The sequence below is a fragment of the Lissotriton vulgaris genome, chromosome 5, assembly GCF_964263255.1.
Source record: "Lissotriton vulgaris chromosome 5, aLisVul1.2, whole genome shotgun sequence".
Taxonomy (NCBI): Eukaryota; Metazoa; Chordata; class Amphibia; order Caudata; family Salamandridae; genus Lissotriton; species Lissotriton vulgaris.
Genome location: NC_141693.1, coordinates 1,870,309,537 through 1,870,381,625, shown reverse-complemented (window position 1 = coordinate 1,870,381,625; position 72,089 = coordinate 1,870,309,537).

The following is a 72,089-nucleotide window of genomic DNA, read 5'->3' as shown; positions in this document are numbered from 1 at the left end:
ATGCTGCTCCAGAAACAAATACAAAAAAAATGTTAACTTACTTTGGTTGGGGGACATTGAATTAATACCTCCAATTGAATTTTACCATCATTGTAAGCAGGAAAAAATAAAACATATACATTCCTTTCACTGATTTACCCTCAGAAATAATCAAAACAGTTACTAGGCAGGCTAAACTTGTGAACCGCCTAACACAGCAATACAATTGCAAACCAGTCTGTGATCCCTCGTGATAGCTTCATCTTTGCACTTGCTCGTGGGTCTTATGCTCCCCTAACAAACTGGTCACTCTTTATGAATTGTCATATGTAGCACACCGTAGAAAATACATGTGAAGAAATCTATACTTACCCTTGTATACTTACCTTCATGACATTGCTATAGTCAATACATTGGCTAGAGTCGAGTTGTAGAATAATATTAAAAACTGGATATTCAGATAGGGTACCTTTTCAACTCCTTTCTCCCCATACCACAAAGCAGAATATGCTGCCCGTGTCCCTGGGTGGGAGCAGCAGGACAGATGATAGGTTTGGCTACACAAAAGAGTGAGGGAGGTAAATAGTCTTGAAGTCCCACATCTGCTGCTTAGTGGCCTGCACTTCTTGAAACCGACTAAGGCATGTCCAGGGTGGACTGACGTTTCACAAGTAACTCAGATGTTGTATACTATGTACAGTTTATTTATGGGTGCTGTGATTGATATTGTCGGGGTGGCGAGTTGGGTGCGGATGGGCAAATATGTGTTTTAACTTACATATTGCCCACTTTCAAGCCACAAGCACATCTGGAAACGCCTTGATGAACTAAGACAGAGAGCAGCCTTCCAAGTTCCTGATGGTCCCATGGGCAGTTCTTGTGCAGACACTGCCGCAGATCCTTCACCATCGACTAAGCACCCACTGCCGCCGAAGGCCCGCCTGATGCATGCATCGTCGAAACGCTGACTTGCATCCTCCTCAACATGCGCTCCCTGCACCGACACGGCGTAGAAATCAGGGACCTGATCGACACCCTCTCGCCCAATCTCGCCTACTTCACGGAAACCTGGACAAACGCCTCCTCTAAACCCGACATCGCCACTGCCATTCCTGCGGGCAACAAGATCCAGAGAAAGGACCATCCACACCACCCAGGAGGAGGACTCGCCATCACACACAAGACCCCCCTCCGACTCACCACATCCAGCACGAGTGACCCCCACTCCAACACACAACACCTCCACTTCCAGATCCAGACAAGCACTAGGACCACGTTATGTGGCACCCTCATCTACAGATCGCCAGGAACTCACACCCAGCCTGCTACCACCTTCGCGGAGCTCGCTGCACCCCATGCTATCACCTCCAGAGACTACATTCTACTCAGAGACCTGAACTTCCACCTTGACAACTGCAACAACTCCAACTCCACCACCCTCCTCGACAACCTCGCCACCCTAGGGCTGAAGCAGCTCGTCAACACTCTCAACCACAGAGTGGGTCACACCCTAATCCCCATTTTTGCGGGAGGAACTAACATCCGCTTCAGACACACCACCCAGCCCCTCTGGACGGGCCACCACTGCGTCCACTTCACCTTCAACACCACCACCACACCCAAGCCTACTCCGTGCCCGCCACAATGGAACTGGAGCAAGGTCACAGAGGAACAACTAAATACCACCCTCCGTCAACCCCCCAGTGCCATGACTGACACTAACTGCACTGCCAGGGAATTTCACTGCTGGATCTCTGCTGCGCCAACAAGCTCCCACCCCTCCGCCAAACAAGGCCGCTGGTTCACCATAGAACTTCAAGAATCCAGATACTCCTGCAGACGCCTAGAGAAAACCTGGCGAAACTAGAAAACCGCAGAAGCACAGAACAACCACAGGAGCTCCCTGAAGGAATACCACCAGCGCATAAGACACACCAAATGGACCTTCATAAGAGACTAAGTCCATACTAATGCGAACAATGCCAAAGAACTGTTCAACATCATACAGCAGTTTGCAAAACCCACCAGCAAAGCCACTGGTGTCACGCCTTCCCAGGAACTCTGCGGCAAGCTCAGCTCCGATATTCATCTGAAGATCAAGGTCCTCTACAGCGAACCTGCGCCGGACACCACCCCCCTGCCCACCACCGCCGATAAGCCAACCATTACGACCTGGGATCCCGCTACAGTCGAACTCTTCACCGCAACCATGAAGAAAACACACTCCAGAGCCCCCATGGACCCCTGCTCATCACAAGTATTTCACAGAGCCGCCATCACACCAGAACTAGGACAGTCCATCAACGCCTCCCTCAGATCTGGCATCTGCCCAGACGACTGGAAATGGGCAGTGGTGAAACCCCTCCTCAAGGAACCGATGGACGACCCAACGGACCTGAAAAACTACCGGCCCATCTCTCTCCTCCCATTTGTGGCCAAAGTCACAGAGAGACTCGTAAACGCCCAGCTGACCGCCTTTATCGAAGAGAACTCCATCCTATATGCCTCCCAGTCTGGATTCCGCAGCAACTACAGCACCGAGGCCGCCCTCCTCGCCGCCACTGACGACATCCACTTACTACTCGACCAGGGGCACACTGCAGCCCTCATCCTTCTAGACCTCTCCACAGCCTTCGACACTGTTTCACATCGCACGCTTGCAGCCAGACTTCATGATGCGAGGATACAAGGAGCTGCCCTCGACTGGATCCAATCCTTCCTCTCTGGCAGAACCCAGAGGATTCGACTCCCTCCCTTCCTCTCTGAACCCACAGAAATCAACGGCGGAGTACCCCAGGGATCATCACTTAGCCCCACGCTCATTAACATCTACATGCCCCCCTCGCTGCCATCGTTAGACAGCATGGAATCAAAATCGTATCCTATGCCGATGACACCCAGTTCATCCACTCACTCATAAGGAATCCCGAAGACACCAGACTCTGCTGCCAGGAAGGAATTAAGAACGTGGCAGCCTGGATGAAATACAGTTGCCTGAAGCTCAAATCAGAGAAGACCGTGGTCCTGCACCGCCGCATGGGACAACACCTGGTGGCCCTCTGTCCTCGGGAACCCACCCACCCCTACAGACCATGCTTGGAACCTCTGCATCATCCTGGACTCCTCCCTCTCCATGAAGTGCCAGATCAACGCCGTCGCTTCCACTAGTTTCAACTGCCTTTGCATCCTCCGTAAGACCTTCAAATGGACCCCTCTGACTGCAGAAGGACCCTCACCAACACACTCATAACCAGCAGACTGGCCTATGGCAACACTCTCTACGCGGGAATCAACAGAACTCTTCTACACAAACTCCAAACCATCCAGAACGCCGCAGGCAGACTCGTCCTCGGTACACCGCATCACAAACACATGACCTAACACCTACAAGGCCTCCACTGGCTCCTCGTTGAGAAGAAGGTCGCTTTCAAACTTTTCACCCACGCCTACAAATCCCTCAACAACATCGGACCCAAATACCTCAATGAGACAGTATCCTTCCACGTTCCCAAGAGGAACCTCCGCTCCGCCGACCTCGCCCTGGCAGAGGTCTCCCGCAGCCACAGAAATGGAACTGGGGGAGAGCTTTCTTCTACATCACAGCCAAGACCTGGAATGAGCTCCCTGTGAACATCAGATGCTCCCCGACCCTGCACATGTTCCAGAAGGACCTCAAGACCTGGCTCTTCGACTGATCCAGAGCTGCTTCCTCCCCCCCCCGCCCCTGGCGCCTTGATATCCTAAAGGGTGAGTAACACACTATATAAACTCCTGATGGATTGATTGATTGATGGTCCTTTACAGAAAGCTTTGATAAGGTCAGCCCAATGCCAGACATATCCATGCCCAACCGGCCTTGCATAGACACACCAGCTTTTTGGAAGGCAATTGGTCATGTCAAAAGTCTCAGCTGTACCTGCCTTGTATAGATATTAAGGGGCATATTAACACCTTGGCTGCTAGGGAGATTCTTCTGCCGTGCTGCCATAATAAAAATGGGTGTGTTCATGACGAGCTCAGCTCGTCATGAGCACACGAGCACCGTGACTCATGACGAGCTCAGCTCGTCATGAGCACAGAAGGGGTTAACAAACAGCAGCTATAATTATCGCTGACCGCTGTTAGCATGAGAAAATCTATCTCCGGCTATCGCTGGCGATAATCTCCATGTTAGCGTTGCATTAACAACGCTTAACGCCATGGAGATAAAAATCCCAGCGATAGCGGGTATTATTGCCGTTTTCAATGCAATAACGCTGGTTTTCCAGCGATATTCCATTGAAAATGGCGATAACCATGTTGATAGGGCAGCGTAATCTTAGCCATGTAATCCACCAACCATTGGATTACATGGCTAAGTCAGGTCACAAGCAGGCGCTAGGAAAGTAGCGTTAACTGTGGTTAGTGCTACTTTTCCTAACGATCTGCTTGTTAGTGTGCAACTTGACAATAGGAGAAATGTCGCTTAGTGACATTTCTCCTATTATTTTGCTCTGGCACGCCCACTTTGCATCTCATTAGAAATGCAAAGCTGGATGTAGTTGAAAGGCTCGCTAAATCAGCCAAACATGCGATAGCGTGTCTTTGCTGATAAGGCAATGAAATTATCGCCACTTTTTGGCCGAAAACGGCTGCAAAAGCGGCGATAATTTCATATCGCCTCCTTGGTAATATTACGTCATATTCTTAGTGAGTTGGAAGATTTTCTTAAGTTACATCCAAGCAATAGCCTGGAATGTGACTGACTTGGCCCAGTCTCTCAAAGATGTACGCTCTTGTTGCATTTTCCTACATCAAGTTTAGTTTAGTTTAGTTTATGAGCTTATATAACGCTTGAATCACCCCCCAAGGGGTACCTCAGCTCTCGCGGATCTGCGCAAATAGATGTTGCAGGGGACTGGGGATTATCACCGTTTTCAATGCAATATCGCTGGTTTTCCAGCGATATTCCATTGAAAATGGCGATAACCGTTTTGATAGGGCAGCGTAATCTTAGCCATGTAATACACCAACCATTGGATTACATAGCTAAATCAGCTCACAAGCAGGCGTTAGGAAAGTAGCGTTAACTGTGGTTAGTGCTACTTTTCCTAACGATCTTCTTGTTAGTGTGCAGCTTGACAATAGGAGATGTGTCGCTTAGCGACATTTCTCCTATTATTTTGTTCTGGAACGCCCACTTTGCATCTCATTAGAGATGCAAAGCTGGACGTAGTTGAAAGGCTCGCTAAATCAGCAAAACCTGCGATAGCGTGTCTTTGCTGATAAGGCAATGAAATTATCGACACTTTTTGGCCGAAAACGGCTGCAAAAGCGGCGATAATTTCATATCTCCTCCTTGGTAATATTCCGCCATATTCTTAGTGAGTTGGAAGATTTTCTGAAGTTACATCCAAGCGATAGTCTGGAATGTGACTGACTTGGCCCAGTCTCTCAAAGATGTACGCTCTTGTGGCATTTTCCCACACCAAGTTTAGTTTAGTTTAATTTATGAGCTTATATGCACTTGAATCACCCCCTAAGGGGTACCTCAGTGCTCGCGGATGTGCACAAATAGATGTTGCAGGGGGTTGAACTAGAAGAGGGCGGATTTCAAAGCCTTCCTAAATTTAATGTGATCTAGGCATTGCCTTGAAGCTATGCGTTGTTGGTCCCATAAGGAGGGAGCCTGATATGAAAAGGCCTTTCCTCCTGTCCGTGCTTTCTTAACTCTGGGAATCTCGAGCAGTGATTTTGAACCTGATCGAAGGTCCCTTTGGGGGGGTGTATTGGTGGAGCCTCTCCACCAGGTAGGAAGGTCCATTTGCCAATATTGCCTTGAGCGTCAGAGAGCAGATTTAGAATTTCACTCATTTACGCACTGGTAACCAGTGGAGTTGTTGCAGAAGGGGGAGAGAAGCAGATCGGTAGGGGGCATTTGAAACTAGGCGTGCTGCAGTGTTTTGTACCACCTGGAGGCGGTTCAGAGAAAACTCGTTGACCGCAATCAATAGGGCGTTGCAGTAATCTAACTTACTCAACACTAGGGTTTGGATGTGGGTCTTTCGCAAGGAGTCAGGGAAGTAAGGGAAGACTCTTCTCAGTAGGCCCAACACATGAAAGCATGAGCCAACAGTATGTGTTACATGTTCTTTCATGGTTAAGGTCTGTTCAAGACGCACTCCTAGGTTCTTTGCCACTAATTTTGGTGTTGGGGCTGTTCCAAGCTCTATGGGCCACCAGTCTGGTGTCCATAGTAGTGGTGCCTCTCCAAAGAGTATGATTTCGGTCTTCCCGACATTCAGCTGTAGGAAGTTGCTTCTCATCCACTGTGAAATGGCCAGCATGCCGGAAGAGAAGGGCCGTCAGGAAGGTCTTGTTGAAGGAGAAGGTAGGTTGGGTGTCATCTGCATAGGATATCGGGATAGACCCGTAGTTCCTCAATAGTGAGGCCAAAGGGCAATGTCGATTTTGAACATAGTTGGGCTTAAACATGAGCCCTGAGGTACTCCCTTGGTCAGTTCTTTCGTGCTGGAACGGTAATCTCCTGAGCAAAGCCTGGTGGTCGATCGTATCGAATGCAGCCGGAAAGATCTAATAGGATAGGATTTTCCGCAATTTCTCGATCCGCGAATCTCGCGAAATCGCGGCAAAATCCGGGAATACTCGAGCGGGACGAATTTTGTTCAGGAAGCACTTACAGCGTTACAGCAGGTGCCCAAGTTGAAGCTAATTTCTTTGTAACCATTTACAAAAGGGTTACAAAGAAATTAACTTCAACTTGGGCACCTGCTGTAACCCTGTAAGTGCTTCCTGAGCGGCGCCTCGTTGCCTACTTGCAACTATTCTCTGACCCTGCTCTGACTCTCGAAGCAGGGTCAGAGAATAGTTACAATTAGGCAACGAGGCTCCTTTCACAAAAATTAAACCCCAGCAGAAAGCACTTACAGATATAAATAAAGCAGGTGCCCGAGTTGAAGCTCAAATTCAGTAACGCATTATTAATCAGCCCTAGAATCTAGTGAGCACGGTCGATGCTAGGCAGGTGTGCTTTCTCCCCAAATCTACCGTCTACAAATAGCTGTAATCCATGATGGAGGTCTAGGCATCCACGAGTTTCTCGAGCGCACTCCCCCTGTACTTCCAGTGACCAGGAGGCTGCTTTCTCCTCATCTGCTGCTCTGATCGGTCTCTGAACCTTTATAAACAAGAGGCATGTGAACTCGCACAGAAGCCCGGCCCCACACACACTAGGCTATGCAACCTCTTCCCGCCCTTTCCCCCAATGTGATCAACAGCTCACTCGAGGGACCTCGGCGCCTATGGGCGTGGTGGCAAAGTTACAGACACATGGGGTCACTGGAGACAACTCTTCTGGCCCTTTACGCAGCTGTAGTGTAGAAAAAGCACAATACATTTTCCCAACGAGGTAACACTTACTGCTTTCTCCTCATCTGCTGCTCTGATCGGTCTCTGACCTTTATAAACAAGAGGCATGTGAACTCGCACAGAAGCCCCGCCCCACACACACAAGGCTATGCAATCTCTTCCCGCCCTTTCTCCCACTGTGCTGGACAGCTCACTCGAGGGACCTCGGCGCCTATGGGCGCGGTGGCAAAGCTACAGACACACGGGGTCACTGAATACAACTCTTCTGGGCCTTTACGCAGCTGTAGTGTAGGAAAAGCACAATACATTTACCCAACGAGGTAGCACTTACTGCTTTCTCCCCATCTGCTGCTCTGATCGGCCTATGACCCTTTATAAACAAGAGGCATGTGAACTCGCACAGAAGCCCGGCCCCACACACACTAGGCTATGCAACCTCTTCCCGCCCTTTTCCCCAATGTGATGGACAGCTCACTCGAGGGACCTCGGCGCCTATGGGCGCGGTGGCAAAGTTACAGACACACGGGGTCACTAAAGACAACTCTTCTGGGCCTTTACACAGCTGTAGTGTAGGAAAAGCACGATACATTGACCCAATGAGATAGCACTTACTGATCAGCCAGTAGAAAGTACTCCAGTTGAGCATAGTGCAATTGCCAAAAAATCCACAATTTCGCAGGGGAATCCGTGAATTCGTGGATTTTTTTGCGAATTCGCAAAATTTGCCCATACTTACTAATAGCACCAGGAGGGTAGGTTGGCCATTATCTAATGCAAGCCTGATGTTATCAGTGACAGCCACCAGGGCTGTTTCTGTGCTATGTTTTGGCTGGAAACCCGATTGAGATGGATCAAGTTAACCTGCTGATTTGATATGGTCAGATAGATATTTATTAACATGTTTTTCCAGGACTTTGCTCAGGAAAGGAAGGAGGGAAATGGGGAGAAGGTTTGAGAGGTCTTCCATGGAGGCTTCGGTGTTTTTATGGATGGGAATAATCTGAGCGGCCTTCCATGTTGAGGGGAGGTGGCCTTCCTTCAGCGATAGGTTCAAAAGGGAACGGATGAGGTCTGACAATAGTTTGGCAAGAGAAGCTGCAATTTCATTACAAGACTGGAGGTTACCATTATGCATTTTTCTTTTAATGCTAACTCCAAGCAGCCACTTGGAAGCAATTCATCATAAAGTGAAACAGATCTAGAATAGAATCGTCCAGATGTACAATAGCCATGCACATAGGATAGTCTGCCTCTTTTAAATGTGGCTACAGGTAGATAAGTACATTTTCTCTTCACTTTTTCATGCATGACATGTTTCTTCTAGAATGAGCAACTACATGTGTATGTATATATATATTTTTTCAACTTCACTTTCATGTATGATCTGTATCTTCTAGAATGGGCAACTACATGTGTATGTATGATTTCTCAACTTAATTTGTATACCTTTCTGAATAGACTTATGCCTCTTGGACCTCAAACTCCTCTTAAATTTCGGCTCACACCTAACTGATTTCCAATTTATGAAAATCCTGCTTCCCCCCTCCCACTCTCCGTCCTCACTCCGGACCTCACACTGTGTTTCCACCCAATAACGGGCTTTACCAAAATACAGATATGTTGGGAACTTTTATATTTACTATTGCTTCTGTCATGTGTGGGGATGTATTGGAACCTGGAGCCACATAGTAGAATCAATGTGGTTCCAGATTCTGGTCATTCCAGCGAGGGCGGTTGCTGAGGCAGGAACATTGGTACTTGCTCTGAAAATAAATAAACTCTCTTTTATTCATCTTACCTGGACTCCTGGTCATCCTACCTTACAATATTTGGCGACAATCCTGTGCTTCGATCACCACGTCCTGAAAATACTCCTGTTAGGAAGAGGTGTGGCGCCGCGGCCAGGGCGACTGACTCCAGAATCTGGGGATCAAGGTTCGATCCCCGGCACCGGTGGCAAATTAGCCCAGCACCATGCGACTCTGGGCAATAGCTTGCTTAATCTTCCCGACGGCCCCCAGCGCCTAGAGACCCTAACGGGTGATTGTGTGCTTTACAAATGTGGGTTATTATTATTATTATTATTGTTACGACCTCCTGGATTCTTCCCTTCACTTGCTCCCGGCACTCGGCAGAAACTCGGCATCTGAAAATTCTCCCGTCTGGTGATTGACATTTACATCAACTCGCTGGGGCTACAGGTAACCTCCGGCTATTTTTGGCTATTTTTGACAAATATTAAATCAACGGATGACGTTACTTCCACGCGCTGCCCCACGAGACACTCTCGATTCACGCGCTGCCTGCGAGACACTCTCTGCATCCTCTACGCGCAGCAGCGACGTGTTCTTCATCGCGTCATCACGTTTTGACACTCTGCAGCCATTTTGAAATTTTGCCAACCATTTCTTGCCAATCATGCAGCGTTTTACACGGATCTATCGTGTTTTATGCACTGCGCTTGTTTTCTTTGGCCAATTACCATTTTTGGACAATCATATTCTTGGAAACACGGAACTAACGTGTCTGTTTAATTGATTTTTACTTATTTCTCGAAACTTGAATTTTTTTTTTAAATGACAGTTTCTTGCATTGTGCTTCTTTTTACATTGTACAGAGCACTCCTTCTGCTATCATAAGCACTTATATTTGTTATTTCATCATCTCCTGCCTCAGCTTAATTCCACGTACAATATTTTCTTATTTTAATTAATATGGCTACTACAGCTAATTCTACAATTGCACCGCACAATTTTTAATTGATGGTGATACTCCTACCGTTGAATGGGAAGAATGGCTAGGTATTTTTAAAAACTACTTGGAAGCCATTGATGGACTTAGATTACCTGTCTCACGCAAAAAAGCTATTTTATTAAATTCTCCTGGTAAATGAGGCCAAAATGCTTTTACATTTTTACCAGAATTGCTTGGTGCAGATGGGCAACCTGTGGATAATCCATATATTGAAGCAAAAATGAGACTTGAAAAATATTTTGGCAAACAAGTGAATATTGTCATGCAAAGACACAAATTTTATACTGTGCAGCAAAAAGAAAAAAAAACTGTTGATCAAATGGTCACTCGTTTAAGGGAACTTTCGTTGAAATGTGACTTTGGTGCCATGACTGATCAGATGATTAGAGATCAGTTGATCGTTCAATGCAAGAATAAGAGAATGCAACAAAAACTTTGGGCAGCCAAGAATCCAAGCTTGATGGAAGCTATCGCTATTGCCAAAGTGGTGGAAGAGTCCGATAAGTGCATGGAAGGGGGGGCGTGGCTTAGCAGGCCACGATGGCGGCTGTGTCCTGCTGAGGCTCCGCGATCGGGCTAGCATCCAGCCCAGTTCCCGAGATCGCCGGGAGCCTCAGCCCACCGGGAAAGCACCTGGGACTCCCCCTGAGCATTGGGGTGCCGCTCCAACGTCCTCCGACAGTGGCGGACAGGTAACACAGGCTGAGTCTCCAAAATCGGAGCGCCTCAACTCAAGATGGCGGGCGCGGCTCCGTCCGGCGGGTGCTTACGCCGCCAGGAGCCGACCCAGTGATTGAGGACCCCGGGAGGCGGAACCGGCGACCACCTGCGAGGGATCCCGGGGCTACGGCGAAACCGACCCCCCCCGGAGTACACACCAGACGACACCTTCTCCTGATCCACCACCCCCGGCGCGCAAGATGGCGGCCGCCGCACCGGGGCTCCACCGCACTGACGCTGCGACCTCACCGGGAGCCTGAACATTTTACAATATCACCCGCTCCGCCGCCGCGGGGCGTGGAGGACCGGCGGACGAGCTACCGACGTGGTGGTGGGCCATTCCAGGGCCGGCAAACGTACCAGAACAGCGGCGGTGAGTGACCGCCTCTCTCCCCCCCCCTTTTCCCCGAGACACTTGAAGCCTGTGGCCCCCCCTGCGACCTCGGGGGCTCAGCAAGTCGACTCACACCACTGGCTAACTCGGGGACCCAGGGTGCCCTCGCGGCCCCGCAACGACTATCGGACCCAAGCGCCTGACCCTAAGATGGCGCCCACAGAGGCCTGAACACCGCAAAACGGCGCGAGCCTCACCACTGGGACCCCCTCGAATTCCCACCATCTGCCCTCTGGCCCTCCCGGCCGATACTGACGCTGTGCCACACGCCGAGGGAGACCCGCATGCCTTTTGACACCGGGACTGTCAGCTCCGACCGCCTCTGCCGCCCTGATCTAGTGCTTGTCCCCTGAGACGAGAGGAGGCCGCCCCAGACCCTGAGGGGACAGGAAAGACCGGCAGACGTTCGACTGCCCCCTGACCCGGCCACGTTGACCTGCTGTACCCGGAGCACACGACCTCACCCCACGGAGCAGAGAGGATCCTCACGCGGTGGGAGCAGCCGGCCCCCGGCAACCGCAAACCTCCCCTGACGCCCCTGGTGGGGGCTCCCCGAGGCGGGACAGACCTCGCCTTGGGCCGGGAAAGGACCTAGGGAACTGACCAGCACCCGGCTGCCGCCCACCCGGTAACACTGCGTGGCGACGACCTATCTCCCTCGGGACACGCAACGACCAGAGGGGAACCCCCCCTCCCCCTCCTAGCAGCACCCATGGGGAAACCGAGAGCCACACAGACGGCAGCGGTCCCGGAAACGGCCGTCGAGAAGATGCCACAGACGAGAGCATGGACGCAAACCAATACGTCGCAAGCCGACCCTACCCTATCAGCGAAGCTGGACCAGGTGTTGGCGGCAATAGAAATGTCTCGCCTCTCAATGGAGGAAAGATTGGGCACCCTGACGACAGACATTAGCCTAATTCGGGATGAACACCGTAAACTGGCAGACAGGGTGAAAGAGGGTGAGCGGATTGTGACTGAACTACAACCAGCGGTGAAATCGCAGGAGGCAGACATGCAGGAGATCCTACGCCGCGTGACGACCCTGGAGGAACGCACGGTGGATTTAGAGGGGCGCTCGAGACGCTGTAACATTCGCGTCCTGGGCCTGCCGGAGGGGATCGAAAATTCGGACCCCCTGACATACATGGAATCCTGGACTAAATCGTTCACCCCAGACTGCGACCGATCGCCGTTCTTCTCCATCGAAAGGGCCCACAGGGTCCCAGCCCGGGCGCCCAAACCTGGTCTTCCCCCACGACCCATGCTGGCCAAGTTCCTACACTTCCGAGACCGGGATGCAGTGCTCCGCGCGGCCCGGACGGCGGGCCCCCTGCGGGTGGAAGACCAGCACGTCATGGTGTTCCCGGACTATGCCCGAGAGGTCCAACAGCGACGATCCACGTTTATGGAAGTCAAAAGGCGCCTCCGCGCAAACGATCTTCAATATTCCCTGCTGTTCCCTGCCCGCCTCAAGGTAATCCACAAAGGGAAAGCCCTCTTCTTCGATACGGCGGCGGACGCGCAGGATTGGACCGAATTTCATTGCCCACTGATCCCTAAACCTGGACCCCAGAAGACACGCAACAATGACTCCAGACGATCCAGGAGACGGGGCGCGAGCCACGGGCGATCTGGACACCCCAGGAGCCAGGCGTCCTCCCAAGCTGGCTCACCCGACCTCGCACAAATCATACAGGAGCGACGAGACGCCTTACGGGCGGCGACCGGACTGCACTCGTCGCCCCCGGCTTCGGACCTGGAAGGACAACCGCACCTGTTCACCCCGGAGAAGGACCGGGACAGTGATGGAACTATGTCGGGATTTGGCCCAATCTCTTCCCCCCTCGTGGTGACACACACACTGGACGCTACCCTAGCCAGCCAGCCTACCACCTCTTCGTGAATACCTGAACTGTCGACTGACATATCCTTTTCATGATTGCCTGTTGTAATGCACGATGTCTAGAAGCCTAGACTGCTCTACCAGATAAATGCGAGCTCCAGCGAGCGATACACACTTCTCCTGCTAGAGCCCGACCCGCGCACAGGCCCGGCAGCGACACATGCTGCCACCCCCGCAAATTTCTGTTGGTTTTCTCCCCTAGTGGGACACTAGTTTGGATATGCCACCCCCAGTGACGTATCCTCAGAATTGCATGTTGTTCATCCAAAGTTCTACTTGTTGTTGTTAACTCCCCCAGTCCCCCCCCTACGTGTAAGGAAGCTTGGCGCGCAGGAACATACACGACACGCACACATGGGCGGTACACGGGAACTGTAGAGGTGCCCCTTCCCCAACCACGTCACCCTAGAAATGGCTGTCCCCCACTCTGACGTTAGTATCCTTACACTAAATGTACGGGGCCTACACACGCCCAACAAGCGCTACTCTGTATACTCCTACATACGGCGCATGGCGGCCAACATTACGTTCTTACAAGAGACGCACATTAACGCTACAGAACTCATTCGCCTACAGGCCAAATGGCGAGGGACCATCTGCGCCACACAATATTCAGCGTTTGCACGCGGCGCATTAATCTGGGTGAGACCTGGTACTCCCTTCCGGGCGCTCCGGCGAGTAGTGGATAAAGAGGGCAGATACGCGCTACTGGAGGGAATTCTTGATGGGCAAGGGGTACTTCTTGGCAGCATATACGCCCCTAATACGGATCAGGACCGGTTTTGGGATCACCTTACGGGCGTCCTGGCCCAGTTCACCACGGTCCCATGGGTGCTGGGAGGCGACTTTAACTGCACACTGGACCCCTCGCTGGACCGCTCACATCCCCCCCCCACGCACTCCCCGGCCCCCCGGCAGGCGGCCCTCTTCAGGGCATGGACCACACATTGGGCGCTCACTGATGCATGGCGACACCTACACCCACTGGCTCGCATTTACTCCTTCCACTCGATTCCACACAACCTTCGGGTCCGCCTAGACCGTTTCCTCTGCTCTGCTCCGATCCTCCCTAAGGTTACATCTACAGACTACCTGGGACGGATCCTTTCAGATCATGATGCCCACATTATACGGCTTACCTGGCGCCCCCCGCATCCACCGGTCCCCACCTGGCGCCTCCCCAGAGACTGCCTAGCGGACCCGGTCTTCCAGGACGCGCACAAAACCAGCATACGCGACTACTTTACGCACAACGAGAACACAGCGTCATCGGTACTAGTGGAGTGGGACGCGTATAAAGTAGTGGCGAGAGGAGAATGCATCAAACAGATAGTGGGGGTCCGCCGCACCTTAGAACGATCGCTCTTAACGACGGAACAGGCTCTAGCTGCTCTCACCAAACGGCCTGACGACTCGGAGGAACACGCCGTACTCACGGCGGAGGCCAAAACGGAATATCAAACTGCCTGCGCTGACCTCCGTAGGTATAATTTCAGGGCATACGCCTCTCGGGTGCACAAAGACAGAGACAAAACCGGGGCGCTTCTGGCCTGGATGGCGAAGCAGGACACCGAAATCAAGCCGATCACAGACATTCTCAACCCGGAGGGTGTACTGGTGCAATCACAAGATGAGATTCTCCTAGCATTCCAACGCCATTATGCACGAGTGTACGAAGCCCCGGCATGCTGCACCCTGTTTACCGCGGATCAGTTTTTAGACCCTCTGACGCTGCCCACGATATCGGAGTCCGACAAGCGCACACTAGACGCCAAGATAATTCCCTCTGACATCACCCAAGCGATACGAGCCATGTCCCGAAATAAAGCACCGGGACTGGACGGCTTCCCACTAGAATACTACGCAACATTCTCTCCCCTGGTGGTTCCCCGTCTGTCACGGATGTTCGGGGCGTCACTCCACCTGGGGAAACTACCCCAGTCGCTACGGGAATCCGTGATTGTCACCTTTCTTAAGCCCCACAGGGATCCACTTCACATGGGGTCATACCGGCCTATCACCCTCCTGTCGGCTGATTGTAAGATACTGGGGAAGATCCTAGCTGATCGTTATGCGCAGATCATACGCCCGCTGGTCCACCCCGACCAATGCGGCTTCGTCCCCGGGAGGAACACCTCCCAGAACCTCCGCCGAGTCTTCCATATCCAAGATCAGGTACGCGACAGATTTCCCCGCGCTGCCTGCCTCATTATGGACCTAGAGAAGGCGTTTGACACCCTCACCTGGCCCTACCTGTTTTCGGTCCTGCGTCGCCTTAATCTCGGCCCGACGCTAATGGCATATACCCGCCTCCTATACACCGACCTCACTACTCGAGTTCGTATCGGGAAACGTATCTCACCGGCATTTGCAGTCCGACGAGGCACAAGACAAGGGTGCCCCTTGTCGCCCCTCTTGTTCGCGCTGGCGGTCGAGCCGCTGGCGGTTCGACTGCGACGGGAAGGTGTGAACTGGGGAGTACCGCTTGCAGACGGGACCCATTGTGTGTCCATGTACACGGATGATCTCCTCATATATGTCCGAGACATTGAAATGGACCTAACCCCCATAGGGGCCACATTGGCGGACTTTGCAACTGCCTCGGGTCTACAAGTCAACTGGGACAAGTCCGTGGTTTACCCCCTTCACCCGGACCTACCCCCCCGAGACATCGACCTCGGACCACATAGTCTTTCATGGTCCACGGAAGCTCCCCGATACCTTGGCGTCCGCTTATACCATTCTCCGACGGACATCCTTGAAGGCAATCACCGCGCGGTACTCGAGAGTCTGCGCCCGACGGTCGCCTTTTGGAATAAATTGCCACTGGCCCCGATTGGACGGATAGCCCTTGCCAAAATGGTGATGCTCCCCCGGCTCCTCTACCATTTCACAAACCTGCCGGTGATACCACCCAGGTCCTTCTTTCGCGACGTTGATTCCCTCTTGGGAACTCTCATCTGGGGAGCAGGCCGCCACAGAGTCGCCCTGAAAACTCTTCAACTCCCCACAACACAGGGGGGACTCGGGGCTCCATCCTTCGAGGCATATTTCCTCGCAGCACAGCTCCAGTGGCTGTCCTACTGGACAGCGGACCGTTACCCTCAGGAAACGGTTACTCCTACTGGTAGAATCACGACCCCGGAACTCACCCGTCTGCTCCTCCCGGGCACCAAGCCACGGCGCACGTATCCCCTGCAGGTGACGATAGCGCGCCGATGTATGCTGCGGATACACCGGCTGTCCCCCGCTAGGCCCCCATACTCCCCGCTGCTGCCGCTAATAGGCGGCCCCAAGCAGGATTCCTACTTTGCGGCCCCACTACTCGCCGACTGGTCCCGCTGTGGTATCGCAGATCTAGAATCACTCTTCGAGGAGGGTCAACTGAAACCGCTGGACCGCCTGATCGCAGAATACGGGCTCTCCCCAGGCCAATTCCTCAGGTATAGGCAACTACTCGACGGATACCGACCCCATTTCAATCTCCAAAATGGCGAGCCAGACACGCATCCAGTAATACATACTATTCTACATATGGGGGTGGGTCGCCACCTGGTCACATGGCTATACAAATCCATCCGGGAACTCTCACACACCCCCCTGGCGACCCTACGAGCCACTTGGGAAGAGGACATAGGCCGTGTTCTGCATGACTCGGAGTGGACTAAAGCTCTCGAGGCCCCTAAACGCGTCTCTAGGAACGCCCGCTTCAAAAATATTCAATATTATATATTACACAGGGCATATCTTACCCCAGCGCGATTACAGACGTTCTACCCCTCCACGCCATTCCTGTGCCCCAGATGCTGTTTCCCGGCTGCGAACTTCCGTCACATGTTCTGGGACTGTCCCAATCTTCAACCTTTCTGGCAGGGGGTACACAACACACTACGGGAACTCACGGGTCTCACTACACTAGCCACCTGGGAGTCCAGTGCATTAGGCATCCTCCACATCTCTAAGCGTGAACCGGTGCATAGGCGCTTCGTGTCCTTAGTGCTCCTACTAGCCAATAGATGTATAACCATGCGCTGGCGATCCCCAGAGGGTCCCCCCATAGCACAATGGAAGGGGGCGGTTAGCAAATGGGCGGCAGCGGAGGAAGACGCTTTAAGGGAAGAAGAAGCCAAGGGCGCGCGCAAACTTCCCATCTCCATGGAATGGGCCATGCTCCTTCACAGCTTCCGCCAGTCCACGCAGGCTGGTGACCCACCTGACCCTTCCCCTCCCCCCACCCAAGAAGACCGGTAGCCTTCACCTGAAGTGAGTCACCCCAGAGTCGGGCCCCGATAACCCCCTACGTCCTAGGCGACCTCTCGCATGTCCGGCCACCCGTGGGCTTCTTTCCCCCCCCCCCTCGACACCCGCCGCCATCATCCCCCTACTTAGACCCTGCTAGCGCCTACATGCTTCCCTCCCACAGTTCTGTTACCCCCCTGTTCACTGGTACCACTGTTATGTGCACAGTACAGATCCAGAACCGGCGCTGTTGCGGCATGAGAGTGCCCATCTGATCTTATTTATCGCCCCTATGGCGATACCGTCCCATCACCGCTCAGCCTGCAGGAGCCTGTACATGATTATAATGCACTGATTCACCGAGGTCATGTTGATGTGTACCAGTTTCATATAGCAAGAAAAAGTTGCACACATAGCTGTTCGTGGCTGAATGTTGAGGCCACGTCGGCGGACTGTTTATGCTGTACTGAGATACTTTACTGCAACAATAAAAACAAATTTAAATTAAAAAAAAGTGCATGGAAGAAATGCACATTCTGGAATTAAAAAAAGAAGATTCAATTAATGTTGTGAACAAAGTGGATAAAAACTTTGTTTCTACTGATGTTAAGCCTAGAAACTTTGTTTCAACTGATGTTAAGCCTAAACTTTTCACTTTTAAGCCAAAACCTAAAGGTTTTGTTCCCGCAGGGAAAAGTAAATTTATGTGTTGCGTTCGCTGTGGGAGCATGTCTCATGCAGCGGATTTTGTATGTTGTTTTGCTAGAGATAAAACTTGCATGAAATGTGGGAAAAGGGGTCACATCAGTAAGGCCTGTAGATATCCTTCAGTCAACAGGGTTGCATATGCTGAAGATGACACAATTCCGAATGAAATGTCTTTATGCATAGAATAATGTTCTTGTATAGAGAATTGTTTGTGCGTTGGTCTTCAAAGGCCTAAAGCTGTCTTTGTTGTGAACGGAGTTGCTGTAACGCTCTTAGTTGACCCTGGATCCATGTTCTCTCTTATTCCTTTTCGTTTGTTTAATGAACGCTGGCCCCATTTATCAATACACAAAAGTGACATCCCTCCGAAGGGCTATGGAGGCCAAATTATCAATATTAAGGGCGTTATGGATGCTTCGTTTGAATTCATGGGCAGATTTTCGTCTGGGAAAATGTATGTTTCTGATGATGGGCCGGCCATTCTGGGCTGGATACAGCAATATGACTTGCACATCATTTTAGATCCCAGTTCTCTAGACAAGGTTCTTGTTGTTGATGATTTCCCTAATGTTGATGCCATCCTTGCTAAGTACAGTGATGTCGAAGTGAAAGAAATGCTGGATGACATGGTGAAACAAGATATAATAGAGCCTGTTGAAGCCTCAGAATGGCTTTCTCCTGTCATGGTCACCCAAAAAAAGGATGGTAAACTTCGTTTTTGTGTGGATCTTAGGTCTCTCAACCAGAATATTATTGTTGATAAGTTTCCCCTCCCAAACATCTCTGAAATGGTACTTTTGATGGACAAGGCTAAGTTCTTTAGTAAGCTTGACCTTAGATTTGCCTACCATCAGGTTGTTTTACATCCTAATTCCAGGGAGCTTACTGCTTTTGTAACTGTTGAGGGAGTCTTCCAACTTAAAAGGTTACCATTTGGGCTGGCCTCAGCGGCCAGTGTGTACCAACGGATGATGTATTCTTTGTTAAAGGACATAAAGCATGTTCATTTTTTTCATGATGTATTAATTACTGGTATTGATGAATCAGAGCATAATGCTAATTTAGCTAAAGTTTTGCATGTTTTTACAAAAGCTGGCCTTACTCTTAGAAAGGATAAGTGTCAGTTTCTATTAACTGAGATAGATTATTTGGGGTACACCATTTCCCAATCTGGTGTAAAGCCAAAAGAAGACCTCTTGAAAGCCATTAGGTGTGATCCAGTTCCGTCAAGTAAGGATCAGTTGAAATCCTTTTTAGGGTTAGTAGAGTATTACTCTAAGTTTGTTTCAAATTTTGCCCATAAGACCGAGGCTTTGAGATTACTACTTAGAAAACGAGTACAGTTTGATTGGGGTTCTCATCAATATGATACTTTTGAGAAGATTAAACTTGATATTGTCAATGCTGGCATTCTTACCACTTTTGAACTGGGTAAAGACCCTTTTGTGACCATTGATGCCAGTGCTCATGGTATCGGTGCTATTTTGTCACAAAGGAAAAATGGATTAGAGAAAACAGTTACCTTCGCTTCACGAACTCTTAGTGCTTCAGAATGCAACTATGCGGTGATTGGGCGTGAAGCGTTGGCTGCTGTTTGGGGACGTTTCTCATTTTCACACATATGTATGGGGCGCGCATTTTTCTTAACGAACTGATCATAAGCCGCTCATTAGGATCCTGTCACCTGGAGGAGCCAATAACGGTTCTCCTCGTCTAATGAGATTTGCTGCTAAATTGCAGGAATATACTTATATGTTGCAACACATCTCTGGCTGGAAAAATGTACAAGCGGATTGCTTGTCCCATTTACCTATTCAATCTGAGGAGTGTGTTGATTTTAATGATGAGAATGTGTGTTTGGTTGCTGACTTTGATGATGTTTTTTCAGGTGGTTTCAGTTCAATTTCTAAAGATGAGTGGCATCAAGCTGTTGTTGAAGACCTTGATTTTGGTGAATTGATTAGTGCCATATGCCTTAGTTGGAAATGGGAGGGTGATGTGAAGCCTTCCTTACGTAACTTTGTGAAGTTACAAGAAGAACTTAGTTTGGGTAGTTCTGATGATTTGGTGATGAGAGGTGAACGATTCATACCTCCCAATTCTCTTTAAAAAAAAAGACTTTTCGTTTTGGCACATGAAGGTCACCTTGGTCAGAGTATGAATAGCAAACATTTGAAAGTCAATTTCTGGTGGCCTGGAATGGATGAAGAAGTTGGAAGATGGGTTGAGAACTGTTCTATATGCAGAGAGAGTGAGAAGAGGTTAAAGATTGATTCACGTGCTTAAGGTTCTATTGCATGTGATAAAGATTTGCCTTGGGGCAAGGTCTTTACATGCTTTATGTCCTTTAAAAAAGAATGCATCATGCGTTGGAACACACTGGCCGCTGAGGCCAGCCCAAACGGTAACCTTTTAAATTGGAAGACTCCCTCAACAGTTACAAAAGCAGTAAGCTCCCTGGAATTACAATAGGAACTCATAACAAAAATCAATAATTAAAATACAAATGAAAAAATTTAAATCTTTACCCCGTCTGTAGTTAAGGGGCTACCTGGGCAACGCAGTAAATCAACATCTGATCGCTCACAAGCATATCCGATGTCAGAAAGTCTGTCAGTTGGACACTCCTGTGATCAGCTGCTAACTGTGACCGCAAGTAATCAAAAGCTATTTTTACACCAGAAACCTCACTTTACAGTAAAGGAGCATAAAATGTAAAAGACCTGATGTAACAAAACATTAATTTACATAAGCTCCCTTAGAAAGCCTTGACTTCATAATAAACAAAGAAAAATCTATCATGACCCCCTCAAAATCTCTGGAATTATTGGGAATCACTGTAGACACTTTTGCTACTAGCCAAGAAGAAAATCATGAAAATATGCAGAGGAATATTAAAAGAAGACCTCTTGTCCCTGAGAGAACTAGCCAGACTCCTGGGCACCCAATCTTCCTCTATCCAAGCTATCTTTCCACGACTTTCACTTTATCTAGCCCTTCATAGAGTGAAGGCACAAGCCCTCTGTGCTGGACTATGGTACGGAGACAAAGTAACCCTAGACCACGAAGCCAAATCAGAACTGAAATGGTGGTTAGACAATCTAGATGCCTGGAACGACAAAGCCGTTTTCGGAAACTCCTCAGAATTCATTCTAGAGTCAGATGCGAGCCTTCATGGCTGGGAAGCGTGCTTACAGAACCAGAACACAGGAGTTCTATGGTCCTATACAGAGAACTCACACCATATACACTACCTAGAGTTAATTATTGGCCTTTATGCTCTGATGAGCTTCAAACAATCCCTACAAGGCAGATTCGATCAATTAATTGCTACAGATCAGCTATTTCAGAAGGCCGCGCTCTGATAAATGGCAAGACCATAGGGGAAAAATGCCACAATATGCAGAATTATGAAAAGAATCAATCTAAGGAGACCACCTAAACCTAAATATGAAACCCTATGGGATGGTAAGTTACTACTATACGCTTTTACTACCTGGTCTGAGAACTGATACCTAGAGTAGATGAGACTTTCCTCAAAACTAGCATTTCTTCTCTGCCTTATCACCTGCCGTAGAGTATCAGAAGTTAAAGCAATAGAAGTAACTCAGAGTCTATGACGCATTTAGTGTCAATTTAAAGATTATTAAGAGAACTAAGACTATGTCGGATCCAATTTTCAACACAAAGTTCAACGCATGCAAAAAACGTGTGGTAGATTGTTTGAAAGAATAGGATGCAAGAATGAGAGAACATCATGCGAATGGTGTTAACCAATTACTTTTCTCTTTTGTGAAACTCTACAACCCCATTACATCAGCTTATATAGCAAGATGGGTTAAATATACAATGCAATCAGCTGATATTGGCCTAAAAAGTATCCAGGCACACTCACAAGGGGTTCTATGGCTAGCGAATCACTTTGGAAAGGGGGTAAACTAGATGATATTCTTAAAGCAGCTGTTTGGTCAAATTCTAACACTTTTGCTAAACACTATTTTAAACCTAATAAACATATGTCAGATGTAGTGTTACTAAACTACCAACATGCATTATGGTAGCCTCAGGTCTTATAATGAAATTGCGATTCTCCTAATAACATGACAAGAGAATCTGGATTTCATTAAAGACTCGGAGGCTAACATTATCCCACCTTTCCCTTCCCGTGGGTGGATACATGAATTATTGAATAGATGCGCACAATTTATGACACAACCTTTATTCAATATATTGATGAAAATTTCATTCGACCTTTATCCAATGTATTGTTGAAAGTTTCATACAACCTTTTTTCAATGGAATGTTAAACATTTCATATAACTTGCCCGCTTTGATGTTACACCTTTCTCAGTGACATGACAACAGAGCACTTCTACTCTTTCTTTTTTCAGATAACTCAACATAACTGATTCATCTATACTGCTGTTTCCGCAAGGAAGATGTTCAGAAAGAATTAACTCTGTGTCCCCTTCATTCAGTCTTCATTTTTGCTATCTGTTTGGAACGCACACAAAAAAAAGAAAAGTCTACACAGAAGACTTGCCTTATTACCTCGCATTTAAAAGAGGCAGACTATCCTATGTGCATGGCTACTGTACATCTGGAAGATTGTATTCTAGATTGGTTTCACTTTATGATGTATTGCTTCCAAGTGGCTGCTTGGAGTTAGCATTAAAAGAAATATGCATAATGTTAGCCTCTGTGTCTTTAATGAAATCCAGATTCTCTAGTCATGTTATTAGGAGAATCGAAATTCTTGCAGGTAGGATGTCAAGAGGTGAACCCGATTTTACTTTACACATTAGAGGTTCTGTCTCTTTCTGAGATAAAAGGGGGAAATTGAACAATGATTTTACCCTTGTGCTGGGTGATGTTATGGTGTCTGCCGGCTGTGAGCAGCTTACTGCGGAGATCCTATTATAGATGGTGTCGATTTTCTCCGTAAAATAATCACTTATTTTATCGTAGAGAGACTGAGAGAAGTTTTCATCCAAATAACAGGCTTTGGGGCTAGAAAAACTTTCAGGATCTGGTAGAGGGCATTGGGGGTGTTCTCCACCTGGTTTAGTTGTTGGGCTTTATGAGCTTTTCGGGTCTGCCTAATGTTTTTGTGGTAAAGTGTGAGGGCTGACCTATATTTCTCTTTGTCTTCCATGAGATGGGTGCGGTGCCATCTTCTTTCCAGGTTTTTTACATAAGCTTGTTTCATTATGAAGTTCAGGAGTAAACCAGGCTGCCTGGGTTTGTCTTGATGTATTAGATCGCGTTTTCATTGGGGCGATCCGTTCAATTGCCGTTTTGTTGAAGTGGGCAAAGCTTCTTCAATATTACTAGGGGCAGAGCCCCCATGAAGGTGTGAAAGCCATACAGAAGGTTTCTGGATTGTTTTTATGCCATTGTCTATATAATGATTGTGTGTGTGGGGCGAGCAGCTCTAATTCTCTGGGTCCCTGTACTCGAAAGCCAATAAGTGCGTGGTCAGACCAGCTTAAGGGCTTTGGGGCTTCACAATTGAGGAGAGGAGAGTTAGAGAAAATGATGTCAAGGGTGTGCCCTGCTGTATGTGTTGGACTATCATACATTTTTGCGAAGTTCAGTGTAGGTATGTCATTCAAGAAAGATGATATTTCTGCCTTATTAAGGCATTCACTGTACAAATTGAAGTCTCCCTGTAATATAAAGTTTCTGGCGGAGATCACATACGGGGCTATCAGCGCCATAAGTTGGAGAGAAAAATCAGCTATGGGGCCTTGTCGGCAGTATATCAGTGCCCCGTTCCAGGTATTCTGTGGCGTAAGATCCATCCTAAAAATCAGGATTTCGATCTTCTCATTGCTAAATTGTTCTAGGGTTGGGATTTTCACTTTGTCATTGTGAATGATGGCTATCCCTCCTCCTATTTTCATCTGCCTATATAGTCTTTGGATCCTGTAACCCTCTTGCATGGTGATGGTGATGGTGATGGTGATGGCGGGGGTACTGGAGGGTTTAAGCCATGTCTCCGTTAAAAAACCTACCTCGGGTGTTTCTGAGCTAGGAGGTCCCAGATTTCAGTCGCATGTTTAGGGCGTGATCTCACATTTCCCAGAAAGCCTTTCCAGCTTTGTCTGGGGTGGGGGGGGGATAAGCTTGTGCTCCGGGTTAAATGTCAAATCAGCTAATTACAGTGGCAGTCACAGGTTAAAAACAAAGTACAAACAATGAGTACCGCAATTAAAATGCGCGTAGGTATAAAAATTATTGCCAATTTGTATCGGCCCAGTTTTGGTAGAAACTGAAGTACTAGAGCTTCCTGCAGCTAGCGCATCGTGTTACTAATGCACGTCCGCTGTGCGCTCCAAACTCCATCCGTTTTTATGAGGGGATTCTAAAGGCTGGAGCGCCAACCTCCACCCTGCCGGAAGTACCTCCCTTCATTCAAATTGGAAAGCCTGCGGTGGACCGGGAAGAATGGCTCGGGGGAGTACAAGCTCAGGTAAGATCTGATGTTGTTAATTACAGTGGCTGTCACACGTTAAAAACAAAGCATAAACAATGAGAGCAAGCGCCGCAATTAACATGTGTGTAGGTATAAAAATGATTGGCAATTTGTATGTGCCCAGTTCTGGCAAAAACTGAAGTACTAGAGCTGCCTGCAGGGGCGGCCTTAGGCATGTGCAAGCTGTGCACCTGCACAGGGCCACCAAACCCCGGGGGCCACCATGCCAATGTATATCCTTAATATAATAATCCTCTGCGGATGGATACATATTTGCGTGGCGGCCCTTGACAAGGATCTGGGGGCCTCCGGCTCTGTTCCACTTCCAAACACCTTCCTAAGCTCTAGGGGGGGCTCCGCCCTGCCCGGACCCCCTCTTCCGGGGCCCCCTACCTTCGCTCCCTGCCCAGGGCTGCCATCAGCCTAGAGCCGCCCCTGCTGCCTGCAGCTAGCGCATCGTGCCACACCTTACTAATGTGCGGCCACTGCGTGCTCCAAACTCCATCCGTTTTTATGAGGGGATTCTAAAGGCTACAGCGCCAACCTCCACCCTGCCGGAAGTACCTCCCACCACTCAAATGGGAAAACCAGCGGTGGACCGGGGAGAACGGCTCGGGGGAGGACAAGCTCAGACCAAGCCTTCCTATGTATGAGTGCAAGTCTATGGGCAGTTAGCAGTCTGTATTCATAGGCCGGGATCTCACAACGACCTCTCATCTCCCCAAAAGAACAGGAGTACAGATATATATGGGCTGCTGGGCTTGAATACTGGAGGTGGTCTTGCTCCTCAATATGTATGAATGAATTATTTACACCAAAGGAGACAATAGAAGTTTTTACATGAATTGAAGCACTCCACATGTAATAGCCCAAATTCAGCTTTAGTCCATATAAAAAGACATCCAGAGAATCTCCCATGCAGATTATCTTCTTTTATTCTTAAAGTTCAGATCCAATCCCAACCAACGCGTTTCGCCGAGGTTATTTAACACCTCTCGGCTTCGTCAGGGCTGGAAGCAATACAAAATAATATACTCTTACCATATTATACATTCACGTATATACTTTCAGAAGAGATAGAGCCCCACTTGGCCCAGTAGAAAACCCGTGTACATATTTACACACATAGGGGTGATTACATGCTTGTTCTCAAAATTATAGCAACTCTTTACTGAAAATAACACCAAAACCAATCCATTAATTTCCAATGCGGAAACAAAAACTGCCTACACCGATTTGGTGAATTTGTTCATGCACAATGTAAGCGGAAAATAAACATCAAGTGAAATTGCTCCCACAATTGCAAAGTATCTTTAAACATAATGCAATATTCATGTTTTACCTTATCTTCAGTTCAAAACTGCCTAGGAGGAGAAACAGACCCTTACTTTCAAGGCATGACAGGAAGACCTGCTTGATTAGACTCAGTTAACAAAAATCTTTGTTTCATACCTCAAATTCCTTATCGGGGTGCTTGAACGTATTAATCTCTGCACTTAGTATTGTGGAATGTGCAGGTTTGCCAAGGACAAGACAAAAGATTTTCAAGTGCTGAACAGCAAAAAATATGAAATAAGGACTAATATAACATGCAGCACAAAATATGTTATTTATATTATAGAGTGTAAATGCTCGAAAATATATGTGGGTAGCACAATTCGCATGTTGAAAGATAGGGTGAGCGAACACTTGAGAGCGGTAAAGAATAACGACATGAGGTACCCGATTGCAGAACATATACATACATGCAAAAAGCAAGATCAAAGCAAAAATTTCAAGTTCTTTGGAATTGATCATGTGGTTATAGATCCTAGAGGAGGGAACAGAGAACTGAAATTGAGGAGGCAGGAAGCAAGATGGATCATGAATTTGCGGGCTGTAGAGGACGGCCTAAATTTTGATCGAGAATTGGAATTTTTTCTGGGTGACTAGTAAAGGTGGTATGGATAAATTGCTATAATCTTATCATTCAAACATGGTAGCTTATGTAAAAAGATGAGAAGAGAGTACTATGAGCACTATGTTAACAATATCCAGCAAATGTTTTATCCATGACAAAAAAAGAAAAAAAAAAAATCCTATTATAGACTCTGAACTTTAAAATGAATGTTTAGTATATACTGTGCATCCAAACTAGAGTGGGATTGCATTAATAATGATGCTGCGTGATTGCTATCTGAGGTTTAATGTGTTCTCGTAAGAAAATGCTCATTTTAAAAAAATGTTAGAGTGAAATATGTAAATTATAGACTCTGAATTTTAAAAAGAATGTTTAGTAGATACTGTGCATCCAAACTAGAGTGGGATTGCATTAATAATGATGCTGCGTGATTGCTATCTGAGGTTTAATGTGTTCTCTTAAGAAAATGCTCTTTTTAAAAAAATGTTCGAGTGAAATATGTAAATTCTACAACTGTATATTTTCAAGCAACTACATTACCTATTTACTTGAGAGGATAGAGACAGGAAATTATTCCCTAAAATCCGGCAATAGGATTAGGATAATGTCTATAGTACTGAAGGACATGCTTTAATATGTCAATAGAATGAAGAACGCGAATTTAGTGAGATTTCCCCACTCTAAGATGGCGCTCAGTGTTTTACTGAGTAAGTCCGCCTTTTATTTTCATGAACGCCACATAATGGGCGTGTGACAGGGCAATGGCGCTGCCTGTACACGGGACGCCGAGAGGAGCAAGGTAAGAGCGCTACATCAAATAGAATATATAGAAAACAGTGAGTTTTTAAAAGCTTCGTAATTGATAACGACGCGCCTTTGATTTAACAGAAAAGGGGTGCAGATCAAATGAGGGCAGCGGAATGAACAGATTGCTTTTCGGCAGTGGATGAAGAAGTTGGAAGGTATGGAGAATTTCAGTATTAGGGAACTAAGTTCAACTAATACGATCGGACTAAGATAGGGGTGAATTTGATGATGGTCTTTAATTTACAGATAAGGAGGATTGCATATTTGGATACAAGACGAGTGGAGTTCATTTTTGGAGCACATAGATAAAGCGCAGGTGAGGCTATGACACGTCTTAAACAGAAGGAAATGCTGAGATAGAGCACAAATAGAGATAGAATGAGTTGTGTTTATACATGGATGTATATTTCATTCTAGAGGTCACAAATTCGTGGATACTGTTCCCTCAGCTATACTAAGTGCAGAGATTAAAACGTTCAAGCACCCCGATAAGGAATTTGAGGTATGAAACAAAGATTTTTGTTAACTGAGTCTAATCAAGCAGGTCTTCCTGTCATGCCTTGAAAGTAAGGGTCTGTTTCTCCTCCTAGGCAGTTTTGAACTGAAGAAAAGGTAAAACATGAATATTGCATTAGGTTTAAAGATACTTTGCAATTGTGGGAGCAATTTCACTTGATGTTTATTTTCCGCTTACATTGTGCATGAACAAATTCACCAAATCGGTGTAGGCAGTTTTTGTTTCCGCATTGGAAATTAATGGATTGGTTTCGGTGTTATTTTCAGTAAAGAGTTGCTATAATTTTGAGAACAAGCATGTAATCACCCCTATGTGTGTAAATATGTACACGGGTTTTCTACTGGGCCAAGTGGGGCTCTATCTCTTCTGAAAGTATATACGTGAATGTATAATATGGTAAGAGTATATTATTTTGTATTGCTTCCAGCCCTGACGAAGCCGAGAGGTGTTAAATAACCTCGGCGAAACGCGTTGGTTGGGATTGGATCTGAACTTTAAGAATAAAAGAAGATAATCTGCATGGGAGATTCTCTGGATGTCTTTTTATATGGACTAAAGCTGAATTTGGGCTATTACATGTGGAGTGCTTCAATTCATGTGAAATCCGATTGTGCCTAATCATTTGATTACGCAGAAAGGAGTTGGGTGTTTTCCTCCTATAACTTTGAAGCACCCTTAGAGTCTGTTGTTGCGTTTGGAATAAAGGGTGTGATACTTCTTTAGCGCTTGCATAACTCCAATTAGCACCCGAAGTTTAATATAGACAATAGAAGTTGTCTCTTTTCATTAGTAGCATATAGTCCTTTGAAATTTCATTTTTCCTTATTGTGCAGGAGTGATATTGTTTAATATTACCTATAATACAATGAGGGCCCAGAAAACCAAGGGTCTCACTGCACTGTCTGTATGGCTGTCTTTTATTATCCAAACGGGTCTGGCTGGTTGAGAGGCAATGTCCTTACCTGCAATACAGCCCACAGCACTTTTCTTACACCACCGTCCAGGAAGTAATCCCGGATATGATCCTAATCTTAGTGCTAACTCTTAGGGCTGGATTCACAAAAGGCATTTTACTTAAAATCATATCAAGAAGTGCTGCTTCAAGTACTACAAAATGCAATTCACAAACCATCAGCCGGAGATCAACCCCTCGTCTTTTTCTATCCTTTCTGTACGGAGATCTCCGCCCAAATGACAGAGATCTCCGCACACGCATATAGGCAGCAGTAGTAAATGTGAAACTTAATTACCATGAACACTAACCGCTGAGCACATTCTAAAATACATATTGTGGGCGCACGCACTCAAAGAAATGTAAGTAGAGTGTGATAGACATCAGGTGTTGCAGAAAATATGAGTAAATCTTACCAAGTGGATAACTAACATGACAGTGAAGTGCAGCATTGCAGGACACCAGCGACCATAATGCTCTGGGTCTTCAATAAATACGTTATGGGCCAGAGGCTGGATGTATTGAGAAGCAGCAGATTAACTGCAAAATGTGTCCATGCAAAGTCTGTGGTGATATGGGAAACCAGAAAGAGAGAAAGGACTATTAAAGTTAAGAGATACACCTGAAAGTTATTTAATAGATGGGTCCAAATTCAAGGGCTGGATGTGATTGTGAAGTAGCAGATTAACTGCAAAATGTGGCACTGCAAAGCCTATGATGATATGGGAGACCAGTAAGAGAGAAAAGACGATTAAAGTTAAGGTCATAAGAGGGCCAGTTCCAGGAAGGCGCATGGGTCCTTGCCTACCCTGCCCTGTAAATCTGGCATTCAAATCACAGGGGGATATTCTCAAGAACGTGTGATAATTATCGCAAAAATAGCTTAACGCAACTCTTTACATCGCAGTCCATTGCGGGAAAATAACGCCATGTTAACTTTGTATTCTCAATACGGCTGTACCATGTCATAGTCACACGATAACGCTTCAAATGACCGCATTAAAATCAATGCGATGCCACAAAAATGCAAAACGCAAAAAAAGCGGCGATGTCCCAAACCGCGATACAAAAATCAGTGATAACCAGCGACAGGCCTGCAATTCCCATGCGTCATGCGGGAAAATGCACCTGAAAAGCAGAGGAAAAAAATGGTGAGATGACAATGTACAAGTACAACCCCACATCCGTGATGTAGAGCAAATGTCCATTGTCCAGCATCAAATAGGCATCTCTTCACAAACAGTCACAATGTACATTGACATGCAGTCTGCATGTAAACTGTGCCAATGCGGAAACATACATGGAACACACTGTGAAACCACATCTCCCCTTATCATTGCAGAGGGACAATCAACACCTCCTGCACCCAGACGTGTCATGTCTATGATCAATCAAGTGTGAAAGCGTGGACGAATGCTTGTGGTACTTGAGTCTCAGGGTGCATACCAGCATCATGGTGGTACATATTTGACCCCAAAAGAAGCCCTGTTGTAACTTGTAGGTCACAAATGACAGCCTATATGTAATGATTTGGGACATGTGAAACACCAAAGAGTGGTGTTCCGTGCTATCTGTGACGCACAGAACTGGCATTTTGAATATGTGACACCCTAAACAGCCTCTCCGTACATAGGTGACTCACCCACTATCTATCATCAAATTATGAAATTGTTAGCACTATTTGTCGCACTGACACTTGTCTGAGTGATGTGCTTGTACAGATGAAGAACATGCACTCAGGGAATGTGTCTTGGAATGCATTTATTTGCACATGCTGTGCCTGTGCTCATTTTGGTACTGTCCCTTCGTTGCTAAGGTCCGTCACAATGTGACGTACTCATGTGAAGAAATTGTCAATGATGGTGTTCCTAAGGGCTATTCCTGGTGCGGCTGCAGTGGGGTGCTGTCCACCTGCCTCAACCTCCACATCATCGTCCGGTGTGTCTGGCACTTGTATCCTTGGGACATTGGTGGGTACACATATGTTGTGCAACACACATGCAACGATCATCTTGCACATGATGTCTAGGCTGTACAGGAGCCTTCCACCTGTGATGTTCAGGCACCTGAAACATGACTGGCAACACGCCAAATGTGCATTCCACGATGCCCCTCCTTCGTTTGTGGGCCGTACTGTACTGCCTCTGGGCCTGTGTGTTCGGGTCTCGGAGGGGTGTCATCATCCAAGCGCAGAGTGCATATCCTTGTTCACCTGTGACAGTGCAGAGAGAAATGAGTCAATAGTTCATTCTCCATGATGTGTTGGCAGGCTCACTAGTGGATTGGTGTGTGATATGTGTGACATTGTAATTCCTGTTTAACATGCACTGCTTGTAGCAAATGTGCGGCATCACTGTGTATTCCATAACCTCATTGCTGCTCCTCCATCCCCCGGGCCTATATACCATTGTGTGTAGCGCAGTTGCATCACTTGCACTCCTATGGCATACCATTGTCATGCCTGTCTGCGCATGTCCACAAGCCTGACAATGACACACTGATGTTGGGCGCTGGAGATGGGTGGCCACGTGTGTAGGCCTATGACAAGGATAGGGCGGACACAGGTGTAGAGTTCATGGCTGGCTAAACTCGCCATGCGATTGAGGGTAGATCTTTGGCTTATGCTGCTGTAATAGCGACACACACACAACAGTTGGCAAGTATGATCCCTGACCCCGAGCGGGCTTGCGCTCCCTCATTTACCCTTTCGGCCGAGCCCGCACTCTGGGGGCATTCTACATAGCAACATTGTCCATTGCGGGACGGGTGGCGCTGACACTACAAGAGACTCACGCATTAGTCCCTTCCTTGGCAAGGCCAGAGCACCGGGTTGATTAACCACACCCCTACGCTTGCCTGGCGTAAACCGGGCCAGCCCACTTTGCTCACACGTACAGGGGGGGAAATAACAAGCTACATTTCCACGATATTCCCCACTGGTTGGGGTGACATGGTTGCGTCCTCTGTCCACCAACAGTGTATGTCGACATAGATATGTCTGTGGTATGCATACTGCAGTCTGGCCAGCACATCCATGCCACGCTTGGCATTGTGTATATCCTCATTCAAGGGTCACTTGCCTCCTTTGTACATGCCTGGTTCCCACCTCTCCCCACTTACTGCTATTGTGTGGCTGAGATGCCATGCTGTTGATGGCTCATGTACATGGCTAGCCCAGGTTACCACAGTAAGTTGTGCTGTTGTGTGTGGTTGGTGGGCATGTTGTTTGGCATGTTGTGTGTGAGTTTGTAACATGTGCATTACCAGAGTTGTGAGTTGCATGTTGTGGAGTTGGGGTGTGTGGTGTGTTCATTTGGTACTTACCAACGAGCAGAGCATTTCTGTGGGTGCCTTCCTGGAAGCACCGGTTGATGATGGACTGTCGGAAGATGTAGGAATCATGCACACTGCCTGGGTAGTTGGCAACGACATTGGTGAAGAGTCCCCGGTGCTCCACTATTGTCTGCACATTGATGGAATGCGTGTGCTTTCTGTTGCGGTAATTGTGTGCAGTGTCAGCAGGGGGAACAAGTAGGACATGTGTCCAGTTGATTACCCCCAACATGTGCGGGAAGCCAGCTATGGCGTAGTAGCCTTGCTTGGTCTCCAGCTGTTCCTGCGCAGTGTGGAGGAAGTGAATGTACTGGGGTACCAAGCTGATGATGGCATCCAAGACAGTTGTGAGGAACTTTGATAGGGCTGGCTGTGAGACTCCTCTGAAAGTGGCAGTTGTTGGTTGGAAGGTACCAGAGGCCAACAGATGCAGCACAACCAGCAGCTTTGTCTGAGAGATGTTGGTTGTCCGCTGTGTTGGTACCGTCAGCCTGTGGGCGATGATGTTCAGGAAGGATGCAGAGGACTGTTGTCCTGAGCCTGTAGTGGGCAATGACATCCTCCAGTGTTAAGGCCTGTGAGGCTGGTGCGTTTTCTGAAGGGCGGCCGTCTTTGTCTGCTCTGCCTCTGTGGTAGTGTAGGGAGTAGGGGTCCCGGGGTGGGGGGGCTAGGGGTGGTGTTGGTGGGTGTTGTGGCCCTCTTGGGGCTCCGAGCTGCATCAGTAGCTCCATGGCATCTGTTGTTCTTCTGGTGTGGCTCTGGCCTGGGCTCCCTTTCATGATGCAGGTTGTCGTCCGACTTTACACCAGGTAGGAGCAGGTGTTAAATCTCTGCTGCTAACGTACCTTATCGCATGCTTTGGGATCTTATCGCCGATCTGGCTGGTCGTTGAGAGTGTTGCGGAGTGGTGTTTTCGCTGCTTTTTACACGGGTCCGCCTACTCTGCATATCATTAGCGTTAGTTGCCGGGGTCATCTGTGGCGATGTTTTTTGCGGCTGCTATCCCAGGTAAACTAGTGATATGGGCTGTTAGCACCAGCTTGGGGCGATACATTTATCGCCACTTTGGCTGCAATAAAGTGCCGATAACTCGGCAATAAGTCATGGAGAATATGCCCCACAATTGTTTCGAAGGGGTTTGGACACAGTAGCCCGGAGAATGGCCTGTGAGGCTGGTGCGTTTTCTGAAGGGCCGCCGTCTTTGTCTGCTCTGCCTCTGTGGTAGTCTAGGGGAGTAGGGGTCCCAGGGGGGCTAGGGGTGGTGTTGGTGGGTGTTGTGGTCCTCTTGGGGCTCCGAGCTGCATCATTAGCTCCATGGCATCTGTTGTTCTTCTGGTGTGGCTCTGGCCTGGGCTCCCTTTTATGATGCAGGTTGTCGTCCGACTTTACACCAGGTAGGAGCAGGTGTTAAATCTCTGCTGCTAACGTACCTTATCGCATGTTTTGAGATCTTATTGTTGATCTGGCTGGTCGTTGAGAGTGTTGCGGAGTGGTGTTTTTGCTGCTTTTTACACGGGTTCGCCTACTCTGCATATCATTAGCGTTAGTTGCTGGGGTCATCTGTGGCGATGTTTTTTGCGGCTGCTATCGCAGGTAAACTTGTGATATAGGCTGTTAGCACCAGCTTGGGGCGATACATTTATCACCACTTTGGCTGCAGTAAAGTGCCGAAAACTCGGCAATAAGTCCTTGAGAATATGCCCCCCAATTGTTTCGAAGGGGTTTGGACACAGCAGCCCAGAAAATGGATGCGCTAGCGTTAAAGGTACAGCTTTACGGAAACAAACACATCCTTTTACAAATGCAAATGACTTCAAAGAAAAGACTCAGCGATGACATTGTGATTACACCTCGGCCGGATCTCTGTCAGAAATAGGGTCTGTAGGGGCCTAGAGCAATTTGAGACAAAATGGAACCCTTTCATCATCTGCCTCACAGGAAACAAACTTTAAATAAAGGATAATGTAAATAAAATTGAGCGAAGCGACAGTGGGATTCGTAAAATATTAATTTCTGTGAAATAATAGCTGCAGGGCAGAGCCCTGTGTTTTGGGAAGCTGCGCACACGTGAGCTGGGAGACTGCGGCATGCGCGCCCCATCACAAGGAAGGGAACGGAGCAGAGGTTCCTGCGCGCGAGCCTGTATGTCTGAGACAAAAAAAGAGTCCTTTCATTAATTCTATTTAAAAGGGGAAAATGAAAAGATAAAACAATTCCAAGGGGTGTTCCATAAATGGAGAAGGAGGGCAGCCAATCAGGCAGACAGGTGAAGTTCTGCGAAGAAGAACAAAAGGTGACTGTATGTACCGAGAGCAGCATTGCATCAAAGAACAAAACAACTCCAGGGGACAGGAGGAGGCCTTGACACGTCTGCAGACAGACATGAGAGAAATCAAAGATTCAAAGACCAGATGGAAGAAAGGGACGGCAAGATTGACAAGAATATTAATGAACTATTTTACTTTGGAGTTTTATATAGCGCAGCACGTCGTCCTATAGATACTTCAGAGAGCTGTGAATGATCGTATACAAACATTATGCTGCCTTAGTATTAGTTTAGGTCAAGAGGTTTCCCCTGCCTTTAACAGTGCCTTAGTATTAGGGCTCCCGGATTAACATTTCCGTCTGTATTTATCCATATTAATTTTTTGGCCATCTTATTGTTATTTATCCATATTTATTGTGTGTTTCAAGAATAAATGTAGCTGTAAATGGTATATCTCTGTGTTTATCTAACTCGTTGACGTGCACTCATACATGGATGCCTGTCAAATTTTAGCAAACTGAGCAGCCATGTATAACAAAAGACTGCACTCACAGGTACATACCAGCATCATACTAGAAATATATGTTAACATATGCCTGTATTTAAGGAAATCTAACCCTGTATTTTTACCCTCCATGCTTTCTGCCTGCTCAGCTGTTGCCTAGAATTCACGAAAGACAGCATGGAAAGTTTCTCACAAGAAACGCCATTTTGAGTATTTTTTCGCTTTTAAAAATAAATACAGACAGGAAACACATTCTTTTCTGTCTGGATTTATCTGTAAAAATCAGTAACAACGGAAAACCGAAAGCCTTACTTATTATTGATGGCAAACTATTCACAACTATGTAAAGTACCAAAATATCTACTACAAAAATATGGGGGCCAAAATGTAATCAGTATATTAGTAAATAGATATTTATTTGTAAATAACATAATTTAAATTCAACTAATTTATTTAAAAAATAAACATGACAAATATATTTACTAAAGTTTTTTTAAACATAATAAAAAATATTCTTACAAAATATATATAGATAATTTTTATTACCAATTAAAAAAAGGATTTTTAATATTCAAATAATGTCTTTTTTTGTACAAATGCACATCATTTAAAAATACAGAACAAATATAATATCATTAATGTATTTAAAAATGAATAGAATACACATATGATTTTATTTTTTGCCATTAATAGAGTGGTTAGTTACATCAACAGTGTGTCCCTGCACTAGGATTAGGTCTCCTGAAGAAAAGCACAGAGAGAACTATACCTAGGCTAGAGAGAACACAGGCGTTAGAAGGACACCTAGTTATTCTTTTTTAAGGGTGAGAACAACCAGGTTGTGAGTCCCTTACGAAAGTGCTTTCACTAGGTTCGGCTCTCAGAGTCAGTGGCAGAGTATTTCATCTTTTGGCTGCGAGGTAGCCAAAGGATCGTGTTACGTAATTGTTAATCATTTAAGAAAACATGAATACATATTCTTCACTTCTTATTGATAATAAATAAAACATGTATAAACTTAAAAATATTACAGAAAAGGGATCATCAATTTAAAAATAAAAATAATAATGAAATAAAAAAGAAACTAATGTAAAAAATAAGCTTTTTTTGGGGGGGAGAGCACGCGATGCGGCGGTCAAGATGGCCGCTCCTCCTTGAGCTCCGTGATTTTGGCGGCGCATTTCGGAAGAAGGGCACGTTTCCAGTCTGCGTTTCTGGGCGGAAACAGCTGTTTTCAGTGTCGGAACTACCCTCCTGCCTCTGGGTATGTTTTCAGACTGTACCATGCTTTTTTTGGGGTAGAAAAATGCGAATTTAATGCCCCCTCGTAAATGGCCGCCATTTTGTTTTTTTCCTTTCACTCTTTTTTTGTGAAAATCCTCACTATTTGGATTCTGCTCTCTGGATATGACTTCCGATTGAATTTTCATCATCTATTTTTGCTCCTATGAGGCATTTTTTATATCCTTTGTCCATGGCTGTGTTTTAACTCGCTATTTTACCTCAGACTTTCTCTTATGGTGTGAGTCAATGGTTTATACATTCTTTTTGCAAGCTGATTATCTGTAGTACCGGCCCTATGCTACTTCCTGCCTCCTGCTGCATATTTATTTTTTTCCTTTTTTGAGGTGTTGTTACGCGGCTCTTTTTGCGAGTTCTGTGCCACTGTAACAGGCTGAGTCGCCTCTTCTCTCACACCACGCTGGTCCTTTCTGTACTGCAAGATGGATCATCCACACAATTCAAAAGCCTCTACCACAGCCTCTGCTTCACGCAAAGACCTGGTCTCTACTGGTAAACGCCTCAAGAAAGACCCCCCTTCTCCCTCCAAATCTCCACTTCCTGTCACTCTTGAGGACATTATAGAAGAATTGCGCCTCATTCTTCCTTTTATGGTGGATACTACTATCACCTTGCAGAGATTGGACGACAAATGGTCCAACCTGGATAAAAGAGTATCAGATGTTGAGCATAGTATCAGTGATACTCAAGATGTTGCCGCCAAAGTTGTCAGCCTTACTAAAGAAGTTCAAATACTTAAGAAAACCTCTGAGGATTTGGAAAACCGAAATAGGCGCAATATTTTGCGCATTAATGGTGTTCCGAAGAATTTGAAGGGGTCAGACATTGTGCATTTTCTGAAGTCTCAAGTCCTACCCATCGTTGGATTACCTAAACATGTGGATGTCAACATTCAACAGGCGCATCGTCTTGGCCCCAAGAACTCTTCTCCTTCCTCGAAACCCAGAGGCATAATTGCTTATTTTCTTCTTTATTCCGACCTCATGACTATCCTACATTCTGCCAAACAGCACAAGCAGTTAATATGGTCGGGTCACAAACTCTTTTTCTCTCAGGATGTCTCCAAGCAGACTGCAGCACGTCGCAAGGAATTTCTGGACCTACGACCTACTCTTCGATCCATGTACGCGGGATATGGCCTCATCCATCCTTGCTTCTTCAAGGTCACTTATAAAGAAAGGACATTCAGCTTCGATGATCCGGCTGATCTTCGCAAATGTATCCACTCTCACAAAGAAGATTCCATGGAACACAGCAACCCTTAACCTCTCAATGTTTTTGTTCATTGTAATCCATCTATGTTTTTTTTATTTTTTTACTTGCGTGTTTCATTGTTTATCCTCATAATGTTCCTTTGTTCTTTTACCTCGTTTTCTAGGTCCCTTCCTCATGTGTTTTGGTTCTCTGATCTCCCTCATGTCCTATACTGATGTTCGTCTTAGTTGCCCCAGTTTGCTGCCTTCCATCCATTAATGTCTGGTAAGTCTCCTTCACTTGTTTTATATAGTCGTGTTTGGTCTCTCATTTCCTTTTTCTCTTCGATTTCATTCTTGTATCTTATGTTTATGGGACCATGCATTTGACGTGTTTTCCTTTTTGTGCGGTCGTCTTTTCCGTTGTTCCCGCTCTCACTCTATTGTCCTCTCTGTTAGTTGTTCTGTATGGCTGTAACCCTTCTGGTTCTTTGCCATCCTTCTCTCCTCTTACTTTCTATTGGGAGCTGTTATCTCCCACTCCTCTTCTCCTCTACTTTCTCCCACTCCTCTTCTCTCTCCTTCTTCATGGCATTTTTCTTGTACTTCTGCTTCTATTCTCTCTCGTACACTTTTCATCAGTTCTCTCTGCTTATACTGCGGTAATGGCATATTATCTCCCATTTCGTCTATCTCTCTCTCATCAGGTTTTTCTTTCTCTCATCGTTGTAGACTATTTCTCTGCTGCTCTTGTCTATTCTCTCTCCTTTCTTTCTTCTACCTCCACTTTTACCTTTATTATTATTATATTTTTTTTAAATGATTGGTCTTTGTGTCATTTCTTGGAACGTTAAAGGCCTACATAACCCGATTAAAAAGCAACAGGTTCTCTCTCACTTAGCCAGATTGAAATGCCAAGTTGCCCTGTTGCAAGAAACCCACCTTTCCCAAAAAGACTTATCTTCTCTGCGCAAACAATGGGTGGGTGATGTTTTTTGTTCACCGTCAGTTAATAACAAAAATGGTGTTCTTATTTTGTTTCATAAATCGTTGTCAATCCAGTTAAAAAATGAGATTTCCAACTCTGGTGGTAGATGGTTGTACTTAGATGTCAAAGTTAATGATACTGATTTATCCTTTTGTAATGTTTATGGCCCAAATGGTATTGCTCTCACTTTTTGGACTGATTTCTCCAATTTCCTCTCCTCCCACACCAGCGTTGATTTAATTGTTGGAAGTGATTGCAATCAATTAATGGACCCTTTTCTGGACCGTAAATCCCAGACCATGTATATTCCTAATAAAATGCAAAAGTCCTTTTACCGTGCAATTTCTTCCAGAGGTTTACTCGATTCTTGGAGACTTTCCCACCCCGATGCTTTGGAATTTTCCTTTTCTTCCCCTGTACATACGTCTCACTCCCGTATAGACTATATCTTCCTCACCCAACCCACTTTTCAATTCATGACAAATGTCGAGATAGGCTCAATCCTTATCTCTGATCATGCCCCTGTCATTCTTGATATAGATCTACCCTCACCTACCCCCATTTCTTGCCGTTGGCGTTTCAACAATTCTCTTATTCTGGAACACTCAATTTCTTGACCAATGCACGGCTTTCATGGACGATTTCTTTCCTACTAATCTCAATTCCACTTCTCAATTCCACTTTGTTTGGGACGCGTTTAAAGCTTCGGCTCAAGGCTTTATTATTGACTTTGCTTCCAGTAAAAAGAAATTGGCCCTCTCCAAATCCTCCCTTTTTCTCAAACAAATTAAAGATTTAGAACACCTATTTTATACGTCCAATTCTCCTGAGGCTCTATCTTCTCTCATGAAAGCTAAACTTCAATTTAATAAATTTTCTTGCGACTCCGCCTGTAACCATCTCTTAAAAATTAATTCCAAGATGTATGGCGGACACAATAAGGCAGGTAGGTCCCTTGCAAATTATCTTAAAATCAAGAAACAAAAATCTAAAATTGCCGTTATTTCTGACGCCACCGGGACCCGTCATTGTACGGATGATAAGATTCTTGATTGTTTTGTTCAGTACTACTCCTCCTTATACACTCCCAAATCCATTCCGACTCCCTCTCAAATTGATTTCTTTTTCCTGAACATACCCAAATCCCCCTCCCCCAATCTCGATTTCTCTTCCCTTGATGCCCCCATTTCTGAGAAGGAGATACTTCAAGCAATCACCCTCTTACCCAAGGACAAATCTCCCGGCTCTGATGGTTTCAAAGTTCGTTTTTATTTTCTGTTCAAAAATTGTCTTATACCTTACCTATCTTCCCTGATATCCTCTTTTCTTTTTACAGGCCAATCTAAAGGCTCCTTTACCCAAGCCATGCTTTGCTTACTTCCTAAAAAAGATAAAGATCCCTCGCTTTGCAAGAATTACCGGCCCATTTCCTTAATTAATACTGATTGTAAGATTTATGCTTAAATCTTAGCTTCTCGTTTATGTACTTTTGTCCCAGACCTCATCAATATTTATCAGTCAGGCTTCGTTAAGGGCAGATCTATCACAGATAATTCCAGAGCCCTCCTCAACATTATTCATTTAGCTTCCAAAATGACAACCCCTCTCACTGTTATTACCCTCGATGCTGAGAAAGCATTTAATAGGGTCAATTGGGATTTTATGTTTGGTGCTCTCCGCTGGCATGGCTTTAGTCCCCACATCATCAAACTTATCCAACTTTTATATTCATCCCCCTCTATTTCAATATAGGTTAACGGTGCTCAATCATCATACTTTCCCCTTCATAGAGGCACCAGGCAAGGTTGCCCCTTGTCTCCCCTTCTTTTTATTTTAGCATTAGAACCTTTCCTCGAAAAGATTTGTCTCTCTACTTCCTATTCGGGTTTCATCTACAAGTCACTAAACATTAAATTCACAGCATACGCTGACGACATTTTACTTTATATCTCTAACCCCGATACTTCTTTACCAGCTCTTTTTTCTTTACTCTCTAAATATTCCTCTGTCTCGGGTTATAAGTTAAATATCGACAAATCCGAAGTCTTACCTCTTAATAAGTTCTGTCTTGCCCACATGTTCCACGGTTCCGGTTTTGCTTGGAATCCTACTAGTATTAAATGTCTGGGTGTCTTATATTCTTCATCTATCAGAGATACTAATAAAATTCATCATAAGGATATTCGCTCCAAGCTTTCAGCCCTAATTGTGCGGTGGTCCCCCGTATTCCTTTCTTGGTGGGGTCGTTTGGCAACTGTCAAAATTATGCTTCTCTCCATTGTTAATTTTTATCTTTCTATGTTGCCTATTTCTCTTCCTACTTATTTTTTCACTCAGATAAATCGTACTCGCACTCGTTTCCTCTGGAACAATTGTAAGCCCAGGGTTTCCTTATCCTTCCTTCAACTACCAAAGCATTTGGGTGGTGTGAACTTTCCCAATCTTGTCCGTTTTCACTCATCTTTTACTCTAAAGCAAATTTGGCCCTTCCTTGCAGACTCTCCCCCTTCCCTCCTACTGCTTGGAGCGCTTTAGAGTTAGCTCAGCTTTCGCCTTTCCCCTTTCTTGCTGCTATCCACTTATCTCTACCTCCAAAACGTTTTCTTTCTCCTACTTTTAAGCTATTTAGGGCGCTATCCCTTTCCTTGTTTTGCTCCTCCTTTTCTCAAGCACACCTTCATTCTCTTACCCCACTTTGGTATAATCACTCCCTGAAGATTAATAATAAGGCCCTTTTCTGGAAGGAATAGATCGACAAAGGCATTATATACTTAGACGATCTCTTTGATAATGGTTCCTTACTGGACTTCCCCTCCATTTGTTCTTCATTTCACATATCTACAATGCACTCTCCCCATGTTCCCGATCTTGCAGCAGCCCTATCTACCCTTTCCTCATTTCACACAACCTTGTCAGATACTGTTCCACCTGACTCTGCTCCCTTAGTCTTTCCCTCTCCACACAAAGCAGCCACTATCTATAAGATCCTCTCCCGTCCTATTCCTACTCGCCCTAAATCCAAACCTGAACTTGCATGGGAAAAGGATATAGCACAAGTTTTTTCCTTCCCTGTTTGGGAATCCATCTGGTCTAAATTTCACATTGTCTCTCGTTCGGCTAGCACCACACAGACCCTCTATTTCTTTTATAATAGACTTTTTCTTACCCCACATGACCTTTTTAAGTTCAAAGTCTTTGATTCCAGCCGTTGCTGGTCCTGCCCCCATCCCGATGGTACTTTGTTTCATATGTTTTTTCAATGCCCCTTAGTTGTATCCCTTTGGCACCATATATGGAGCAAGCTGAATGAGATACTAAACTCTAACCACATCTTTGATATTGTTCATATTTTTCTGGGCGGTTCCTCCCCTATTTGGAATGTTTCACACAGTGTTCAGAATTTTATAGATTTGTTTATAGCCATTTCTTTGCAGATTATTACGTCAAACTGGAAAGATACGTCAAAAATCTCTCCTATTGCCTGGTGGAATTTATTGTGTCATCATCACAGACTTGATCGTGCTCATGCTTCGACTACTACTCTCTTAATCAAAAGAGATTTGTTATGGTTACCCTTAACTGATTTTCTTTCCGGACGCCTGCCCTAATCTGCCTTATCTTTTTCTTTTTTCTTTCTCTTCTTCTCTCCTTTTTTCCTACTTTCTATTCCCCTTTCTTCTAGTCTCTCCTTTTTTCTCTCTTTTTTCCTTTCCTCCCTCCCTCATCTCTCCTCTCCCACTCCCATAAACTTTTCAAAAAAGCATTTCCCCTTAGTATATATATAGATTTCCCCTTCTTTTTCGGGTTTACGTTTATAAATTTCACATTCATAATGTATTACTTCACCTTTTTGTTTCCTCTTTATTTTTTCTTAATGATTGTGTTTCTGTAATGATGTTTTACTTGGCTTATTTGATCAATGAAGCTTTCTAAACTAAAAAAAAAAAAAAAAAGCTTTTACATTGTATATGTTCAAAAGTTCTAAAATAAAAAAAACAGGTCATGTGATAGCATTGAAATGAGAGACCTATTGGCTATGCCAATGCATATTAATTTATGGGCATAATTACTGTATGAGTCATCTTCATTTCACTAGCCCTTGACTTTATGGATTCTTGTGCTTCCAAGTTTTGACTTGGAAGGCTCCCTCTGAACAACGCGGTCCTCGTCAAGATTTCATGGCTCAGTGCTCAACGTCATGGATATTTTTCAATGTCTTGATCTCACTCATAATCGAAGTTCACAGGTAAGAGGGGGAAACCTCTGAATGAAGCTTATGAGAGCGCATAGAATGGGGACTTGGGGGGCAACCAACGGCAGGGAGGTCTGACCTCCGGTCTTTTTGGGGAAGTTGGTGCAGTCTAGCAACTGCACTGGAGTATGGGCTCCATTTGGGCCAATGCAAATATAGGTCCCCATTTTGAGGTACCAGCCACCGTTATGTTTTGGTGACACATGGCTGGTGGGTGGTAGCTTACCATAGGCAACTAAAGATGTATAGTGAGGGTATAGTTTTGTAAGGCAAAGGCCCAAGTTATGTTGCAATGTGCACCTGTTTCAATGAAGCACCCTTTTTCACACACAATTCGGGTGTCGGTGGTGGTGACCTGCTATATCGTGAAAGCTTCTCTTGGCAAGTCTTGGCTTGCATGCACTGACCATGTGACTTCTTGGCACAGAAGCTAACAATAGACTCCAAAAAAAAATAATCCTTAACATATTTGAGAAAACATTACATAACAACTAGAAAACATATATTTCAACAAAACACATTACACTTTTTGCAAATCATGACATTAATTCTATATTTTGCACTAAGGTATTATTTCTGTAAAAAAATCACTTCAAAGTACTAAATAAATAAATAATTGCTTTAAAAACACTACACCTGTAATAATTTTAAAATAATTAAGCCACTGAAAGACATCATTTTATTACTTAATATTTCGAGTAAGTAAAAGCCAGCCCCTCAAATAGCTAAATAAACCAAATAAGCCAAAAGAAAAAATACCTTAAGAACTTAAATATATAATCAACCATTTAAATAAATATTAATATTTTGCCATTTAAAGAATTAACATAGTTACTAACCCAAAACCATATACACAAATAATTAACAATTGAAAAAATTATATGATTAACATATTAAGCAATTAACACTAATTTATACCTTAACTCCTTCCATGCTCATGACGAGCTCAGCTCGTCATGAGGCACAGCGGAGCTGCACTCATGACGAGCTGAGCTCGTCATGAACAATGGAAAATCTGGGATCCCAGCACCGGGGGGGAAAACATCAAGCAGCGATGGTGTTAAAAGAAATGCTACCCACCCTGTCCACCTAATGTCACAAAAAACCCAAACCACCCAAAAGAAGTAAACATTTCCATCATTTTATTTAAAAATAATTTAAATATCACAATAAAATACTTACATTAATAAAATAAAAAAAATACCTACCTTCAGTAACTATCCTAGTGGATACTCTAACCACCTGCAGATTCCTCACCTTTGAATATCCTAAGCATCATACAGATTCTGCAAACTTTTCAATAGGTCTCCACATCTGTTGGGTGCACTGTACCTGTCTTAGCACCTGAAAAGGTGCCATTGTGACCTCACTAGAGCCTTAAAGCACCAGCACCCTATTGTTAGTTTACAATCCAATGTTTGATGTGATAATACTAAGGCAATCATAATGAGAATGGCATCAGATTGACAAGGTGCTGTACAACATCCAGACTTGGTCCCTTAGTATGATCACTGTATTAGCAAATCAGAATACAGTGATAGGGTCAGTGAGGAATCTGCAGGTAGTTAGAGTATCCAATAGAAAGGCCATTATCTAAGGTAAATAACTTTTTCTTCTGACGGATACTCCTACCTGCAGATGCATCACCTTTTAATAGATTCCCCATGCAGTACTCAACCAGGAGGTAGATTTGAAAAGCTGGCTAACCAAAGATGAAATGGAGGACTGAGTGTCTGAAGTGACCTTTACCCCACACCTTGGAATCCAAACAATACGCTTTAAAAAGGTGTGGACAGAAGTCCAAGTCACTGCTTTGCAGATCTCTGTAATTGGGACTCCCCTTACTGAAGCTGAAGTTGCAGATTTTGCTTTGGTGGAATGATCTCTGACAAACTCTGAGCATTCCGTTTGAACCAAGGCATACCATATCTTGATGCACAAAATAATGCACCTTGACAATGTCCTCTTCTGGTTGGCCTCACCCTTAAACTTGCCAGTGTAGCCTATAACAAGCTCATTGACAATTTGGAAGTCCTTGGGATGCTAAATAGAAAGAAATTACTGCTCTCTTGCGATCTAACCTGCAAAGCCTTTCCTCCTCTTTAGTGGGAATTAGAGGGGGAAAGAAAGCAGGTAAGGTGGTAGACTGCCCCATATGGAACTGCTGCTTTCCTGCCCATACTTTGGGCAGGGAAACAGCCCTGGTTCTAGGAACTAGCTTGTTGGGGAAAAAAAGAACTAAAGGGGTTTCACGCTCAGTACTTGCAGCTCAATGACACGTTGCAACAGACTTAAATGTAAGTAGTCACAACTATGCAGAGGTTCGAATGGAGAACACAGTATAAATATGAAAATGAGATTAAGGAACCCTGTGCAGCATTATGAAAGGGGAGGGAGGGAACATGTTGTTGAAACCCTTTATAAATCTCATAACTTTGGCTGCTTTGAACAGGGACAGTTGTTCTGGAAGACAGACAAAGGCAGACAAAGTAGATAGGTAGCCCTTTACTGCACACAGTGCACAACCCTGTTGAGCTAATGTCAGGGCACAGCATAAGATGTTTCACAACTGGGCCTTCATAGGGTGTACTGAATTGTCTGCACACCCTTGACAAACTTATTCCATCTTCCAGAATATACCATTTTGTTGGAGTGTCTACGGGCACTTAGAATAACATCCATTGATCTCCCTATTACATATCTACATATACAGCTCAAAATTTCAATTTTATTTTTATCTCATTCTTTACCGCTCCTGCCTCACCCCCCCCCCCCATCTTTCATTCACCTGCCACGGTGCACTTACCACGTTACCTGAATCAACCCCTACTCCTCCCTCCTCCTTATTGTTTCCCTCTGCCCCAAACAGACGCCACCACCCTAGCTGCTCCATCACCTCCCTTCGCACGTCTTTCCCCTCCATCCCAATCCCATCCCCCATTCACAGCACAGGCCCCCTTTATGGTCCACAAGCACACACAAAGCCCCATAACACCCTATCCCATACTAACTAGCACTAACCCCACTATGGAGAGCACAGGCGTACATACCTACACCATCAACTACCCCCCAACCTCTCAAAATAAGCATCCAAACGCTTTAAACACAATATGTTAAAACTACACACTGAAACAACCATCTTGGATCCCTACTTCTCAACAAACAAAGGGCATATAACCATTGACATAATTTTCTACGCCAAAAGAAGAGCACAATGGAGGAAAGCCTTCCTAGCTATATTCTCGATTTCCTCCACCAGGAAAACTGCACACGGTCTTACAATCTCTATCTCCCCCTCCGCAATCTTCAAAGCTGCAGCATCCATCACCATCTATCATAACGGAATCATTCTCATGCAATCAACAGACAGCAGCTTAAACCTGCTAGATAACATCTTCCCCATCATCAGAGAACAAGTTATAAAACCCCAACCCTCCCCCAGGCGGCTCCCACCACCAGCACACAGCCTATCACACCACCAAATTCTACCTCTAGCAACGCTCTGCTGATATCACAATCAACATTTATACCCGAGCTCAGTGCTACTCCCCTCCCCAATCAACTCCCCTATAAGACACTCCTCCCTTATTACTCTACCAGCATTTACACCCATTCCAGACTCAGCACCCTCCCCTGGAACAAACACATTTCCCCCCATTGCCAACACTACCTCCTGCATAAACATCACTCCCACGATCACATCCTCACAGCACACCTCTGCGCCTCCTACATTAACACCCCACTCCAGTCCACCCCCGATCTAGATAGGGAACCAGATAGGATGCCTCACAAAAACCTAGAAGACGTGCCTCCTTCTTACCACCCACAGGACGTAAGCACACCTCCCACACCCATAATACATTCACCAATCTTGCTACCACCTTCACTAGACCCTAGACTTGACCAGAATCTATTCTCGTTACGGCAAATCAAAAAAGAACTACAAGCTTCAGCTGAGGTTCTTCTGCGCCAACCCTGGAACACTAGATAGGCACGACAGACCAAATCAAACTTCCACTTGTCCCACTCAGTAGTCACCTCGAAACATTTGCTCCCTAGGTGGAATTCTGTTCCTTTTCACAATACTTCAACCCTCCCAATCCGCAGGACTAATCCGCTATGGGAGAAAGGCTTACTCTCTATACTCCACTCCTATGAGCTCCCATGTGGAGAAGTGTGGCTCAAGTGGTTGGAGCGGCAGACCCTGATGCAGAGGTCTGGCCCGGACCAGGGTTCAATTCCCCGCCTCGGCGGGTCTTGGGCTCAAATTTCCCCAGACCTGACAATTCTCGCCTCGGTGCCTATTCCAATCATGGAGTCCCACTCTGCAACTCTGGGCAATAGCTTGCTTAATCTCCACGACGGCCCCTCGCACCTTGGGGATGCCCAGTAATGGGTTATCTAACAGGGGAATACCAGGACGGGTTCCCTAAGCAAGCGCTTAGAAACCGGTTGGTGATACAGCACTATATAAATGAACTACATTTACATTTACATCCGAATCACAACACTATGCCTCCAGATAACCCCCCCCCCCCAAATGGCTCTAATCCCAACTATTCCTCCCAACACTCACAGGCCCACTAAACACAATCCTAGAGGTATAATCGAAAACTTAGACAAATTCCCCTTATTCAGGAACCCAATACATCCCTCATCTCGCCCCATCTTAAGTGTTATACTACTAAATTGTAGATCGGCCTCAAGGCATGCAGCCGACATAGCTGACATTATTCCTACACAAGAACCGGATTTGCTAATTTTGACCGAAATTTGGTTAAAGGAATCATCGACATGCTGGTACCCTCAAACTACGACATCATCATATTGGACAGAATTGTTAAGACAGGGGGTGGCATCGCCTGCATATACTGAAACAATCTCTCAGTAAACCGATCCCAATCTCCTGTATTCTCCTCTTGTGCAAACATATGCCTCAACATCACTAGCAATGGCAAACCAGTATGCTCTCTACACACCCTCTATCATCCACCAGCTGATTACCTCACTTTTACTGAACTTTTCATGGACGTAGTCTCTACTAACGCTGGACATCAAACTACCCAAATATTCCTCGGAGACCTCAATCTCGACTAGAATGACCCCAATGATGCAGGGGTCAATAGTATCTAAAACCTCCTCTCTGACCTCGACCTCACCCAAATCTGTAACAGCTCTACACATGATAAAGGAGCAATCCTTGATTTAGTAATCTCCAAAGTTGATTCCATCCAGCTAGAGACGATCCATCTATGTCATTGGTCTGATCATCATATCATCACCTTCGTCATCAATGAAACAGTGAAACTTAATGCGGCTCAACCTACAAGACCTGTAGTATGGAAGAGGGATCTGAAAAACATTGTCCCTAACATAATCACTACAGCCAGCTCCAACTTCCTTCTCCCCCCTGAAGAGATATCCGATGCTCATGATCTCACCAACCACTACTTCAACTCCATGAACATGATATTAAACAAGGTCGTCCCCCTTCTACTAAAGAGAGTTTCCACAAAAGACTCTAAGCCTTGGTACGATGGAAGACTCAACGAGGACAGACGATCCTTAAGAATATCTGAACTCAGATGGACATCGACGCCATCCGCCAATCACCTCAAGATACTAAGAAAGGAGAGTAACACCTACTACAGAAATATCAAGCGCACTAAAGCAGACTTTTCCAGTCATCAATTAGACCAGGCCAAAAATCGTCCCAAAAACTTTTTGAGCTAATCAAAACTCAATCTAAGGATGCACCTCACCGCCACAAGCTAACTTAGGCTCACACCCCAAATGCAAAGAATGTGCTTCCTTCTTCCCTCTAAAGACCAATAACATAAAGAAGGACCTACTCAATGATCTAATCAAGAATTCTGTCACACACACAGACTCCTCATCATCCCTTCTGGAGCCCCACATCGAAATCCACCAAAGTTCGACCTAAAACATAATGCATCCTGGTCATCCTTCAATACCTACAATGAAGAAACGATACTCAAAATGCTTACTGATCTGAACCCTGGAACAATCACTTCACTGACCCTCTCCCAGAAAACTTCATAAAAGGCTTCACCCCGCTTTGGACCAGGATCATAAATAACTCTTTACGCCAAGGATGCATCCCTGACACCCTCAAAGCCAGGCAGGTATCCCCAATCCTAAAGAAACATACGGCTGATCCCGTGGACTTTAACAATTACCGCCCTATGTCCAACATCCCTACCCTGGCCAAACTCTTAGAAACATGTGTACACCTCCAGCTTGTAAGACATATAGACCAGTTCAACATATTCAACAAATACCGATCAGGTTTCCGTGCAGGTCACAGCACTAAATCAGCCATGACCCATATAATTGACGATGCACTACAAATCCTAGACTAGAACGAAGCCTGCTTACTCATCTTGCTCGATCTTTCCTCGGCCTTCAATACCGTCAAACCCGACAGCCTGCTAGACCTTCTTTAACACAGAATGGAACTATCTGGATCAGTTCTAAACTGGTTTACTTCGTTACTCCAAAACAGATCGCAACGATTCAAGGTCAACCACTCCCTGTCCAAACCCGTCCCTGTCACTTTAGGAGTCCCACAAGGATCTTCCCTATCTCTGACACTGTTCAATCTATTCATGGAACCACTCACTGAAATGTTATACTCATCTAACGTACAATATCACATGTACGCAGAGGGCACACAACTATACCTAACGATCCATTCTCTAGAAGACATCAAATCGCTCAACACAACTCTCACAACCATCTAAAACTGAATACCCTCAACACCGAAATCCTCCTAATTGCCCCTCCCTCCCAAGTACCCATAATGCAAGACTTGATCAAACACCTAAAAGCACTCAACTACCAACCTCTTATTGTTGACTCAGCGAAATCGCTGGGAGTAACGCTGGACAGAAATCTCAATATGCAGAAACACATCAGCAACGCAACAAAAGAAGCTAACTTTCAGATAAATACTTTGAGGAAACTGAAACCTTTCCTGCCTGAAAAGGACTTCAATCTGGCAGTACAAGTTCTAGTCAGCCCAAGAGTGAAATATGTGAGTTTCTCTCTCTGCGGCCTTCCCAGATCTTCAACAGCACCTCTAAGAGCCTCAGTCAACTCCGCAGCTAGACTTATTACTGGCTCCAAAAGAAGCTCTCACATATCCCCGGACCTAAGATCCCTTAATTGGCTACATTTTGAAGCCAGAAATAATCTAAAAATAGCATGTATGGGGGGGCGTGGCCTGGCGGCGGCTAAGATGGCCGCATAGTCTCGAGGCTCCTCCGAGGGTCGGCGTAAGACCCCCTAAATCCGGCCATCATCCTGTCACCACTCTCCCTTCAGCCTCAGATCCTGGCAGCGGGAGAGCTCCGATGCCGGGAGAGACCATTCCGGTCCATCTCCTCCCCGTATAGCGGAGCGGTGCGGCCGGGCGTCTGCGTCTGCGGCCTGGCTCTGGCCTGTGGAAGAAGCGCAGCCCCGGCCTCGAGTGCGGGCGAGGCCGGGAACTAGTGAGGGCGCCCCGGGGACACGTGGCGGACTTGGGCGCCTGCCCGCAGCAGACGGCGGGCACCCCCCTCCTCTCTGGGGTTGGGGGCACCCGTCCCCCCCCTGAGACTCCGGGGGGTCGCAGGAGGACACTCGACTGTGCCGCAGGGGGTGAATGGCTGGAGGCACCGGGGATTCCGACAGGCAGTTGTGGGACACAGGGACACATTTGGACACTGCCCCCAACTAATGAAAGGCTGAGGCGGAGCGCGCTGCTGGATCTGGACTGAGCCCGCCGGTGTGAAGAAGGCCTGTGGTGAGACCCCAGTGACGTCTGTGGATTGGCGGTGAAGGCCAGGAATGATGGCGCCCTGGGAGCGTGGCCGGTTTTAGGGCGGCGAGTCTGAGGGCTCTGGCAAGCGGGGTGGCTCCACTGGCGCCTCGGGACTCCCATCCAAGACTATAGCCAAACCCAAATACTCCACTGCCACCCAGGCTAACACCATTGACAACGACGGGTGGAGGAGGAGATACACACGCTGGAACTGTGGCGGAGGGGTCTGAACCGTCGCTGGCAGCCATTATGCAAGCCATCCAGTCACTGGGAACGACACTGGAGACAAAGATTGACAAGATGGCCATCGAGTTGGCACTACAGCGGGCTGACCTCAATAAAACGTCGGCAAAAGCCACTCAGAACTCTATAGACATTGGCGAACTTCGGAATACCACTAAGCAATTGCAGCAGCAGGTCCAGCATCTGACCCACCAGCAAAAGCTAAACACGGCACGGCTGGAGGACCAGGAAGGGAGGGCCCGTAGGAACAACGTACGGGTGGTAGGTGTACCGGAGAAAATGGAGGGGCAAAGCATGGATCTGTTCCTAGAAAACCTCATTTTGAAACACCTCCAGCCCAAGAGACTCTCCAAGTTCTTTATCATTAAACATGTGCACAGGGCTCCGGTCCCCCTTCCCCGCCCGGGGGCCACTCCAAGGACTATCATCGCCCGGATACTCAACTTCCGTGACCGGGACGTCTAAATGTTGACCTCCGGATTGACAATGCGGTGATATGGTTCTTTCCGGACTTCACGTACAAGGTCCAGCAGGAGCACAGTTCATTTGACGGTGTCCAAAAGGAACTAGGAGCATTGGGCCTCAAATACATGATGTTCTTTCCGGCGGGCCTCAAGATCTTGGCTGAGGGTAAATCCTTCTTCTTTACATCCCCAGAGGAGGCCATGGCGTGGATTGAAGAAACGCGGCGGCCCTCGCATGGCTCGCGCTAGGAGGGAGGATGGCGGAATACAGAGGCTCAGTCCCCGCCAACATCGCTGGTCTCCGCGGGAGGTGACGCTCGGAGACAGGGCGCTCCTCGGACGCCGGACAGAGACGGGATACGCAGCTTATCGACCTCGCCGGACTTGGGCTGGCTCGGACAGTAGTGGTTCGGCGCAAGGATATATTCAGACAACTGTGCCCCTTTGGCGGACTCCTGTGTGGGTCTGACTGCTGCTTTGAGTTGAAGCTTTGGTGGCCTGCAGAGGACGAGAACTGAGGTGGGGGACATCTTGCCCCCGGCGGACATGTGGTAAAGTACTGTGGGGGGGCGTCTTTTTTTGGGGGGGGTAAGTAATGCCAGGTCTTTAAGAGGACACTTGGACATTGAGTGGTGGCTTGAGTTTGCGACACGGGGTCGGCCAGCACCCTTGGGATGGCCTTTTGAATGTCACTTCACCCCTAAGTTTTTCGTTGATCGGGCGACAGGCGCTTTGCTTGTTGGGGTATGCTGGGCCCGTTTGGCCTGCGAAGCAGGGTAACAGGGTGGGGGGAGAACCGGGGTTGGGGAAGGATGGTTGCAAGTTGGTTGATGAACAAACTGTTGGTTTTGTGTCAAGTTTCAATGGCTCCAGAGGCACGGTTGGCCGGCAGGTGGGTGGTGGGCGGTAGTAGTGTTCTGCATATCCTTTTGCAATATGTACTGATTTATTTATTTATTTATTTTTAAATATTTTTTATTATTGCAAGAAGAAAAAGACTTATAATTACATATCATGGTAGTAAAGATAAAAGAATAGATAAGCATGAATTATCATCATAAAAGCAATCGGAAGAACAGAGGAGTAAACAAAAACAGTTTAACAAAAGCAAATATATGTTTAACAAAAAAAGGTATAAATCTTGTTAGACTTAGCCTCTTCAGACTAGAATACCTTAAAGTTCATGTTTCAAGATTCAAAGAAATTTTTCCATATTTTTTCCTTCTTTTTTATTGCCTGTGGACCTCTATGTCTTGCTAATGAAAACTCCATTGTTCTTATTTCATTTACCAAACTAAACCATTCCAATATATTTGGAGATTCTTTTGAAATCCATGATCTTGCTATTACTAACCTGGCACAGGCAAATATTATAGTTATCAAGTCTTTATGCTGACAATTATCTTCTTGAATGTCCAGTAGCACCAAGTGTATTGTAAGAGGTGGGGTAATAATTTGTTTATTATTTAGGACATCAATTATCCCCTTCCAGAATGTAAGTAGCCCTGGACACAACAAGAGCATGTGTTCTATGCCAGCTGCATCCAAATCGCATTTCGGACATTTTGTTCTATCATTTAATTGATTCCCCTGTGCCCATCTTGATATTCTTTGCGGCATGTAGTATAACTGCATGATGGTTCTATACGATTGTAATCTTAAATTAGATGAGTGGACTATTTTGTTTATATGACATAATGAAGCTGCTATTTGTGTGGGAGTGATATTCATACCCAATCTACCAGTCCATTTAGCCGCAATTTTAATACTGTCATCCGTTTTACCCCTAATTAAGTATCCATAGCCCAGACTAATAAGTGATTTTATTTTATCGGATTATAAACATATTAATAAGTCTGATTGGGCCACTTTGAATATTTTCATCCTTCGGTGCAGATAGTCTCTTATTTGTATATATTTAAAATACATTTCATCATTTAGATTAAATATTAGTTTTAGTGTGTCAAAGTCCATAAGACCATTTGGGCCGTATAGATCCCCCAATGTATTAATGCCATGTCTAAGCCAATTATTTCCTGCCCCATCTGAGAAAATATCCGGTAAGCCTGGGTTACCCCATAATCTAAGTTCCGCGTTAAAAAAAGAGATGTTATCTATGATCATGATTTGGTCCCAATTTTTTTTAATATGTTTAGCTGTCTTAAACTTTACTCGTTTAAAGTAGTTAGGATCGTGTAAGCGAAAAAGAAACTGATTTCTATCGGGTCCCAGCATGTACTTACAAGAACCTGCTCGCCTCTAAGTGATCAGAAATGGCCAATCATTCTTTTTTTCCGAACCTGAAGAAGCAGTCCAGGCTCTGGAAAAGTTTACAATCGAAAGAGACAAGTGAAATAAGCTGTAATAGGACATATTTTTGATTAGTTGACTCTTCGAGTGTTAATTGAATTGAATTGAATCTCTAATGTTAAATGAAGTATGCGTAGGATAGAAAGAGATAACTGAAATAAGTTCATAAGAGACATCCCCAGACGAGCTAGCTATCCGAGCAATACTCGATTTTGTAATGTTAATTGAACCATGTCTAGGGAGGAACCTTTTCTTTTACATTTTTCTCACTTTTCCCTATCTTCCTTTTATACTTCAAAAAAATGTTTTCCTTCTTGGTTCGCATTTTTGTCTTTCTCTTTCTTTTTCTTTCTTCTTTCTCTCTGACAAATTGAAGACTTTTGTGTTGGAAGCAGGTGGGGTTGTCTCCATGCTTAACACTTCACTACGATGCCCCTTCAGCGGCAGTAAGGGATAGCGGGGTGCTCCCCCCTCAGAGACGGGAGGGTGAAGGGGTGGGATTGGGTTGTGGGCAAGGGTGGGTGCAAAAAAGGGGGAAAAATGTGTATTGCAAGAAATAAATATGCATTAGATAAAAGCAAGTCATGTTTGTTTAATAAAGACTATGTACAGAGGAGAAATAAAGCTATTAATATAAGAAATGTCTAAGTTAAGATTATTAATTTTGAATGTTGCAGGCCTCAATAGCAAGCAAAAGCGAGGATTAGTACAAGAGGAAATTGATATGTATAAACCCCATTAAGCGCTTTTGTCAGAAACACATATTAGCTACCAAGACAGAAAATTATTATCTCAATTGGGTTACGATTTGGTGGTATGCTCAACTTTGGGAGCTTCAATCTGGGGGATGGCCATCCTTAAACAAAAACGAATGGTGGCTGAAATTCTTAAGACCGCTTCAGATGCACGGGGAAGGTGGGCGATTGCTCAAGTAAAATTTGGATGTAAACAATTTGTTCTATGTTTAATATATGGGCCTAATATAGATGACCCAATACTGTAGGAACAGCTGAGTATAGAGCTATTAGAATGGGAGGGGGAGTGGGTGATTTTAATTGTGTTATTAATTATAAAATGGATTCCACTGGGCAGGGCTCCCTAGGCAAAATGCTCAAAGTTAGATCTGCGATTTTGGAACTGGGTAGATTGCATAACCTGAAGGACACATGGTGCACTAAATACCCTTTAATAGCGGGACATACGTACTACTCGCCGCCCCATAGATCTTGCTCCCGAATAGATATGGTCTGGGCAACGGACCAAATATTTGGTCAGTGCAACATTGAATTATGTCCAAGGATTACATCTGATCATAATCCAATATTATTTGAAATCGAAGTAAGAGATCAGAGACGGGAGACACAACACTTTACTTTTCCAAGATACTTACTTGTAGAATCTCGTTTTGTTATACTACTAAAAGAACACATTAAAGAATTTATAGAGCTGAATATTAACTCAGCTAATATAAACATAGTGTGGGACACTTGCAAATGCAGCATTAGGGGCTTCACTCAGCAATATATTCTGCGGTCAAACGCGGAGAAACGCCGAGCCACTAGGATAAGTACTTCTGACATATTGCAAGCAGAACTGCAACTTGCCGAAGCTACTACACAAACAACATCTAAGATTGATGAATTAAGAATAAAGCTGTGTAAATTACAATCATCTATCTTAGAGAGAGACAATGTACTAAGATTCATAAGTATAAAATGACTCAATACGAAGGGGGAGATAGAATCGGTAAAGTGCTGGCATACAAGGTAGCAGACAATAAAGCAAAAACTAGAATTAAAAATATCAAAGGCCCTGATCAACTTGAGTATGAACAACCGGATCAGATTTTAGATCAGTTTGTTAGCTACTATAGACAACTATACACCCCAGACAATACCCCCACCAAAGCTATAATACAGCAATATCTCAATGAACATTTATCAACACAAAGAGATATCGATAAAGAAACTTTTCAACAACTTAGCTTAAAAATAACACTAGCTGAAATAAACTTAGCTATCTCTGCCCTACCTCTGGGAAAAGCTACTGGAGAAGATTGTTTACCCTTGGAATTGTATAAAATCTGTGCACAAGAACTATTACCTCTCCTAGAATCTGTAATTAATCAGATAGCCACATCTGGAAAAGCTCCTACATCTTGGAAAATAGTTAAATTAATATTTTTCCTCAAAAAAAATAAACCTCCGGAGGAATGTGGCTCTTATCGGCCGATTTCTCTACTCAACTCAGATGTAAAAATATTTGCTAAAATCTTGGCAAACCGCTTAGCCCCCATCATGCCAGATTTGGTCAATTTACAGCAACATGGGTTTGTGATGGGAAGAGACACCACAGCTCATGCAAATACTGCAATAACAGCTTTTGATGTAGCCTCAATTACTCTCACCCCACTCGGAATGGTTATGCTAGTTTCGGAAAAGGCATTTGACCGAGTGGGGTGGGAATATTTGTGGGAAGTGCTAAAGAAGATGGGCATACAGGGTCAAACCTTGTTTGGGTATCCTCACTTTATGACAACCCACTGGCCAAGCTTAGTTATGGGGGAATGGAGTCAGATAACTTTCAAATAGGGAGGGGAACAAGGCAAGGTTGCCCTCTGTCTCCTCTGCTATTCGCTCTATCTTTAGAACCATTCTTAAACGCACTGTTAATACAAGCTAATATTATTCCAACCCACCATGGTGGGAAGAGTCTGAAAATAACTGCTTTTGCAGATGATATTGCAGTATACACCTCAGATTTAGTTAGAGCCATACCTGAAATAGTCAAAGAAGCTACACAGTTTGGTATTGTCTCAGGATACAAATTAAATGTAAGCAAGACACAAATCATTGCCAACTATGAACAAGCAGAGACTATACCTGGCATATGTCAAAGTGCGACTTACTTAGGAATTAAACTAACAGCAAATATAGATAAGATAATAACTATAAACTATGACCCTTTATTAAAAGAAATTGCTCTACCTTTTAAAAAATGGCACAAGATTCCATTTAATTTAGTGGGACGCATCAATCTCATAAAAATGAAAATTCTACCGAAATTACTATACTTATTTAGGGCTATACCCCTACAACCTAATAGACTCCTTTTAAAAAAATTAGAAGGCATCTGTAGTAGCTTCCTATGGGGATACAAAAAAGCGCGTAGGGCTATAAATTTTTTAGAATTACCAATAGAAAAAGGGGGACTATCTTTTCCCGACTTTAAGATATATTTCCTTGCGACTTTTCTTCGTCATATAAGAAGTTTATTGAAAGATGATAGTACTGATTTATTTTCTGATGCACATGGCAAAGACACAGACAGTTACGGTCCTATCCTGGAATGTTAATGGCTTGCGGGATAAGATCAAGCGCACCATGGTCCTTCAACATTTGCATAGGCACGGCCCTGTATAGTTTTGCTACAAGAAACGCACTTGGTAGGGAATCACTATAAGGCACTCAACAGATTTGGTTACACACTTAGGGCGCACGCCGGTTTCACTAATGGCTCGAGGGGCGCCGGGATCCTGATTAGAAACTCCCTACCGCTGGTAATAGGGCGGCAGTGGTTGGATCCTCAGGGGAGGTACGCAGATCTTGGAGCTTCAGGAACTAGTGACAGAAATAGAGGGAACGCAAGAACAACAGCAGGATAGGCGACAGAAATGCCGCCTCCTGGATAAAGAAATGAAGGATGTGCTTTATGACCAGGCGAGGTCGCGAGCACTAGCTACCCAGAGGCGTGTGTATGATCTGGGTGACAAAGCCAACAATATGATAGCTGGCTGGAGAGGAGGGATAGGGATCGTAATTGGGTGCCTGGGATTTGAACTCAGGCGGGGACGATGAGTACCACGAGTGTGGACATAGCGGAAGAGTTCGCCTGTTACTACGAAACAGTCTATCGGTTCCAAACTCAGCGGAGTGCGAGAGAGTGCAAGGATTTCTTGACCCCCCTGTGGCTACCCACGTTGGAACCAGTGGACAGGGACATGCTGGACTCCGACATCACAGTGTCAGAAATAGAACACGCCATGGGTGACTTGCAGGCAGGGAAGGCGCCGGGACCCAATCGCTTTCCGGCGGAGGCGTTTATGTGTGTCTCTAGTAGAATTGCACCCCATATGCTGGAAATGTACAAGGAGGCTCTACAGGTAGGGCGGCTGGCGAAAGATCTTCGATCAGCCACGATTGCGGTGATTCATAAATCTGATAAGCCACAGGACAGATGCAGTTCTTACAGGCCAATATCACTCTTCAACTTCGAAACAAAAGTCCTGGGCAAGATTTTAGCCACCAGACTAGGAGCGGTAGTGCAATCACTGATACACCCGGACCAGTCCGGTTTTATGCTGCAGGCCTAATCTGAGGCGCCTGTATGGAGTGATACAGATGGCAGCGGGCCGGCTAGATACACGAGCGGCCCTGCTCTCGCTGGACGCTCACATGGCCTTCGACAGCATGGAGTGGCAGTACATATATGCAGTCTTGGCCAAGATGGGGTTCGGTGACAAATTTCGAGCGTGGGTGAGACTGCTATACTCCGACCCGCTGGCGAGAGTAAAGGTTAACGGTGCATTGACTAGGGAGTTTCATCTAGGACGGGGCACGAGACAGGGCTGCCCGCTCTCTCCGACCCTGTTGGCACTAGCGTTGGAACCTTTGGCGGCGAGGGTGCAAGCGGACTCCTGAGTGCGGGGTATAGATCTGGGGGGAGGCTGGGCAGAGCGTATTTCACTATACGCTGATGATGTCCTCCTGTATGTTCAGCGACCAGAGACTTCCATTCAGAGACTGCTGGAGATCCTCCACCGGTTCGGTACCTTCTCAGGATACCGCATCAACTGGGATAAATCACTGGGTCATGTTTTAGCGGGTCCGACGCCGTGCCTAACGAGTGAGTGCGGAGGATTGGTATGGAAAGACGTCTTCCGCTACCTGGGGATCTGGATCGCGAAGACAGAGGTGGACTATATGGTTTAAACATAATGGCTCAGATGGAGCGCCTACGCGGCAACGTCGAGCACTGGAGGGCTCCCCCTCTGTCCCTAATGGGGCGAGCGGTTCTATTTAAAATGATGGCTCTCCCCGTCTACTCTATGTGCTACACAGCGCACCGTTCATGGTACCGGAACACTTCTTCCGAACGGTTGCGTCGGAGCAGCGCTCCTTGCTGTTGAGTGGAGGTTGCCCGAGGATCGCTCTGATGAAATTACAGAGGGGAATGTACGAAGGTGGGCTCGCGGTCCCAGATGTCCGGCTGTATTACTGGGTGACCCAGTTGATTAACGTTAATGGCTGGGTGTTTGCTCCTTTGGAGGAGCCGGCGTATCGGGTGGACCGCATGGTCCTCGGGACTGGCACCTATCTGGCAGCCCTCTACAATAGGGGTAGATTCCACAGGTCTCTCCCACCTCAAATGGCTGGAGTGGTAGGAATTTGGAAGCGTGCAACGAAGTTGTTGAGGTGGGGGGCGAAACTCACAGCTCAGACCCCATTGTGGGCCGGGAACTTTCTTCCAGCAGTGGCAAAGTTAAAAGACCTCCGTGCATGGAGCCTCATAGGCATTGATAGGCTAGGAGACCTTTGGAGAAGGGGAGACGTGGTGGACTTCGCGTCCCTACAGGTAGAATTCCAAATGAGGAGCTGGGAATTCTTACACTATCAGCAGCTCAGACACGCCATTCATGAACATCTGCCGGCCGGGGAACAACTCCCGGAATATGCCCCACTGGAAGATAGGCTGTTGATGGACCCAATGGTAGACAAAGCAATCTCCCTGGCGTATAAAAAACTTATCAACAAAATGACTGATCCCCTGGATCCCCCGCGCGAGGTAGCAATTCGAGCTAGGTTTCGACTCATCCAGCTCCGTATTCTACACAGCTCCTACACCCCACGCACGATGCAGTATAGAATTGGCTACATCGACTCGAAGTTCTGTCTGAGGGGATGTGGGGAGGAGGTCACGTTTTTCCATATATTATGAAACTGCACCAAGATCAGGGCTTACTGGTCCAAACTATCTGACTTCATGGGGAAGGTAGTAGGGTCGGAAGTCCCCCTGGAAGCTCGATGACACACATTGGGAGTTACGAGTGATATCACATGGTCGAAAGGCGACAAGATCTGGTTGGCGTTAGCTAGTATGGTTGCAAAGCGGACCATAGCGAGACTATGGGGGAGTGAGGTGCCAACAGTGGAAGACTGGGAGAGGGACCTTGGTGTCAGAGGGCCGAAATAGTCATTTATAAAAGTAGAGGATGCCCTAAAAAGTGGGAGAAGGTGTGGGCGTCGTGGAGGCAATATAGAGGGGAGCTTGTGGATACTCAAGACATGCCTGGATCTAATTAGTTGTGGGAGAGGAGTTGCCAGTTACTCCACGCACTAAGACGGAAGGGAGGTGGGGGGAGAGGAGGAGGGAGCGGGGGCAGCAGAGGATGCAGTGCCATCACAGTGCCAGCTGGAATGTTCACTGTGGGAAGTTCCACGGAGAGGGGGACTAGCGGGTTAGCTGTTGGTGCGGGAGCGGAAGGGGGGGCTTGATCTACCAATGCAAGCTTATTCGATGATGTGTTATGTTGTGTGGCATTGTCCTATCTGTATCACTATCCTACTGCTGATGTCTACTGTGCGAAGGTATGGAGCCTGTTTATACAATAAAAAGAATATCAACAACAACAAAAAAATAGCATGTATGACGCATAAAGCCATTCATCACAACGCACCCAGCTATCTGGCACAGAAACTGGCGCCCTCGTGTGGGAACAGATCTTCCAAAAGTGCCAAAAACCTCTTACTAAAACCGCAAAGATTCAACAAGAAGAAAACATACAACCAAACCTTTTCAGGGATGGCGCCCTGAATTTGGAATGCTTTGCTCCCAGAAACTAGAATTAATGCCTCTACTGCATCTTTCAAAAAAGAAGTGAAATCTCTTCTCATGGCTAAGTTCACTTGAGCATGGGCTACTTTTATTATTCTACTTAACATTTGATCTACATGGAACTATACATTATTTACTGTCTCTCTAAGTATCCCAGATATTATGTCTATACTATGCTTGATATATATGGAATGTTTTGTTTTGCACCATATACCTATTAATCTACGATATGGTGATTACACTACCATTGACTGACATGGAACTATATGTTATTTGCCATGTACCAATGTATCTAAGATATTTATCTTGTAAAGCGCTCTGATACCCGCAAGGGTCTTGTTCCCGCTCTATAAAACTTTCAAATAAATAAATAAATATCTACCTCTTCCGGAGGTAAAGAGGAAACATCTAGGTGACCCCTCGCAACCTCCAGACATGACGGTGGAGGCTCTGGAGTTGGGGTTCAGCATTTGCTCTACAATTGCGAGAGGAAGACCTCCCCATGAGTAAGACAGAGTAGAGTGTACAAGGAAAGGTCACCATGTCCGCATATCACATCCTTCTTGGCTAGTCTGAGGCTATTTGGATGAGTTGAACCCGGTCGAGGAGAATATCCCTCAGCAATGGAGGATTCAAGGTTACGAGCGGAAAAGCATAGTGAAAAGGAAAGTTCAAACTCAACCAAACCACGTCCCCCACAGCACCTTGCAACAGATACTAAAGGGCACAGAATGTCTGGCAATTGGTGTTGCTTTGAGTGGGAAATAGGTCCATCTGAGGTGTGCCCCAGAGATCAAAGATGTGCTGGACCACTTTTGACTGAAGCCTCTACACATGGTCTCCAATATGACATCAATTCACTGTCTGCTTGCCAGCCAGATAGATGGCAACCAACTAGATCTGGGGTGCTTGCACTCAGGACCACATTGGTATTGATATTCGACAGAGAAGGTGCAACCCCACTCCCCCTGCTTGTTGATGTACCACATGGTGGTCATGTTGCCTGGCAAGATCCGGATGAAGGGATGGCAGGAAGACCTTAAATTCCAGCTAGATTTCCTGCTGTTCCTGTAGATTGATATAGAACATATGCTTCTCTGGAAACCAAAAGCTTCTGATCTCCAGGTCCTCCAGATGTGCTCCCCAACCAAGAGTGGAAGTATATGCTTTCACCATGGCCACTGCTGATGGTGGTTGGAACGACATCTGTTCTGCTCGATTGTCTTCTATGGTCCACCAAATCAAATCCACAACAATGTCCCCAGAGATCATCACAGAATGGGTCCAAGTTGGACCCATTGCATGCAGACACACCACTGGAGGGCCCTCATGTGCCAGAGTGCATAAGTGACTAGAAGAATGCAGGGAGCTAGCAGACCTAACAGGCGTAAGCAAATAGGACTGGAACACGTGTGAGGTTCTAAAACATCGGAATCACAGCCATATTATTCTTAATCCTCCAAGAAAGGGGAAATGCTTGATTTCAAGTAGTTTCCAGCAATACTCCTATAAACAGGACATGCTGTGAAGGTAGCAGGTGTGGCTTGGGCCCACAGATGGAAAAGCCCAGATCGAACAGCAAAGATGCCATCATCTGCAGGTGGTTCTACTTTAGCCAACTTTTCAAACCTATTTCCTGGATAAGTACTGCATAGGGAATCTATTGAAAAGGTGAGGAATCCCAATGTAGGAGTATCCATCCTACCATGTCTGGGACTTGGCTTTGAGGAACCAGTCATCCAAGTATGGAACCACTGGGATTCATAAACGTCTGTGATAGGTGGCAACCACTTTCGTCTGCTTTGTGAAGACTCTGAGCTGAAGTCAAACCAAACAGAAGGTACATAAATTGGTAGTGCACTGATCCTACCATGAAGAAAATATGCAACCTGCAGGTCAACAGACGCCACCCAGTCTTCCGCTTTCAGCGCGAGTAACACCTGCACCTGTGTCAGAATCTTGAACTTCTCCTTTCACAGAAACCAGTTCAAGACCCTAAGACATAGGTTTGGATGAAACTCACTGTAAATGTAAATTGATACTTGTATAGCGCACTACTCACCCGCAAGGGTCTCAAGGCGCTTGTACGAATACCACTGTGGAACCCATCTTGGCTTTCCCTGTGAGGCGTCCACTCCTGGACACCCCCAAGGTGGAGGCCAGGCATCCTTACTGTTGTGGGGGCCGTTGTGGAGATTAAGCAAGCTATTGCCCAGAGTTGCATAGTGGGACTCCCTGATTGGAATAGGCACCGAGGCGAGAATTATCAGGTCCGTGGAATTTTTTTTTGAGCCCAAGACACGCCGAGGCGGGGAATTGAACCCTGGTCCCGGGCTAGACCTCTGCATCAGGGTCTGCTGCTCTAGTCATTGAGCCACACTTCTCCACGCCCTTCCACTGCCCTTCTTTGTGTGAGAATTTGGCCTGATATTTGATTTCCACTATTCTAGTGGGCACCCTGTATCAGTCCAAACAACCATTATGGTGATGCTTGTAAAGTCAACCTTATAGACCAGCTATCCTAGTGGTAGCATGGACAAAGCAGTCTTAGGCTAAAACTTCAGAGAGTATGTGAAGCCAGCTGTTCTACCATATGTAACCCCTTTAATACCAAATGAAAGGACACCACACAGGTTATATATAAAATATATATGTATTTATTACTAACACAACCCCTCTGAACTCGTTATGAGGTCAGAGGCACAAGCACATAACAAGATACTTAATTATCATACAATAAGTTGCACAATTTATAGTAGGGCCCTAGGGGCACGTAAAACCATATACTAAAATAGTGGTATAAGAACCACGTCACGAACAAGGAATAGGCCTAGGACCTAGGGAATCGCTGGGGCTACGCTGTACTAGCAAAGGTTAGGAAGCAGGAGGCCCACTGGAGGCGTGTGCAGTGTCTAAACACACACGCGAGTTACCATAGGGATACAATGGGAACGAAAGAAATGGAAACTAGTTCTTTTAGGACACTTCCGGATGGACTAGGAGAAAGCTACTGAAAACTAGGACACTAGGATAGTCAATACCCACAGGAGCACCAGAGTACTCGCGCTACTTCACCCACAGGGGCCGGGTGTATAGGTGTCAAAGTGTGTCGGGTTTCGTTGCTGAATCCTATGTAGACCTGTGAAAAGATGCTGCAGGCGACCAGGAGAGAAGTGTCCGGTTGGATCCAAGGGCGAATCGAGGATGAAGAGTACCTGAAAGCAGAGGGGACAGAGTCTGGGTCACTAGCCAGTGACCAGGAAGGAACCAGGAAGGAACCAGGCGATGTCGTGAAGCAATCAGGTGATGTCGTGAAGCTTGTCTCTGTAGCCACGTGGACCAGGAGGTGTCGACGATGACCAGAAGCTGGACACAGACTGTCCCACAAAGGATCTCGCTGTCGGCGGTGTCAGCTTCCAGATTGGAGTCAACAAGCCTTGGCAAAGGCAACCCACGCAGGAATCAAAGATGGCTTCAGATGCAGAACAGCAAGGTCTGAGGGGCTTCTCCTTTTCAGGGAAGCAAGGGCCAGCCTGGAGCAACCAGGCCAGTGGTGTAGATTCAAAGGTTCATCGTCACAGAGGCCACTAGCCAACGGGCAAGTGACTGGACAGATGCTTTGAGCACAAAAACGCTAGCAGGCCCCACGTGGCACTCGTGGAGTGTGGACGGCTGTGCGTCAGTGTAGAAGGTGCTCGGAGCTGGGGCTTCTCAATCCCCAATGCACAACTTCGAGGGTGCCTCGGAAGCTGCACAAGTAGCAAGGTGCAGGTTTTTCAAGATGGCCGGTCCCACGTCTCTCGTCGCCTACACGGGTCTCAGCTTTGCTGTGGCTGAGGATCGGGCTCAAGGAAGTCTGGAAGTCTGGTTCTTGTCAGGCTCTATGCTCGGGCTCCAGCGGGAGCGTAGACAAAGCAAACTGCAGATCGCTGGATGGTGCCTGTTTGCACAGGGTGGTCACTCCTTGACCACAAGGGAGATTCTTCAGTCTTCTAGTTGCAGTAGAATGTTGAAGGTCCAGAGTTTCATTTCAAGTTTCATTTCAGGATTAATCTAAAGTCTCTTGACTCAGCTCCTACCTATATACCAATCTGAGGGGCTGGATTACCTGCTAGGTCCCTCATATGGGTGGGACCAGGGAAGGAGGTGGTTACACCCCTTTCCCTTTGTCCAGTTTCGCACCAGAGCTGGGGCTTGAGTGCCCCAGCAACTGGTTTCAACCGGACTATGCATGGAGCACTTTGTTTGCCCCAGGCAGTGTCTCATTTCATTCAGCCCTCCAAGCCCCAATACACTATGGCCTGTCTGGGGTGGTGCTAGCACCTGCCAAGACAGGAAACCTATTGTCCAAGCCTCCCTTGCTGTAAGGATTCCCAGCAGCAGGAGGTCAGACTTGTGTCTGTGGCAGCAGCATCCATTTTGTGATGCTGAGGCTCTGCTTAACTTTAACCGGGATTAACAGGAACAACATGTCTTCTCCCTCTAGAAGGGTGGAATGCTACCCCTGTCACCGGAACTGGTGAGGGGGTAGTATTCCAAAGCGTATGACACCTTACACAACATGTTTTGATAAAGCCAAACCAAAGTTAGCATTCAACCGCGAGGAATATAATGCACTTAAGAGTATATGGTATGGCTATATTATAGAACAGCTATAAGGACATGGTTCCGAAAGCTGCAGACAGGATTAGCTCATGCTAGAGCCTCATCTCACATAAAACCAAGCACCTGCCTCCAGGATTGTTAAGGCCTGCCGTAGGAGTGACTTATAAGTATATATGTGTCTATATGTAATGGTAGGTATAGGGATAATATACCTAAGCAAGGGGTGATTACACGACCTTGCCCCAGCTGAGTGATCAGCCAGTTGTGTCAATGTGGTTGGCCAGCCAGGGGTGGCATAATACATGCTGCAGCCCCTGGTAGGCCTTGGAGGCACCTATGCCCTGGGTACCTAAGGTACACTATACAGGGGCTCATAAGGTGACCCAATATCCAATTGGAGATGTACCTAAAGTACATGGAGTCCATTTTACAGTGAGAGCAGATAGTCTGGGGCCCTTATTAGCAGAATCCCAGGCCAACTAAGTTGAAAACCAGCTAAACACTAGGCAAAAAATCTGGGGTTACCATAGTCAGGTAACCACCTTCCTAAACTTTGCATCAGGAAGTTGCAGGAGCAGCAATCCTGGCCTTGTTCCTGCTCTCAAAGAAATACTGGACGTGTGTCGAAGTAGCCTTGTGCACTGCGTAATCACTCAAAGGAGTGTAAATCAAAAAAGCTTTACGATAATATTCATTTGATCGAATAATGGAAACTAGGTACTGTACATGTTGTGCAATTGAAGACCATAAAAAATGAAACCACTGGTTGTAGTTCTTATTGAAGAATTGTATTGATGCAATCAAAGGAGATGTTTATATCCAAGGACAATGTTGCAATTTCACAGAATCCAGGACATATTAACACAATCTTCAGATATGATGAATTTACAATTCCCAATGCATTTCGGGCTTGTAAATAAGCCCTTCATCAGGGGATCTAGAGAAATAATAATAAGGCAGTTTTAAACCTCAAATATTTCAAAGCTTAAGACTCATATCTACTCAGACAAGGGTGTGAGGAGACTCATGCTAGATATGTGACTAAGAAAACCATGTGTAAAAAGACGACGAAATGAAAATGCAAGTACAGGAGTGGAACCAAAGAGCCAAAAAAAGGAAGTGTGCAAAGGAGCTGATAGCTTGTGTGCAGTAAAGGAAACCATCACAGAAGGAGAGGATGAAACAAGATTCTCAGTGCGATGTTTAAACCAAAAAGCAGATGGACCATAGTTGCTAAGAACGTGGTAAAAAACACGGGTGCAAAAGGGATCCGATACAGTGTGTGCACTTGTCCGACTAAAACACAGTAAACACGTGCGAGCGCGTATAACCAAAAGAAGCAAGTGGATGAGCACAAGAGTAGTGGAAAGTTAAACATGCTGAAATAAAGCTTACTATACAAATCAGGTAACCGGGAGCGAACGTCATGAGACTGTCACGGTACGCTAAAAAATAGATCAAAGAAACGCAATTGATACCCCAATTAATCAAAGTAATGCCTGGGCAGTAGTGCAAATTAGATAGAACGTGCGTTTAGCTTACCAGAAGAAACTGCGGAACGCGGTGTAAACAACCCGGTGTAAGCAAGGAATGAGCGTGGGCGTCATGCGGGCGCTCGTGATATACGTAAGAGAGGGGCCAAGAGAGAGTAGTAATAGAGAAAGGACCCGTGTGCAAGTGCTCATAATCAGCCATATTGGAGTGGGGAAAAACGGATGAAGAAAACGAGAGTACAAAGCTAAACAAATTGCCTGAGGTCCATAACAACAAACAAGCGCCTTATTGGTTGAAATGAAATAAAGGCGAAGGCGCAATATGAATTCATCAGCATAATGTAGTGAGCACAATCGTAAAAGGAGAAAGCTGACAACTAACAGCAATAGATATGTGCAAATGGTAACAAGTCAGTGATAGAGCATATTGAAACACTTGAAAAGCAAGGTTATGGACCTCAGGCAATTTGTTTAGCTTTGTACTCTCGTTTTCTTCATCCGTTTTTCCCCACTCCAATATGGCTGATTATGAGCACTTGCACACGGGTCCTTTCTCTATTACTACTCTCTCTTGGCCCCTCTCTTACGTATATCACGAGCGCCCGCATGACGCCCACGCTCATTCCTTGCTTACACCGGGTTGTTTACACCGCGTTCCGCAGTTTCTTCTGGTAAGCTAAACGCACGTTCTATCTAATTTGCACTACTGCCCAGGCATTACTTTGATTAATTGGGGTATCAATTGCGTTTCTTTGATCTATTTTTTAGCGTACCGTGACAGTCTCATGACGTTCGCTCCCGGTTACCTGATTTGTATAGTAAGCTTTATTTCAGCATGTTTAACTTTCCACTACTCTTGTGCTCATCCACTTGCTTCTTTTGGTTATACGCGCTCGCACGTGTTTACTGTGTTTTAGTCGGACAAGTGCACACACTGTATCGGATCCCTTTTGCACCCGTGTTTTTTACCACGTTCTTAGCAACTATGGTCCATCTGCTTTTTGGTTTAAACATCGCACTGAGAATCTTGTTTCATCCTCTCCTTCTGTGATGGTTTCCTTTACTGCACACAAGCTATCAGCTCCTTTGCACACTTCCTTTTTTTGGCTCTTTGGTTCCACTCATGTACTTGCATTTTCATTTCGTCGTCTTTTTACACATGGTTTTCTTAGTCACAAATCTAGCATGAGTCTCCTCACACCCTTGTCTGAGTAGATATGAGTCTTAAGCTTTGAAATATTTGAGGTTTAAAACTGCCTTATTATTATTTCTCTAGATCCCCTGATGAAGGGCTTATTTACAAGCCCGAAATGCATTGGGAATTGTAAATTCGTCATATCTGAAGATTGTGATAATATGTCCTGGATTCTGTGAAATTGCAACATTGTCCTTGGATATAAACATCTCCTTTGATTGCATCAATACAATTCTTCAATAAGAACTACAACCAGTGGTTTCATTTTTTATGGTCTTCAATTGCACAACATGTACAGTACCTAGTTTCCATTATTCGATCAAATGAATATTATCGTAAAGCTTTTTTGATTTACACTCCTTTGAGTGATTACGCAGTGCACAAGGCTACTTCGACACATGTCCAGTATTTCTTTGATTGCAACGACAAAGGGTTTGCAGGACCCTTTTCCTTGTGGCACGCAATTGATTAACACTGATGACTTGTACTTCTAGTAGTATCTAGAGTGATTAAGTGATTTAACTGAGTGCATTCAGGTTGCTCCCGTCTTCATTTTCTTGTTCCTGCTCTGGCACCAGTTCCACAACCCCCTTTGGAGGAAAATTTCTACCTCTTGTTGAAGGATGAGAAGGTGGTCTGCTGCAAGGGGAAGGTAGTGGGGGGAATGGTTGAGGGGCTTGTTGGAAGGGTAGGCAAACCCCCTTTCCATGATCTGTAAGATCCATTGGTCCAAAGTCATGGTGTGTAGAAAGGAGGGTGCCTGTGTTCCAATTGGCACTCTGTGTTCTGACAAGAAGGAACTAGGGCTGCATCCCTGCAGTGGCCAGGGAAAGGGTGGACGAAGAGAGGGGAGTAATAGGCAAGGTGCAGCCCCCACCCTTATCACAAACTTAATATTGCTTTTAAAGCATATTTTGTAGCTATTGTTTTGAGCACTGCCCTCTTTGCCTACCTTCAAAGGAGAACCCCTTGGAAATGCTTAACCACTTGCTAAACTATTACTAGGTCTTTAAACCAAGCGACCTGACAGTTACCTTCCTCTCTCTGAACATTTTGAGAGCCAAGTCTGCTTTTGGACCGAAGAGGCGGGACCCATTAAATGAAAGATCTGTCAAAGTGAACTGTACTTCTGCCGAGAAGCCTGAGTTTCTCATCCAAGCATGGTGTTGAAGAGAAACAGATGTGCCCATAGCCCGCACTATCAAGTTTGCTGTGTCTAGGTCTGACTGTATAACTTGTCTGGCTGCAGTCTGTCCATCTCTCACCGGATCTATCAAGTGAGAACGGAGATGTTCTGGCAGGTTTGGGATAACTATTTGTGCCATATCCCACAGACATGGGAATAACTGCCCATCAGTCATGTGGCATTGAATGGATTTTTATGCCATGCTTCCTGCCTGTCTTTAAGAACTGCTCAATCGTCAATGAGCAGAGGGGAGGGTGTGCTGCTACTGCTCGAAGATCCAGGTCTTGAGGAGTCTTCTGAAGGCGAGTAGGTCTTGAATCTGCCGTAGGTGGGTAGAGAGGGTGTTCCAGGTCTTGGCGGCGAGGTGGGAGTAGGATCTGCCACTGGAGGTTGTTTGTTGGATGCGGGGAACAGCGGCGAGGGCGAGGCTGGCGGAGAGGAGCTGGCGGGGGGGGGTGTAGAAGCTGAGTCTGCTGTTCAGGTAGGCTGGACCGGTGTTCTCGAGTGCTTTGTGCGTGGGTGAGGAGCTTGAAGGTGATCCTTTTGTCGGCGGGGAGCCAGTGTAGGTCTCTCAGGTGGGGGGTGATGTGGCTGAGGCAGGGGATGTTGACGATCAGTTGGGCAAAGGCGTTTAGGATGCGTTATAGTCGTCGTAGGTGTTTGGCTGAGATACCTGTGTAGTGTGCATTGCCGTAGCCCAGTCTGCTGCTGACGAGGGCCTGTGTCACCGTTCTTCTTTTTTCGGTCGGGATCCACTTGTAGATCCTGCAGAGCATGCGGAGGGTGTTGTAGCAGGAGGAGGCGACAGCGTTGACCTGTTTAGACATGGAGAGGGAGGAGTCGAGGATGAATCCTAGGTTGCGTGCATGCCTGAGCCGTCTTCGTAATAATCGTGTGATATGAAGTGACTTCCAGAGATGGGAGGCTCAAGAAGAGCTTAGCTTCCACTCCGGGAAATGCATCGAGACCACTAGTTTCTCTGAAAATTGTGTAGTCAGGACCCATAGTGCCAGAATGAGCATCACCACATTCTGTATCTTGTATATCATTGTCTAGTCAGTTAGAGAATCAAAAAAACAAGCAACTTTCTTCCATGAGGCATCATGCCCTTCATCTAGACCTATGGACTGCAACAGGAAGCGCGATTTGAGACAAAGGGTCAGGAGCCAAAGTCTGCTCTGGCAGCGTCGAAATCAACTGTGGGGACTTTGGTGGTGAAGCCAACAAAGGTTGATCCAGTGCCGATGGAGAAGAGCCAGTTTAAATAGTTAGAAGGGAGGGGTGGTGTTAGACCTGGCATCCTTGGCGTGGATTCCCCCTATCTTTTTTCCTCTACCTCCTGTATTTTTGATGCTGTGCTGTATTTCGTTTTTACTGGTTTCGATGCTTTGGACATTCTGCCACTGCTATTCAGTGTCAGAGAGTAAGTGCATCCATGGGTAAATTGTTATTGTGATTGGATATACATGATTGGCATATTTGTATCATCAAGAAGTCCCTAGTAAAGGGCACTGGGTGTGCCAGGGCTGGTGATGACAAATGCTTCTAGTGGGCCTGCAGCACTGAATGTGCCACCCACCTGAGTAGCCCTAAAATGGTGTCTCAGGCCTGCCACCGCAGTGCCTGTGTGCAGTCTGTGAACTGCCATGTCCTCCTGGTCAGTGTCCCCACTGACCAGGCCTAACCCTTCCCTTTCTGTGCACATTGGTCACCCCTATGGAAGGCCCAGGGTACCCCCCTGAGCAGGGTGCAGTGTATGTGAAAGGTAGAGCATGTACTAGTGCAGGTGACATGCTCTGGTAGTGAATGGCAGCCATTTTCGTTTTTCACTATTGTAAGGCTACCTTGCCCATAGGCTATCATGGGGAATGCTGGCTACAGTGGCTACCAGCATATCTTCCCATAGGAGCAAGGTAGGACATAAAAGTCTGGTATCCCTGAACTCAGAATTTAATAACACATCTTTTAGGAAAGGTGGTTTTTAACTCCTGTGTTTGAGAACAGCACTTCTAGAAAGTTGCTGTTCTCTTGTCTGACCTTTGTGTGTGTCTTGGCCTGTTTGTGAATTGACTGTCTGGTTTGAGAGTGAGGCTGACAAGAGGCTGGCTGGGTCAGCTCTGGACTGAATGACTGCATTTGCAACTTGAGTGGTGGGAGATAGCACCTGGGCCTGAATAGGGCTGTGCCTGCCTTCCACAATGCTGGCTCCACCTCCTGCTGGGCGGCTGACGACCCTGTCCCTCACTGTGTAAGGAAAGGAGAAACCAGGAAAACAAAGTGCTCAAGGAACACCCATTAGATCATCCTGGAATCAAGAAGGAACCTCTGCCAAGGAGAAAGCTGAGACTGAAGAAGGAAGACTGTCCTGCTGTTGCTCTGCTGGACTGACCTGCTGTTGCTTTGCTGTCAAGGAGAGGGGAAGGACTTTGCTTTGTGCTGTGTCCCCTTGCTTGAAGGAATCTCCAAGGGCCTGAGAAGAGCTGGCTCCCTGTTTTTGAAGTCACAGGTACAAAAGGACCTCACCCCCAGTTTCCCTGAACTCTGCTGAGAGAGTTCTGTCCTTCCTAGAGTGCTTGGGCCAGTTGTGGTGCCTCTGGAAGTTGTACCTGTGTTGGGAAGCTGGAAACCAAGCTTTTAAAGACTTTCTGCAAGTATTGTCGCATCGCTCGCTGGCGGAGCGCATCTTCGACAGTGCGAGGAAATTCCCGCTGCTACGAAGGTCGGGATCGTCCAGAGCCGTCGCATCCTTCATTTGCGGGACGCACCAGACCGGTGCGGAAAGATTACCATCGCTGCGAGTGTCGTCGCAGAGCCTGTCGTCGCTGGGTGAGATTGCTGCACTGCTTGCTTGCGGACCGCATCATGCTGCTGCGAGTGTAGTCGCAGAAGCCATCGCATCGAGGAGATGCGAGAGAGAGAGATCACCGCTGGTCCGCGCATCATCGCCCCGGAGATCGTCGCAACTCCAAAGATGATCACATTGTGCCTTTGCGAGAGAAAACTTCCTACGGAACCTACGCACCGGAATCCATACGAGTCCGCCTTCCTCCCCATACAGACCCGATTTGTCACAACACGCCCGCTGCTGCAGCGGGGCTGTTGCATCGCCTCCTCAGGATCTTAAGAGCAATGCATCGCTTGTTTTCCACAGCACCAGCTTCTGCTTTGGAACTTTGTCGCATTTAAAAGGTACTGTTGGCTAAACGTGACGCAACTGTGAACTTTTCACGCAACTGTGGATTATTTTATTGAAACATTAAGAATTCTTTTGCAACCATTTTCTTGAACTGTGTATGTTGGATTTTTGTCATTT